The sequence below is a fragment of the Pyrgilauda ruficollis genome, unplaced genomic scaffold (genome assembly GCF_017590135.1).
Source record: "Pyrgilauda ruficollis isolate IOZ18807 unplaced genomic scaffold, ASM1759013v1 scaffold93, whole genome shotgun sequence".
Taxonomy (NCBI): Eukaryota; Metazoa; Chordata; class Aves; order Passeriformes; family Passeridae; genus Pyrgilauda; species Pyrgilauda ruficollis.
The window spans coordinates 324,737-385,684 of NW_024531377.1; the positions used below are offsets into that span (position 1 = coordinate 324,737).

General features: G+C 48.1%; 3 protein-coding genes across 6 annotated transcripts; 1 reads left to right on the forward strand and 2 right to left on the reverse strand.

Annotated features, from left to right (window-relative positions):
- Positions 1 to 26,605: 26,605 nt before the first annotated feature.
- Positions 26,606 to 41,660, reverse strand: SNX5 (sorting nexin 5). 3 transcript variants are annotated; one of them, XR_005956987.1, is made up of 14 exons: positions 41,596 to 41,660; positions 34,544 to 34,648; positions 33,937 to 34,047; positions 33,280 to 33,401; positions 32,840 to 32,963; positions 32,132 to 32,227; positions 31,137 to 31,242; positions 30,982 to 31,057; positions 30,091 to 30,130; positions 29,897 to 29,983; positions 28,664 to 28,823; positions 27,865 to 27,950; positions 26,995 to 27,165; positions 26,606 to 26,810 (listed from the first exon to the last, which is right to left on the reverse strand). XR_005956987.1 is itself a non-coding variant. In XM_041489432.1 (13 exons), exons 1-13 carry the CDS (start codon positions 41,626 to 41,628, stop codon positions 27,118 to 27,120), a joined length of 1,194 nt encoding a protein of 397 aa, XP_041345366.1. In that variant the 5' UTR covers positions 41,629 to 41,660; the 3' UTR covers positions 26,606 to 27,117. The 3 variants fall into 3 exon arrangements, 1 of the variants encoding a protein (XP_041345366.1); XM_041489432.1 differs by having other exon boundaries at positions 26,606 to 27,165; XR_005956988.1 differs by lacking the exons at positions 26,606 to 26,810; positions 26,995 to 27,165; positions 27,865 to 27,950 and adding an exon at positions 29,657 to 29,815 and having other exon boundaries at positions 28,697 to 28,823.
- A 103-nt stretch (positions 41,661 to 41,763) lies between these two features.
- MGME1 (mitochondrial genome maintenance exonuclease 1) lies at positions 41,764 to 49,449 on the forward strand. 2 transcript variants are annotated; one of them, XM_041489438.1, is made up of 5 exons: positions 41,764 to 41,885; positions 45,077 to 45,681; positions 46,217 to 46,439; positions 46,858 to 46,990; positions 48,176 to 49,449. In XM_041489438.1, the coding sequence occupies exons 2-5, from the start codon at positions 45,159 to 45,161 to the stop codon at positions 48,308 to 48,310; spliced, it is 1,014 nt and encodes a 337-aa protein (XP_041345372.1). In that variant the 5' UTR covers positions 41,764 to 41,885; positions 45,077 to 45,158; the 3' UTR covers positions 48,311 to 49,449. The 2 variants fall into 2 exon arrangements, with proteins under 2 accessions (XP_041345372.1, XP_041345371.1); XM_041489437.1 differs by lacking the exon at positions 41,764 to 41,885 and adding an exon at positions 41,966 to 42,070.
- A 2,336-nt stretch (positions 49,450 to 51,785) lies between these two features.
- On the reverse strand, positions 51,786 to 58,177 carry OVOL2 (ovo like zinc finger 2). Its single transcript, XM_041489428.1, has 4 exons — positions 58,078 to 58,177; positions 57,243 to 57,433; positions 54,877 to 55,066; positions 51,786 to 52,096 (listed from the first exon to the last, which is right to left on the reverse strand). Exons 1-4 carry the CDS (start codon positions 58,175 to 58,177, stop codon positions 51,786 to 51,788), a joined length of 792 nt encoding a protein of 263 aa, XP_041345362.1.
- Positions 58,178 to 60,948: the final 2,771 nt, after the last annotated feature.

A 60,948-nucleotide genomic window follows, 5' to 3' on the forward strand; every position in this document is an offset into this window, starting at 1 on the left:
TCCTTGGGCCAGACCACCTGCAGCTACATCTCTGCCTCTCTATAAGCTGATGTGCTTCTGCTCATCCTCCAGATCACTGAGGAGAGCCTGGTCTGCTCTGTCTTCTTACAGTTATTTCCTCTTTCCCATAGGATTTTGAAGCATCAGGAGTTTTTTTGGTTTTTTTTTCTCTACACAAAATGCTTTTCCCCCATCCTTGGGCAGCTCAACACCTAAGAGTAATCCCTTTACAGAAGTCTTGTGGGTCCAATTATGTGGTGTCTGTTCTGATTGTCATTAATAATATTGGATTATTATTGCCCTTAATATGTCCCTATGGAGATTCCCATCTCCTGGGGCTCTCTGCTGAACTCATGTGCTCACAATTTCCTTTTGGAAAAATCAGGACAGGGATGTAAAAAAGGTCTGAGAGAAACATCCTTTTCTCCTTGCCAGCTAACCAAGAGGAGTTGGCAATAAAGACCAGTTATAGCTGCTCCCCAGTGCTCCATTTGATTTGTGTTTCCAGCATGTGGAAGGAGACTTTTGGTGGGCACAGATGTATTTTGAATGGCTGAGCATACAGCCCATCAAGCAGGCACTGTTCAGAGTATAAAAAGAAATATCAGGGGCCACCCTGATTTTGTATACTCCTGAAATATCAGGAGTGTACAAAAGGGAGGGACTGACTGAGGTCAAGCTGCAGCACAGAGCTCTAGATGAGGAATAGGAGAAGAAGAAGAAGAAGCTGTGTTTTCAAATACAGAAATTAGTCATCTGTGGACTTCACATTGCTGTGTTAAATTACATTATTTAAGCTGTTGTCTGAGACCAATCACATACAAAGATCCTGTTGCAGGTTTTCCTCATTCATGTCCAGCCTGAGCCCAGCTGTTCATGCAGATACACCAGGAAACACTGCAGAGCATTGCTGCCCCTTTCTCTGACAAGTTCCTATATTAAAAATAAATCCTGGGGAAAGGATGTACCCTCTGGCCTTGGGAAGGGTGTTTGTTTGTATGAAAGCAGCACCTCAACAGAAAAGCATAAAACCAGCTGAATTCTTGTCAGCACTGTCAAAAGCCTTGACCACCAGAAATGTGTTAGCACTGTTGCTGGTAATTCCCAACTGGCACATAAAGCAAGAGCCTTCACATAACCACACAGCCAGCCCAAATCCTGGCCTCTGTCCATATCACTGACAGCTCAGTGATAGCAATTTGCCTTTCTGGAAAGAGGAAACGGGAGCTGACACAAGAACTGCATCACTGCTGGTAGCTGCAGCCATCAGCAGCTGCAGAGCTCATTCCCTTTCTCTGCCTCAAAGGAGCATGCACAGCCAGGCTGGCCAAGAAAGGCAGGACCAAGTTCAGATAAGGCTGTGAGCAAGCAGGTTACCAAATCAGCAAGGCCACCCTGCAGAAGAACTGTGGCACCCTGCCCAGGAACAAGAGCACGTCAGGCTGGGGAAGGGAGTCCTGAGCTAGGAAGAAGAGAGGTCTGGGATAAGGGGAAGCTTCCTCAGAAACACAGAAAAAGATATTATCAGGAAATAGTCCAGTCAGCAGTGCAGCATTTAGGCAGTGAAAAGCACAGAAATGGTGCTGCCCAAATAGCCATAAGCTGGGAGTGTTGCCGTAATTAATAAGAATTGCAGTTTACACTTGATGAACTCCAAAGGAAACAAACACATTCGAGAATCAGCCCCCATGAGAAGCCAGTGCTGAGAAAAGCCTGTCCTGTACCTCACCACAGCCTGTGCGGAGTGGGGCCACATCCCTGAGGTGTGGAAGCCTCAAACTGCCCTTCTATAGCACAGAAATCTATCTGAAGGGCAGCCACATTTCAGGGAAAGGGACCTTTACTGTGACAGCTCCTCCCCACTCACCCCAAATCCTCCCTGAGGGGCAAGCAAGACATCTGAAGGGAACAGAGGTGTTCACATCAAGACATTCGTGCTTTTCTTTCAATGGAATGGCAAAGATGACTTTGGCTTCAGCAAGGAGAGTCCAGTCTCTGCTTGCTTGCAGAAAGGGGATGTCCCCAGCAGGGATCAACCACTGCTCCCCACTGGTGCTCAGAGTGACAGCCACTTCTGCAGCTGGCAAGGGGGATGGCCAAGCCTGGATCATGCGGAGGTTTCCCTGGCACCTCCTTTCCTCAAAACAAATCTTCTGAAAGAGTGCTGGTTGTCCCCAGGAGAGGGGTGGGCAAGGAGCTCTTCCATCCTGCCCTGCTCTTGGCCCATACTGGAAGCCCAAGTGGCTGCCAGCAAACCTGCAGCCAAAATCATGCCCATGATGGCAAATTCTGAAGGTCACAGATGCAAACAAATATTTGATGAGTTGATAAAATGCAGCCTTGACCAGTGCATGCCCAGCATCAGGAGGACCCCCCTGTGCCACGGCTGAGTGTGAATGCCCTCCAGCAAACCACCCACGCTGTGTTTGAGCTGCCCTGCTGTGTGCACACCGATTGCTTTGTTAATGTTTAGACTTCCCCCAGAAGGCCTGTCTGGGCTCAATGAGCAGGAATCAGCAGCATGAATTACCAGGAGAGAAAGTGTCCCCATATGCTGCTATTGTCTCTCTTCTCTAGGTGGAGGAGCCACCTTCCTCCTGGCCTTGTCTAGGTGACCTTTCCCTTCTCAACTCACCTTCCCCTGGGATCATCTGACCCACGTTTCACCCACTCTGGCCACCAAAAACCCACCTGGCTTCTTTCCAACCCTTCTTCCGAGCCTGGCCAGCCACAGCCTAGCTCCTGAAAGAATCTGAAGGGCACTGAGGGGGAGAAGGCATCAGCCCCGCTGTGATGAATCTGCCATGCTGGCGCACGTGTGACTTTGCCCCCAGGATGCAAGAGACTGCTCACAGATGCATGAGGATCCAGAGCAGTCTCAGGGTTGTACTCGAACCACTGTTGCTGAAAAACATGGATTTTGTCCCTGTAAAGTCATACAGGATGCCAGGAAACCTGATTTTGACATGCTCAGTAACCTGTAACCTCAGTCTCTCCTTGTACCCAGCTCTCTGCCTCTCTCCATCTTTGCTTTGCCTCTTCCCTCCCTTTTCTCCTTCCCATTTCAGTGGCATTTCTTTCAGCCCAACTCCAAAGACAACCAGCAGCCTTGGATCCTGATGCAGGAATATCATCACTTTGGGTGTGCCTCTTGCATTTTGCTCCCTCAGGACCTGCAAAATGGGGAAAATTTCCTCCCCTATAAATTTTGTTGTGGGAGGCCCAAAAATTGTATGTCACAGTGTTCTCACATGAGGGAAACCTCCTTCATGACATGAAGAAGAAAGCATTTTCCTGAAAGAAGAGGCTTGGTGGGATGGAGTTTATATCTTGTTTCCTGACTCTGAAAACTTGGGTGAACCCAAGTGTGGATGTGCCTCAAGCAGCTGCTTGCTCTGCTGGGAGTTTTGTGGAAAGCTAGGAAAGGGAAGTTTGAGGGTTGCTTTTCTCCCAGTTCCTTGTAAATTTTCATGTATTAAAATAAACCCAGCCATCCCACAGGCCCTGCACCCAAATTTCCTGCCCGCTCACAGTGTGGAGACAATGAGACCCACCAGCTTCCACCAGCTCCCCACCCAGCACCTCAGCACAGCTCATCCAACCACAGCACAAACTCAGGGCTCTGCTGTCCTGAGGAAAGTCCAGTTTAAAAGGAATTAAGAGGATGCTACAGCATTTTTAGAGGATTAGTTTAACTGATATCTGTACCTCAGACAGCAACAAGCCCCAGAGACCTGGTGAGCTGTAATACCCCTTGCTGCAGGACCTAGAGATTTATTCTCACTATATTCCCCCAATCCCTTCTCAGCACAGAGGTGCAAGAGCAACAAAATGCCCCTTGGACCATTTTTTTTCCCCTGGCCCTGCCTCATCTTCCCAGCAAACCAGGTTTGCAAGAGATTGTGTTTGAATTCTCCAGCGACGTGGCTTTTTCTTTTTTAATGCCTGGCTGCCCAAGCACAGCTGTGGGGCTCAGTAAAGCAGGCTTGATTTTCAGCCTTTGAGGTGGTTTCAGACCTAAACCACCAAAAATTCTGGTGATAAAAATACACCTTGGCACTTTCAAGAAATGAAAAAAGTGGCTAGTAGTTGTGTTAATTCACCTGTTGCCTGGCTTTAGCATCCCCATATATCTGCAGGGAGCTAGCTCCCATTCTGAAGGGGCGTGTTCTCTTGTACCTTTTTTCACTTTTGGTATTAGTTTGCAATCTGTGATGGAGGGGCCATTTAAAAAAGCACCCTGCTCTTCTGCAGCAGTTTCAGGTGATCCAGCTTCTCCAAGCCATGCAGCTGCATGGGTTTCTGGGCAGAGACCCCTGTATAAGAACTATTTTTCTTGAAAGCTTCTCAAAAAATGCCATTGGGTAGCCCAGCACCAGGATTTCCAGGCTGGTAAATGGGTGTGGCCCCAACCTGTCAGCCTCAAGCACTCTGGGGCTGGTGCCTCCTGTCTGGGTTTGGGGCAAGCTGTCCAGTCCAAAAGCATCAGGACTGACTGAGCTGAGAGAAGCAATTCCCAGCTTTCCCTCTATGTAACTGCCTGCCTATACTGCCTGGTCCAGCCAAGGTTTGATGCCCCCAGCTGCAGGGCACAAGGAGGATGTGAAACCTGGCTCAAGGGCTGGATTTGTGAGCAGGAGTATCCCTGCAGACCACCAGCACCTCCCACACCCACCTGGGCACCAGCTCAGCACCAGCAGCCTCTGCATGGCTGCTGTAAGCATTGCTATTGTCACACAAGTCTTACAGCACTGGGCAGCCCCATCTTCAGGGTCACTGACATGTCTAGAAGACAAATTATTCAGTCTCAGCTGTTTCTACAAATTTAGGCCAAGTTCATCCTGCATCACTCCAGGATTTGTGCCATGGAAATGCCCTGCAGTTACTGAGGTGACACCACAGAAGTGATGGAGCACTAAAATTGGAGTTGTGCATCAAGGGCACTGGCCTGGCTGCAAGCAGTGTTTTAACATTCTTGTATTTTAGCTCCTTGCCTGGGGGGGATTCAAGCAAAATTAGACAACAGCTGCAGAAGGGACATTTCCCAGCCCTACTCTGCAATAAACCCCACCAACAGGTGGGGATCACCCCGACATGGTGCAGCAGAAATGTGGAGCATTTCCCCTCCTGGAGACCCCCTGGCACTGTGCAAGGTGGATCTCAGCCTTTGGTGCCTCTGGTGGTGGGCTCAGGTCTGAGGTGGCCTTAAGGGACAGCTGAGCTGTAGGAGCTGTCTCTGTGTTGGATCACCCCGGCACGGCACCGTCTGGAAAAACAGCAGCAGATGTCTGTCTGCTGAGCTGAGGCAGAGATTAACGTGCTCAGGGCCAGGGCAAGGCAGCGAGCGGGACTCTGGCCACTGGGTTTCCCAGCAACACGCCTTGCATGAACATGTGCACCCTGTCAGCCGGGCAGAGGCTGCAGCAGAGAGCCGAGAGCATCCCCTGCTCGATACCCACCGATGGAAATGGGTGAGAAATGGGTGAGAAACCATTTAGCTCAATCGAAGTGAAAACTGATATTTTGAGAGACAAATGGTAAAAGCAAGGGCTCCTACAGATGTCCCTGTGACTGAGAGAGGAGGAGGAGGCAGAGGGTTTGGTGGGGTTATTTTAACGTGAAACCAAGCGGAGGAAGTGTGAATCAAAACCTTGCAGAGCCGAGATTTTGCATATTTACACGGAATTGCAATACACAAGGTGTGCCTAAGTATTCCCCCTTCTTTCCTGGGACCTCTGACACCAGCTTGGAAGAGTCTCCAGCAGCCAACTATGCTTTTGGTGACTCTAAGTGACATCCAGGGACCACCATCAACTCAGGGCTCAGTCAGATCCCTGGCACACCCTTAGGGCACCTACCTCCCCTCTGGACTGATCAGAATCAGGCACCATGGGGTCTTGCTTCCCTGCCCTGGCTCTTACCCCCTCCCAGTCCCAGTCCTTTCGAGGGACCCTGCCAGCAGTGCTGTTCCCCACCTCCTGCTTGGCTTCGCCTCCACGCCGGGCCCACGTCACCACCCACAAAGAAGGGCCTGTGCAGGAGCTGGGGCTCATGCTGTGCTGAGAGGAGTCATAAAGCTCCTTTTAAGATGTCCAGCACAAAGCTGAGCCTGTTCAGCCGCAGGTTGGGGGCTGCTGCCTCCCCTCCCTGCCTCTGCCAGGCACTGAGTCATTGCCCTGCCGTGGCGCTGCCAGCCCAGCACTGGAGAGAGGGCCAGGGCTGGTGGCAAAGCTGCCCCGCTCGCTGCTGCCACAGCCAGAACCTGTGCCTCAAAACTCTGCTTCTTTCCACAGGTGCAAATAGGAAATATTATGGAAGAGACCTGGGGAAAGGGGCAGTGATGTGGAAGGGGGCTCACCCGTGGGGAAGGGGTCATGGGGAATATTCCTGGGGTTTGCGTTTTCCACCACAAATCGCTCTCGGTGCTCTTTGTGACACAAGGAAGGAGGCTAAGGTTTCTACCTGTGTGCTTTTACAAGGCAAGAGAGGGAAGGTTGGAGATATTTTCCAGCTTGCAAGACTCTTGTGGTGAGACTCATGGCTCTTATGGTGTGGGCTTCTTCCTCAAAGACCAGAGCCAGGATTGCAAAAAATCTCTGACGCTGTCTAAAGCAGCACAAGAGACACACAATCTTCTGCTCACAGAGAAAAAAAAAATGGTTAAAAGGCGGATCCCAGCACTCTTTCAAGTGTTTAAAGCACTTTCTTGGCTCTGTCATTTTTATGACACTCTGAGATGGCAGGAAATCTCACAGGTCAGGGATTTTACTGGTGCCCAAGGAACTGAGGTGCTGGTTCTTTAGCTCTCTTGAAAAGTAAAGTCTGGTTCCTCGAAGGAACATGGAGACCTCTGCAGAGATGTCATGCCTATCATGAGCAGACAGGAAGCAGAGCTAGAGATAGACACTGTGATTTCAATCTGCTGTTAAGTCACAGAAATACAAAAAATAAATAAAAGGTAGGATAAAGCTGGGAAAAGGGTCCTGCTCAGGGCCACTTGAGGAGTGTTGGAGAAATGCACTCCTGACTCCTTTACCCTCCCATGCCTGCAATCCAGGTACACACTCCCTTAAAGGCCAGTTAGAAACAGCAGGAAAGTGCAGCAGCCAGTTTAAATTGAGGGAAATAAGAGACTTGGAGAGAAAAAAAAATAAACTTCTTGAGCACCTCACCTGTGCCCAGCTGTGCAAGCTCAGCAGCTGGGAGCCTTGGGCACTCGCTGCTGCAAAGGCTGAGTCACACTCCTGAGAAAGTCCCAACTGCCTGCTTTCACTGAGTAATTGCCTTTTCAGATCAAGAACTGAACCAGGAGGTGAGGGGGGAGAGGAGACAAGCCAAGCAGCTTAGAATCTGCAAGTAAAGTAACTTCAGCATAGCAAAAAGGGAGACTTGATGCCAGGCAGGAGATTCATCCTCTCCATTCACGTTTGTCTTCCTGATTCTGCTTTTCCTCTCTCTTTCTCTTCCAAGTTATTGAAGATGGGAGAGCCTCTGCCAGCATCACCCCAAAGTCCTTCTGAAAATCTAAAGGCAAGGCAAGCCCCAAGGACCAATCTGTAAATTGGCATGAGTGCTGCACGAGCTGATGAAGGGTTCCCACACTCCCACTGTGCTGCATCCAAACCCACACCACTTCTGGGTTCACAGATACCATGGGTGCTCTCTGACAAAGAAGTGGGGGTTTGTCTGATGCCATGATCATGTCTGGACCCAAGCACAGGTCCTGTTCTTACAAGGATCTTCTCACAGATTTTAGTGTTGAGCTCCCTGGTCACAAGAGGTAGAAAAGCCTTCACACATACCCCTTCTTGTATTAAATGAATTAACTGATTTTTACATTATTTTGCATGGACACAGGCTGGAATAGGACTCACCAACAAAGCTATTTTAAAACAGGCTTTCCTCTGCTTCCCAGTGGTCAGCAATTCCCTCCTCCCAGGAGGATGCTCTGCCCACGCAGCCCACAATGCACTGGAGCACTGAGGCACAGTGGGGAGGGAGGGCTGGGAAGCCACTGGACCATCCAGGATTCCCAGCAGCTCTTGGCTCAGCCCCCAGCTCCACTCTCTGCTCAGAGCCCTGGGGATGCTGGCCCTGGCTGGGAATCTCCAGCTGCAGCCATGCCAACAAGTCTGCCTGAAGATCCCTTAGCCCTTCCATCACAGCCAGCCAGGAATGGTCTCCCCTGAAACACATCTGGCAAATCCAAGCTGGATCCTTTCAGGTGAACCAAAGCTGGATTTACCATTCACTGAGCTCCTCCAACATCAGTGCACAGTGTTGCAGACAGTCAAGGGCAGAACAACCAGCTGAGTCACTCCCTGCCACCCTCAATTTGCCAGAGGTCCAAATTAACCTCACTGCAGTCCTTCCCCCCTCTGCAGCTTCTGGAAGTCATGCATCCTGCTCCCTGAGCCCTGGCATCCACCTCTCCCAGGCCTCCTCTCAAAGGGCATTTCCTTTCAAGGAAAAGCCCAGACAAGCCATATCCTCTCCTTTACTTTAAACACACTCCTCTTTAACTTCATCACCTTCTTGGGGCTGGCTGTGCCCCACAGAAAATCCACGTGGGTATTCCCACCTCTGGGCAATGCTTCACCCAACAGGAGATGTGTGAGATTTTTGTGAAGTGGTCTGTGCTACTTAGAGGCAGACACTTGGTAGGGAAGAGAGAAAGAGAGAGAGAGAGGGACAGAGGGTGGTTTCTCGGTTGGTTCCAGCTTGCTGCAGGCCAGCACTTGGCCATCAAGTGTACATTAAAAGCTACTTGATTTTGGTGGCAATCCTTTCCTTTCCCCAGTCATAAAAAGGGAAGCCAACCCTGCTGCTCATGGCAGTAACTTTGAAATTCTTTCCTTAGAAAAGAGCTTGAATACGTATTCCATTCCAGGCACACAATAAACACACAAATCAAATCAGATGGGAACCTGCTCAGGGAACCTCCAGGCACTGATGTGCACAAAGTCCTCGCCTGGCTGAGCCCCCGTGTCAGGGCCTGACCTGCAGCCTCCATCCAGCAGCTGCATGGAAGCTCTGCCAAGCATCAGGAACTGCTCCTGACAGCCCTGCACAAAGTCCTCCTCAGGGGGTCAGCACCAATTAGTGCGCGTGCAGCAGCCAGGGCAGAGAGCACTGCCCACAAGGGCGGGTGCAGCCTGCTCCCAAGGCACCTGCAAAGGGACCAAGGGACTGTGACCCTTGGGAGGGGCTGCAGCAGGACCCTTCAGTAAGAAGACCCTGTTCTGTCACATCCCCCTGAAATCTGCACTTTGCCAGCAGGCAGTGGGCAAGGACCTGCAGCTTGGCTTCCCACGTGTGACTGAGTTTTGCAGGGTGAGAGCCCCCAACAGGCACAGGTCTGATTTGGAGAAACTGCAAAATTCCTGTCGAGGCACTGCAAGAGAATGAGCTGCCCAGGCTTGGCACTTGCAGAAGGTACTGAGGTGAAGAGCTTAATCCTTACCCTACAAAGGCAGCTAAGGAGTGACACTGCTCCCCTGCCTCCCCAGTTTCTCTTCAGGAAACTTTCCTGGAGCCCTTTCCCCAATATAAAGGTCCAAGCAAAAGCAGCCCTGACTTCATGGATGAAGACACCTGGTCTTCTGCATCTCACTCACTCAGAGAGTCACAGAAAGTCCCAGAAATTCTGCCCAAGGGAGATAAGAAACTGCCACCTAAAGTGACTGAAACGTTCTTCCAGATCCCCTCCTCCACCCCCCCATCAATTGTTTTCCTTCTTCCCACACTTTATCCCCTAACCTTCACTTTTCACATAGTCTCAGCCATGCTCACTAGGGATGCTCTGGCTAACCACTGTCATTGGAGTGGAAAACTCCACCCCAAACAGGACCAGGATCTGAAAAGAAGCCACAAGCCCCCCGCAGGGGTGTGGAGTCTGACAGGGCAAGAGTTCAATGTGTTTCAGAGTAGCTGGCATGTGCTGCCTGATGAGGTTCCTTGGCCTACAGACACCTTCCTGCTCATCCCCTAGGACAAGGAAATCCTCCTGGAAACCCTGCTGTTGGGCAGTGAGCAGAGCAGGGTGCACCTCTGTCCAGCTCTGATCCAGTTGGGATGGGGAGGCAGTGATCCATCCACATGAAGGTGTGCCCCATGCTGCTCTCATCTCTTCCTGGCTGGAGATGGGAAGGAAGGACCACAGTGTCTGTCTGCCAGGTATCCCTCCCTTCCCCATCACGCTCATATTGGCAATCATCTTCATCCCCCCTTCCTCCTACCTTAATTACCTTAATTTTCCTTTCACTTTTAAAGGTTTTTCTCAGCCCCCTCCCTGCCCTTCCTTCAAGCCCCACATTGCCTCTGTGACTCATTGCTGGGTGCCAGAGGTGGCTTTTTTCTGCGTGGAGGTAATTTCGCAGGCCAGCCTTCACATGTGTTTTGTAAGTGGACAACAGGCACCAGCAAAGAGTGCAGTAAGTGCCTGCAGTCCTGGCCCAGAGAGGACAGCACAGCCTGTCTGGCTGCAGGAGGATGACAGAATATATTGAAAGAGCTCATTAAACTCACTTTGGTCACGCTCCAAAGCATGTTGACAGTCAGGAGAGAGTCCCCCATTGACATGAACAGGGTTTGGATCAGGGTTAATTCCATTAACCAGGGTGTTTGGTAGCTGCTGAACCCAGCTGAGGCCTGGGGTTATTGCTGTGCATGTAAGCTGTCCCTAATAAAATAAAGAAGACAAACTGGCCACCTGTGTTTAATAATCTGTGCTGACTTATGAATCATCTGTGTTTGTTAAGACCCATCTCGTACACAGACTCATCTTTCTCTCACCAGCACCCAGCTCACCCTTCCCTATGGAAACCACAGCCAGCTTTCCTGCAGGAGATGAATTCCTTTCAGAGTTGCATTTAATCTGCTGCAAGCTACCCCTTTAAATCCAGGCTTTTACATCCAGTTACTCCAGAGAATATGAGGAATGCCTCTGCTGGCTTTTCACTGAGCCTATTTAGCCTTTTTTGGACAGAAGGAAGCATCTGAGAGGGAGGGTGCATTTTTCCCTCTTTAAATCACAGAAGGAACACCACAGCTCATTCCTCATGTCCAGACTGCTTAACTCTTCCCATATCCTAGCAGTGCTCAGCTGCTGCTCTGGTGGCTCTGGTGGAGCCCCTGGCTGTCCCTCTGCCTCCTGGTCTGCAAGCCTGGCACACAGCTGAGTTACCCTGGCAAACAAAGCTGCGGGGTTCTCCATCCTTTCAGGTCTGCAGCCAAGACAGTTGTCCCCATCTTGATCCTGCCATTCAAGCCACAGCCTGACACGCAGCCCCGCAGCTCCTTGCACAGCAGGGCCCCAGGCAAGAGAGATTCCTCTCTCTCTGAAACAAGGAAAGAGTGTTTTTCCCTTCCCACTCGTTTATGCGCTGCCACAACAGCTGCTCTCCACGGGCTTACTGTAGAGCCCTCAGGCTTAGCTGGGTTTTCAAGAGCACTAAATTTGCATCCACGCCACATGACCCAGGCTTTAAGCCTGCCCACATGGCTGGCAGAGCTCCTGAGTTTGTTTGGCTGCAGGGACCGACTTTCTGATGACCATAGCATTACTAAGAGATTCCCTCACCCTCTTCTCCTCCTCATGATCCCATGGGATGGAGTGCCATGCCAAAATTCTGGGCTGGAGAGCACAGGGAAGGGCAGGGCACCGGTTATGGGGCTCCCATTTTATGTATACACAGAAGGTATATACATAATGGTAATATATATATAGATATAATCTTTTTCCTAGCATTCGAGTAGATGTTAAATTATCCATGCAAGCAAAATTAAGGATGAAAATGAAGCAGATCACATCTCTCTGCTGGGGCCCGAAGAGTGACAAAAGCTGGCCACATGCTATAATCATAGATTCTGGAGGGGTTGAACACCATCCTTAAGTTAAAGCATTCCCCAAGATGACTTCAGGTAAGCTTACTTTTTTAACTGAGATGGTGACTGAGATGCTTGTTTGGTAAAAGCCCTGCTCTTAATAAATAGAAAATCCCACATGACAAAGCACTGACAACATGAAAATCTGACAGATGTGCCTGTTTGAAAGGCTGCAAAGCGAAATTGTGTAGCAACAGTTTTACACTGAAAGAAACAATTGATGTCAGATGCTGCAAGCTGTGGGGACTTAAAGAATTCTCACATCTCAGCTGTGCCACATCAGCATCTGCACCTGCACTCCCAGCAGTGGGGAAGACCCAGGGATGGAGCAGCAGTGCCTGCTGTGAGACAGGCTGTCACAACCAGCCTCCCATCCCAGCAGGCTGTGCCAGGACTCAGGGACAGCATCCAAGTGCCAGGGATGACTGTCCCCCATCAGGAACACAGCATCTGTGCACCAGTCCACTCAACAGCATACATTTCATCTCGGTCTTGCACAAGCAGAACACCCAATTTCTACCCAGTTAGCCGTGGTTCATGGAGTTTATGTTGGCTCTGTGCAGAAAAACAGGCAAGCCATGGTGCAGCCTGTGGGACACAGAGACAGGCAGCTCCTGATGTGGCACAGGGCCTTCCAGTCAGACAAAAATGTTCAACAAATCTGAACCAGAAAAGCGGGTTTGCATTGAGTTTGCCCCTTTCATCACGGGGCTGGGGTATTTTATGATGTGGTTCTCAGGAGCCTTGAATGCACAGCCTGCAGCTCAGGGAAGGAGCATGGCAAAGGACAGGAGGTGGCACAGGATTCACCATGGGACAAAACAGGACAGCTGTCCTGGCTTCGTTCTGGGGGGCAGAGCCTTGGAATACAGTTATGGGAGGATCCCACAGATGAACAACCAAACTTCAGCTCCTCCAACGTGCTTCCAGAAGAGCCTAAGAAACTTAAAACAATAAAAAAAAAAAAAATCAGGAAAAAACACCTTCAAGGTTAGAGATCCCCAGGATGGCAGGACAGCAGCTGCAAAACGCTTCTAAGCTGACCAAACCTCTGCAGTCGTGATGGCTTCTGCAGGTGGCCAAAAGGACAAGAATTGTCTGTTTCCCTTAACAGCTTCATCAGCCCAAGGCCAGGACTCCTCCTCTGAAGGGACACTGAAGTGTGGTGTGCTGAGGGAAGGGGCTTTCCCAGCACTTGCCCTTTCATGAATAAACCAGGTGTGCTATAAATACTGAACCAGTGATGTGAGATGCAAGTACCCAACAGGTTTGTACCTCTCCAGTCACCACCATTTGTCAAGGATGGGCACCCAGCAACCAAGGAGAACAAGAGGAGGAAATGTGACCTCCAGCATAGTCTGGAATCTCCTCTAGAAAAGGAAAACCTGCTAGAGAACAGCAACAGCACTTCCAGCTCTTCTGAGAAGTTTCCACACTTCCATAGGTTCTAAATAAAGAGAGGCTGGAGACCAATCTCTGGCAGAGGCAAAGATTTGGCTGGATCTGCATGTTCCAGCAGGCAGGAATTGTCCTGAGCACCTGAGCACCACACTGTGCTGCTGTGGCCCTAATTACCCACTCCTCAAATCATGTGAAGGCTGCAGCCCTTCCTGCAGGCAGGTTTGATTGCCCTGGTGTGGGGTGTTCATCACCCTGAGGCTGTCACACATGTGCCACTCCCCTGCTGGGTGCCACCACCTCCAGCCACACCCCAGCTGTGACTGGCAGAGCACGGCTGGGCTACAAACCAAGCCACATGGGCAAGCAGGCTGGAGAAGGGCTGGCCTTGCCTTGTTTAGCAGGACATGCAGACCTGACCTTTCTCCCACAGGCCGGGCTGTCCCTGCTCACACTCAGGCAAAGAAAGCCAGTTCCTCACTTGGGTCATCCCAAGGTGAACCCACAAGGAAGGTGACAAAAGGGGAGAACTAAAGGAAAAAACACCCTAAAAAGTCTTTCTCCCAGTGCCCTGAGACAGGCAAAACATATGGGCAGAGTGTGACTTGACTTGCCAAGGCAGGGCCAGCAGCTGTTCTGCACTGAGCAAAAAAAAAAAAAGTGACCAGCCATTTCTGAAAGAGCAGCATCCCTCCTTTCAACCCAGAAAAGCCATTAATAAACCTTCTACACTCAAAAGAATAGCACTTCCTGAGGAAGTGGGAATACACTGTGTGAAAACATGCAAGTGGAGGAGGCAGAGACTCACCAGTAAAAACACCAGCTGCCTCCTTGCCTCCTCACATAGGCCAGCCCCTTCTGCTGCTGCCTTCCCCTTCCCTAGGTCAAAATAGAGTTTTTGACTCTGTGACAGTGTTATACCCCTCTAACCAGGGCAAACATCTTGCCAACAAGATAATCAGAAAATGGAACAGTGTCAGACTCCACCTGGTGCATCATTCACACTCATTTTGGCCAATTGTGGGTGTAATTTAGGGATTGGGGGTTTCTACCCTGAGATATGCTGCCACTACCTTTAAAAGCTGACATACAAATAGAGACAGCTGCATATTTGTCCAAACCCTTCTCTGAGACCACATTTGTGGCTTTTCAGGCAAAATATGCCTGTACCCAAAAGCCTAGAGCAGTTCTTAGGAAGTCCACCTAATGTCTCTGGCCATGGCCACAATCTCTCAAGCGGAGTGACACTCCAAACAAACCATCCATTTCACCAGGTTCTTTTTAGCCTGGATCATTTCCCTGCTTCACTCCTGGCCTCACAAACTGGTGTTGTGGATAAAAAGTGAGACAAGAAGAAGGAGTTAAGATTGTGTTGCTGCAAAGAGAAACATTTGGCAAATCTTCCCCAAAAAGCTTCTTTTGTTTGAGCAGGGACAGGGTGTGTATTCCTGAACAGCACCAGGAAAATGGCTGGAAATTAAATTTTGACTCTAGCAGGAGTGAGTAGTGCATGAACACCCAGGAATGCTTCCCTCTGCTTAGTAGCCATCCTGCTTGGGATGCCTGACATGCTCCAGGCTGCTGCAAGGAGCAGTCCACACACCAAAGGCTGCAATGGAGATGTGCCCTAAAGGTGCATTTTACACCTTCTACAGTGATTGCAGCAGTTTAGAGACAAGAAATTAGAGTAATGATTTTCATTGTGCCTGGCTTGTCTCCTGATCCCTGTCCCTTCTTTCATCTCTGAGTGGGATGAAGACACCATGTTTGAAAACTATCAGACACTTTTTTGGTAGGATGGAACAAGGCACATCTTGGTTTTGTGAGGATGGTGAAGGATCCATCAGGAGGGAAGAGGGTTTTAAACTGCAGCAGATCCCTGATCCAATCAACTAAATAGCCACTTATGGGGCAAGGGTGGGCAGAAAATCACATGGGTGACAACCCTGATGCTGTGGATCCAAAGTAATGCTGATTTATCCACACACATGGAAGGGAGGGTGGCATCCAGGCAGGAATTGCCAAGCTACGTCCCCACAAAATTAAGGCTGCTGAGCCTCAAATCACAGCCCCACCATCTTTATTTGCTCCACATGGCAGCAGAAAGCTGCCTGTAGCACTGGGAATGTTGATGATCCCAGAGGGGCCATGGCTCTGCAGGAATGCTGGCATGGGCTGCCTGCCCACCTTATCCTTTTTCTGGGCAGCTGGGCTACCACAGACCCACGGTGAGGCTCGGAAAAAGAAACTGTAAATCTGTAACCACTGGGGCTGGCTGGCTCGGGAAAGCAGCAGGAGATGAGAGATTAGACACGTCATTAGCAAGAGCCCTGTTCTTTGCAGCTGCCTACAAACCCTGGTACTTCAAGCCTAAAGCAGCTCCGGGTTTGCAGGCAGGTGATAAGCTCAGTTCTCCATAAATCCCCAAAGGAACATTGGTGAAACCGTGCCCCTTGGCATCATTACACAGCAGAAGGAATCATTGCTGCTCCCTCTGCTTTGTTATCCCACAGTCCCACCAAGAAGCCTTCCTGCATAGCTCCTGTGAACGGGCTGCACAGAAAATTAATTCTTCAAATGTCTGTTGCCTTCTCCTTGTGCAAATACCAGGCTGTGGATTGACCAGGGAAGGATACAAATATTTACAGACAAGGTGAGGGTGGGAGCTCTGCCACGCATTGTGCTTCTGGCTGCAGCTGGGCAGCAAACAGAGCTGCCAGGGTACCTGTGGCCTGTGCCTGCTGCACACACAGACCTGGCAAACCCCAAATTCAGCAACAAATATTCCTTTCTTGGACTGATTTCAGAGCATTTGGTTTAAAGCTGATATGAATACAGCTGAAGTGGGAAAACAATCCCATTAATGTGCCAAACAATGACAGGCCCTAGTGATACATGAGGTTCTCCAGCAAACCTCACCACAACACCCCACATCAGGCATTGGGGTCTCAAGGAGCCTGCTGCCCAGCAGGAAAAGCTGGCACCATTGCAAGAAAGATGAGCAGCCACAGGAATCCCACCACCACCTCCCAACAAATGCCCCAAAAGACCCTCCTTTAGTTCAGTCTTTTTCTTGTCCAGGTAGTCTTGGAGTTTGACTATTCCCCTGTCCCCACAGAGATCAGCTGGGACAAACCAACCTCCCACTGGATCCAAGTGAGGAGGAGGCAGATTCTGGATTGGCTGGGAGTTGGGACCATGACTGTTAGGATGGTACCTGGTGTGGCTTCAGCCCATGCCAAGGAGCTTCATTCTGCAGGTATCCAAGATTTGGGAGACAACATGGGTCAGACAGCACTTCCAGCAGCAGCAGGGACATGGCTGGAGGCAATTTAATGACACACAGACTTGGCCAGACGTGACCACTAAACATCCTTACACACCTCTAACTTCTTTACAGCAGTGTAGCCCCCTGCACGTTCCTTTCCCCATTAGGAGACCTAAGTACAAGCACCCTGGGGTGGGTGGAATCTCTGTCTTTCCAGTTTTTGCAGGGACATTTATAGATTCCTCTTTGATCTGACCTTTGCAGCAATCCAAAGCTGTTTTCCTGGGGTTTCTCCTTTTCCTGAGGCTGGAAAGCAAGTTGCACTTGCCAGGGAAGCACAGCCTGCCTTTGCTGCTTAACAGGGAGAACTTCACTCAGCATTGCCTCAGTGGAAGATCATATTCCTCCCAAATTCACAGCAGGACCCTGTAGTATGGAAACACACACATTAAGAAACATGGTGTCCTTGTCACAGCTCATCACTCTCCACTGGGCACTTTCCCCAGCCTAGTGCCACACTACAAGAAGCACCTCACTGAAACATGCCAGGTTATTTTTCCAGTCCTTGTCCTTACTGGCTCCAGGAAATCAGCCGTGATATTGCTTTCATGGATCAGTTTTCTGGGCTCCATCCTTCACCACAAAAACACCCATATGGCAGGAACACATTCAGGAGGCACAGGAAGCCTAATGGAGTGGCCAGGCAGGGATACAAGGAAAGGTGGAGCCCTTAGGGAGGTTCAGGGCAGAGCAAAGGTCTTCTTTACCCTGTCCTTCCACCAGGCAAGCAGCTTGTTTTCCATCTGGGAATCGGGTGGGTGGCACATGGACACTCCTCATCAGCAAACACAACAGTCACGGATGTGGAGGGATACACCTCCCTGGGCCTGGATGAGAACACTGAAGACACATTATTCCTGTGGCCAGGGGATCCTTGATTTATCCCAGCATTGTGGGTGACACTGTCCCTCCCCTCCATTTCCACCCCTTTGATCTGCACTTGTTCACTGCAGCATTACAACTCTTCCCTTTAAGCATTCCTACAATTCCAGGCCTAGGGGATGGACCCATTTTCTCAGGTCTAGCTCTGCAGAGCAAAGAGCCCCAAAGGTTCAGAGGACTCAGGGAGCACCTGCTCCTGGGCTGATCACTTAGAGCTGGGGTTGGAACTCCTGTACACGAGGTGCTACACAAACACTACCAAAGGTCCTGCCTTGAGCAGCTTTGCAGAATGCTGAGGAACAGCTTTCTGTAGAGCCAGCGTACCCATGATGTATCCATGCTTTGCAGTGCATCCTGACATTATAGGGACAGAAAATGCCTCTTCCATAGAGCTCAGCAGGATTTGACCTGCTCCCAAACCCACTGTGCAGCCCAGGGTGTTGATTGACTCGCTGACCAATTTCCCATGGTATGCCCTGGGCAAAGCAGCTCCAACACACACAGCATCTTCCTCACCTTCTTGGGAGAGCAAGGGAAACCATCTCTGAGCACTGAAAAGTCACAGGACTGTGCTGCTGGAGAGTGCTGGAGCTGGGGGGTGCTGCCACACCTCTGGTGAAATTAGTGAGGAATCAGCACCCCACCATGCTGGACCTCCCTTTGCAACCCCCTGGGGGACAGAGACCTCCCCAGCTCTCCCCTGCCTGCTTTGTCAGGCCTCTGCAGAGCTGCAGGACAGCCACTTAAACAAGCATTGTGTAATTTCAGCCCTGAGCTCAGTCACTCACACAGAAACACAAGCCTCCTTCCAGGGCTGCCTTATCTTGTGGCTTTGGTCGGCACAGGATATGCACACACTGGCATAGAGGGGCAGGCAGAGGACAGGAGGTGCACTCAGAGCTCCCATTTCCTTCTCTCTGTTGTGCTTTTAAAAGAAATGGTCCCTTTTTATACCTCCAGCAGTGTCCCCAGACGTGCTCTACCTGTCCAGACCATAGAAGACCCCAGTTCCGTTGTTCCAGGAGCAAGGAATGGATCTGGGGCTGTCTGCTGCATCTGCTCCCCAGGCCACTCTTGCAGGCCCCTTCTTATCTGCACCACCCACTCTGGAGCGGGTTACTGAACACCAAGCAGGAATATTCAACAGCACAATGCCAACACGCGATAACACGATTCCTACATCCTTCCTGCTGGGGCTGAAGTCAGGGCAGGAAAGAGGGCAGGAAGCTGTCACCACCTCCATCTTTCCCCAAAGCAATCCATCTCTCACCAGCCATCAGTCAGCAGAGTCCTGGTGTTCTTGCTCCTTTTTTAGCTGCTCAGAAACCAAACAGAGCCAGGTGGTTTATTTACAAAGATTTCTCCACCAAAGCACAGGGATGCCTGTCTCCCACAAGAACTCCCTGTTTGCACTGCACCTCCCCCTGCTGCTTGTGTGCACCAAGGAAGCTCTGGCACTTTAAGCCTTGTGTCCTCGCACACTACATGGCTTTTATGATTAACCAATTTCTGTAGACCAAATTACCCTGCCTGAGGAAAGCTTTTCAGCCAAGCGTCATGTTTCTCCGAGAACGCCAGAGCACATCCTCCAGCTTGCCTTTCACTGAAGCACACAAATACCATGTTCACAGTCCCAAGGAGAGCAAATAAATCTTTCATTTCTCTCTCTTTTACTTGAGTGAAGGCTGAGCCATGCCCAGCACCCAGGTGCCACATTACATTTTGCATTTGGCTTTTTGCAGCCCAAAGGACTTTCTAAGTCATCCTCTCCAGAGCCCCTTGAAATGTCTGACATAAAGAGATGGGGTGTGTGTGTGTAAAAGATGGACAGACACACAAACACCCAGCACTGGTTCCATTAGCATTGCCTCCTGCCTTTCTTCTGCAGAACACCAAGCTCTTGATGTCCTTTTTGCCACAAAGGAAGAAGATGCTGTCACGAGGTCTAATGCAAGAGATTTGTTTACCCCTGAGCAAGTTCTTTAGCCCCTTCTTTTAACAAAAGGTTGTCCTGGTCTTCTAGAAAATGAAAAGAAGAGGCTCCATGCAACACACAGTTTCCAGAATGGTTGTCATTGACAACCAAATTGAAGATGAGCAAGACCATCTCTGTTTTCATTTATTGCCTTTTATTCCTCCTGTTGCACACACCTAAGAGACGGGCAGGGGGTTTATTTTTCACGTGGTCTTGTTGACATCAGTCAATGGCTTCTTTGTCACCTTGCACATTTTACAGGCCAAAGGACTAAAAACACTCTGAGAATCAGGTAGCCCTCAAGAAACCCAGACAGGCCCTACACCAATGGGCCAAAGAGTGCCAGTTCAGCGCCAGAATTAAGGGTTAAGCAGGCATTCTGCAACAGATGGAAGTGAAGCTTAAAAAGCCCAGCCTCCCATCAGGGAAGAGGAACCCCATCCCAGCAAGGTGAAGACACCTGAAACACACAGCATTCCCAGCTATTGATGGGAAAATAAAGCAGCACAGAGGGTGGGACTTGACTTGTGCAAATATACCTAGGGAGGGCTGGTGGTGGAAAGGAGGAGGTGGCACTTTGTGGTCAGTCATAAAAGGAAGACATGGATCGGGTGGCCTTGTGGTGACTCCAGACAGATGTCACAACCTGCCTTATTCAGGGCTGGGCAAACACAGCCAAGGAGCCCTGCTGGTGTAAATCAGTCTTGCATTGACACAAGTCAACACAGCCATGCCAGGTGACATCAAAAGACTCTGCCAACGTGAGAAGAAGCAGAGCAAGAGGGTCATTTGAACATTCTGCACTGCAGCAAAGCTGGGCTGTGGCAAGGCTGGGAACAGCTGCAAGGGAAATCCTGGAGCAGCTTCAGGAAGGATACAGGAGTTCTGGGATTTTGACACCATTCCCATCACATTGGGTGCCAAAGGTACCTTAAATTCACCCACAGTGTTCCTATGAGCAATTCCAAAAGGGGTCCCCAGAGACCTTGCTGCTGATTTAACACATCATGTTGAAAGCAGTGACTGGTGTACAAAGAGAAGCTGATGAGCACAGTTCCCTTTCCTTTCCAGCCAGAACACCACAGCCTACTTGCTCCTCTTGGAGCCTTGAAACAGGTCCAGTTTCATAAGCATCAGCTCAAAAACTTGACCCAGGAAACACTGCCGAGCAAAGGCTAAAGCTCACCAAGTCAGACATGGCCTTCTCTTTTTCTGTTCCAAACACAGCTTGGGGTTACAATGGTGTGGACAGCAGCGGAACAGAACCAAACCTGAACTAAACAACTGACAAACCTGTCTCTGGAAAAAGGGAAATTCCTGATCCAATGGTGATCAGTATCTACAGGTGATCAATAACCACTGGTATACATCAGTAGTGACCTGATTGTCTGGCCTCTGAAGCAGTCCATAGGCAAGAATGACAACCCCGGTGATAGGGGAGGTATTCATGTGTTGGCAGATCCAGGCAGCTGAGCCTTTATACAGCGTGATGATGTTAATTAACAGTGATGGCTCGACAAAGTTAGTCAACCCACCACAGGCTTGTCTGGTCTCAACTCCTGAGGAAACTGGATCCTCCCACAGAGCCTGCAGTGGAAAGGTGGCACCAACACATCCTGAAAGATCTGCCTCAAGTCTCACCTCTTACCCATCTCGTGAGGACAGGCCAGCTCTAAACATCTGGGTATTTGCAGGGACAGATGGCCAGCTGCTCAATCTGCACACGTGGCCCAAACTGCCGTTCCCACCTCCAGCAGCAGCAGCCAGGATAAAGTTAAAGATTCCAGGTAGAGAACACAGAGCCAGCACAGCACAGAGGCCTGCAGCTCCAAGAGGTCTGAGGCAAGAAAAGGCAGAGAGGGAAGGTAGAGGGGAAACAGGAATGAGAGGAGCTGCAGAGTTAAATGGAGAGGCATACACTGAAAGTTTGCTAAGTATCTTACTTCCAAGTGAAAATCCCTCCTGCTTCTCACATTAATCAGGGCACTTAAAACTAGTCCTAACCAGCTGCTCCCACTTCCTTTGTCCAGCTCTTCTTAAACGCACAAGCAGCCCACTAAGAAACAGAGCAAATATGTGCAAAGATTTGCAGACAAAAACAGAGACCTTTGGAAAACACTCCGTAGAAGCAAGCACCCCTCTCCCAGCACAGAGGCAGCTGTGCTTTACAGTAGGACAGTTTCCAATGTTTTCTTTCTCTGTGCAGACTAGGGATTTCCTGTCCTCCATGGCAACCACTTTGCATTTACTGAAGGAGGCTGTGCCAATAATCTCCAGAGCAGAATGAAAATTTTTAAAGTGGCACTGCCTGTTAGCTCCTGGATTTAACTTGCTGATGTTTTCTACACCCATGTTTCCAGTCCATTCTTCTACTCTCCTTAAAAGTGTTGCCAGTGGGGGCAAATCTCCAGTGCTGCATTGCCCATGCCAAGGGAGTTTCTCAAGCACTGGTGACACAAGTCTTTCTGAAGAAGTCACCAACCACCAGCACCTCCCAGCAAGAGCTGTCTGTGCACTTTCCAAAGGACAAGGTTTTTGCTTTTCCCAACAAAGCACAGCTCCCAGTTTGAAGACAGTCCCTGTCATGAATTCAGCCCTGGAGTTTGATGGCCCAGGTCTTCCTGATACAGGTTTAGAAGTAATCTTGCCACTCTTTCTTGGAAGGGAAGCACCCACTGGACCAGTGCTGGTCCAACAGTCCCAAAACACAGCTGAGCCAAACTAAGCCTTCCCACCAAGTTGTCCTTCTCCACCCCCTCTGAGCTACTCTTGCTTAGGTCTGTGTGCTTCTCAGCTCCAGGGACACAGATTCAGTGCAGAGACTTGGCAAAAAGCTTTTGTTTTGTTTTGGCCCATCTCACACCATTTTAGCGAGTTACATCAGCTTGGCCTGAGGCCACACGAACATCAGGACCAGCCCAAGGCATGCAATAAGAACAAAATGGGAGGGGAAGTGAGGCCATCCCCTTTCAGTGACAGTGAGCTCATGATGAAACTACATCCATTGCTGTCTCAAATTTTACGGTACTAGAACATCTCTCATTAACCTCTTATGCTTAAAGAGGTTTTGCTTAGCAAGGCCTTCAGAGAGGAGCAGTTCAAGAAAGAGCTGGAAGCTCCTGACTAAATCGTACTAAACCTGAGGTACTTTTTTGGGCTGAGTCACAGGTGCAATCTAAACTCCCTCTTCTGTTTCATAGTCAGCTCTCTTCTTTCTACTTTTTTTCTTTTAAAATCCCTTGGCAAAGGAGCAGAACAAACTTGATCCTAACTAAACCAGACATAATAAAGCAGGACATTGTTTTCAAAGCAGGCAGTAGACTAGCATTCAACAGGAACCTTAAAGTTCTTTTTCACTCCTGTTTTATTTCAGTGAGTCAGACTCTCAGGGGCCTTTTCCTCAAATGAAACAGGAAGGTTTTTGAATAGCAGCAAAGCAACATTAAATACAAGGAACAAAAAGGGAATGAGAATCCCTAAACTGATAGCGAAGACTTCTACAGTCTTACCTAAGAGAGGTTAAGGTGCTGCAAGCAGTGAGTGCACACAGTCCAGTGCTCTCTAGCTTTGAGTGCTGACAAGCCAAAGCACCAGCACAGGAGCCCTCACAATGCATTCCTACCTGCCCTGGACCCCAGCAGCCTCTCTTGCAGAAAGTGACCTTGCAATTCTACTGCCAAGTAAAGCAGACCTACAGAAGAGAGCACTAAAAGTCACTCAAGCTGACTGAAATGCTTCACTGCATTGGAGTGGAGGCAGAACAGTGACATTGGCAGTTGCCACATCTGCACAGAAGAGCAGCAAACCGCAGCCAAGGGACAGCCAAACTCAAAACCACCAGCACTCATTTGATTGCTTCCAAGAGCAGCTGATCAAGACAGCAGGAGCCCTAGAGTGGAATTTCAGAATCACATTAATTTCCTGAATCTGACAAAAACTCCCCATGGAACCACAGGCAAGTCCCCTTTTCCGGACATCACCTGAATTCCCTGTCCTGTAAAACAGGCACTGTTCCTGCTGTTCTGTTTAAGTCATGAAGCACTCCTAGCAGGGATTATTTTTAGCATGCAAGCATGACAACCCAGCTGAGCTGGACTCTGATCTCAGCTGGGCCTTCCCATTGGCTTTGTAATATTAAAAGTAAACAAAAAGCTAAGCTGAGCCCACACCAGAGCTCAGCACTGGGCAACATTTTGATAGCAGATGAAACACGGCTCTTGGTAAACAGTGAGCTGCAGATCCAAAGCTGCAGCCAGCCAGCAATCTGAGGGATTACGTGGATCACCAGTGGCTGCACTCATTCACTGGTGAGCAGTGATCCGCCAATAGACCAAACCCATTTCAGATATTCCACTCTCACCAAGCAGTGACGCAGGTGTTTAGGAGGACAAATTGAAATCACTCTTAACTGTGCTCTCAACCATAGCAGCAAGTGGTGGGAGAGCAGGGAAGAACTGAAAACTCCATCTAAGAACAGGAACTCTGCAGAGCTCTCTGCTTCACAGCACAAACAAGCAGCTTCTCCCCATCTGTTGAAAGAGACGGCAAGTCAGAAACTTAATACCTGCTGAGAAAACCTTCCCAAGTCCATGTTTGCAGAAATTCACATTTTCTATCAGAAGTGTAGCACAAGGGCCTCAGATCAGAGCTCCTCTACAGAGTGGGCAATCCAGAAGAAAGAGGATGGAATGGAGAAAAGCAGAATAAATTGGGATAAAGAGCACAAAGAGTACATGCCCAGGGCTCTTCCAGGCTTTATGTATCCCAAAAGCACACAAAATGTTCTCTGTTTTTTTTACCAGCCTCAGCATCAATGATGTGTCTTCCTAGAATCATGACTACTTGCATACGTCAGGGCAAACCAGTTCCTTCCTGAAGTACATTTGATCCCTAATCATTCCCTTTCTCTGGCTACAAACCCATTTTATTGCAGCTCCTGGAATCACAGCCTTGTACAAGAGGGCACGTTTTTGAGCCTCTCTTATGGGACCAGCTTGGCTCCCACCTGCAGTTTTTCTACAGCTGAATGTTTAACACACCTTAGTAAATTTAACCAAACAGCAGATTCTCCTCTGCCCTCATTCAAACAGGGGGAGAAGAGCTGACATCTGCAGCATGTGGCTTTTCACAGCAGCTACCATCACAGTGATAAGGCCTCTCTGCCCATTCTCAAAAGCCAATTTTTAACTCCTAAACTAGACGAACAAGCTTGCAAAGTTAAAGTTAACCTGCTTTACAGATGGGATCAGTAAATATACATTAGTAAATCTTTGTTTGGGACATATGAGATTCTGCTCTCATCCACCCCAAGCAGCCTTTTAAATTAAGTCTCAGCAATATTTCTAAAAAACTTATTTTCACATTGATGATAACCTGCCTTATCACACTGATTTGCCCAAGCTGATCTTCATTCTGCTAAGGCTTTATTCAAGGCCTTGCTATAAGAAAAGGCAGGTCCAGTGCTATTACATGCCTTAAAGGAATATTTCTGTCCTTCCTTATGAGCAGGCTGCCTACATACACAGCTAATTTCTCTTATGTATCAACAACTGTCCAGCTACCAGGTAAGAAACTGGGGGATGCAGCAGCCTTTTCAGGACTTCATCTCAACTCAGCCTGAAGGGAAACGTGGGAGCAGGTAAGCAGTGGCTGTTGCAGCCTGCCACCCACTGGCCTCCAGAGGTGTGAGCTACGCTGGCGCTTATTTTCCAAGTCACAACGCTGAAGCTGCCTGCAATGCACTCTGCTGGCAGCAGCTGACACGCAGCAGCTTCCTCCAGAGCAACAGTGGCATTGGCAGAGACTGCTTTACAGATTTCTTGAGTTATTGTAAATTAACTGCAATTACAATAACTGCAACATCAGTATAAAGCCATAATTACAGCCATTTGAAGTGTTTGACATACTTTTAATCTGTTCACATTAATATCTTGACTTGGATTAAGGTATGTCAAGAATTTAGAGTGCCAACCACACAAGAACAAAAGTCTCGTGGAAAAGCTCCAAAAGGGTGTTTGAAACGGGAAAAGGGTCTCTCAGCTTCCAACACTGCATGAAACCCACCACAGCCTGGGCCACTTCTGGGGTTGGGACAAAGTGGTGCTTACCATGGCAGAAACAGCTGCATCCTTTCTCTGGAGAAAATAAGAAGAGCCTTTGAGCCAGGTTGAACTAGTTTAGGATAAACAGTATGCTTTTTTAGGAAAAACAAAGCTTTGCCAGCATGAACCATCCAGTTTGGGACTACTGATGGCCCCAGGACAAGTGTTAGGAGCTTATTTGGCATCTGTCATGTCATCAATGTCACCCATCAGCTATATAGAGGCCACATATACACAAACAATGTGCCTATGGCAAATAACCCCAGGCTGAAACTATTCCTGCCAAACAAAGGAAAAAGGAGTTCACACATTCTTCAGCTACTCTGCTGCAGGATGGTGTGGCTGGCACAATCTGCTCAGTTTTCATGGAGTATCAAGAAGAAAAAGCAGTAGGTCACAGGAAGGTAAACCCTTAGAAACTGCCACAGAGCTGCCCATTCTCAGAGCTTCTCTGGTTGAAGCTGCTTCAGGCAGTCTGCCCAGAGCACAGCCACAGAGCCCACTTTGAGCATGATTAGAAGTTTAGTCACATGAAATTAAGCAAGGCTGAGACACTCATCTTACCCAAAAGCTGCCTGTAGGAGGGTCTGACTCACTGACCTATATCCATGTATGCCAACTGATAGTAAACTGTCCAGCGATGGCCCTGGGGCTTGTGGGCTGAGCCACCTCAGCTGTGGCACTGTGAGCCCAGCTGTTTCAAGAGGTTTATACCTTACAGAAGGCTGTCCAGGCCTATGCTTCCAGAAGCCCTAAAGATTTAAACAGCCTCTTGCTGCTAGTAGGAGGTATAAAATTACAATGCTATATGTGCAGCACAGGAGAAGTAAAAGTTGCAGCCAACCACTCAAACAGCAATGTCACTTGAAGTCCACACATTTCATTTCAACACCCATTCCAAGAACAATCCTCTTGAGTCAAATATTTCTCTCTAGTGCTCTGAAGAGCTCCAGGTGATGAGTAATTCGTGATAGTTCTGTGTCTGAAGCCTCTTTGTCACTTTACATCCCACACAAATTCTTGCCATACAACAGCTTGTTGTGTCAGACATCTTTATTTGCTGTGTTGCCCAAGTGTACAAATAGTGAATGTAGTTATAGAAATTCAAAATATATTGTAGTAGAAACCTGTCTGGGAAGTGGAATGCTAAGATAATCACTTTATAAAATTATTACCCTTTAGTCACTCTCACTTGGCAAGTTTTAAATACATCAGGGCCATGAAGAGACAGATTATGATCCTGCAAAAAAGGAGTTCTCAGTAAACTTTTTCTGCTAGATGAAGTCAGTCAACAGCAAATTAATTTCTTACATTTGACTCATTTTGAGTTATCAGCCAACAGGATGTTAGCTACATCCAGACAATTCATACACAATTCAGCTCCCATTTATACCAATAAAGTCAATGTATCACTATCAACATACCTAAGTATTAGTGAAACAATCTCAGTGACAATATTATTTTAAGCTAATGAAGTCAAGCCAATAAGTTGCCCCTGGCTATTGAGTGCAATTGATGCTTTTGTCACATTTTCAGAGTAAGACTCCTCAGTTCTTGAACAAGTCAATACAGCTCTGCAGGAGAGACACATTGTTCTGCAAAGGAAGAGAATTAGTTTCAGATGAGGATGACTGATAATTCAAATCCTGCCTTTTACAATGAAGTAGCTTCCCGAATCCATCACAGATTTTGTAGCCTGTGCCAATGCTAAAGATCTCCTACTGCAAAGACAAGCATTCAAGCAGTAAAGAACCAAAACCAGATCACACATTCTTCAATCTGCCTCTTCCTGCAGGCCTGCAACCATTAATCAGTTTGTGGTAAGGAGAGGGGCAGGAGCCAACAGGAAGCTTTCAAAGTAGGCCAAACTGAGCAGTGTTGTCAAGGCTTTGTGTCACATTCCAGTTCAGCACTGAAGTAGCTGCCTGTGGCAAAGTCCAGTACTCTCAGGGAGTGGGACATTAGACTTCCCTTCTTCAAAGGAAGCTGAGGATGCACTAAGTTAACAGACCCTTCAAGCCTGCCTAGCAAAGCTTGGCAGAGGCTGCTATAAAGCCAACATCCCCTCCACTGACAAGCCAAGTGACAAGGACTGACAGCCTGATCACAAGCTGCAGGATGTGCTCCTGTGCCAGCATTCAGGAGCACTGGAAGCAGCAGCTGCCTCTAGACACAGCAGGAGTCAAACCCCACAGATGAGGCTGATGGGAAGTCAGATGACCCAGCAAATCCTCCCAGTTACACACTACTCATTTCTCTCAACCCATGCCTGTTAAATTCCAAAGAGAACACACCTTTGCATGTTTTATTTCCAGTTCTGCCATTTCAATTAAGTTTTTACGGAATGCTGCTATTCTCTTCTGTTTGAAGCTCATCAGTTCTGTAGAGAAGGAAAAAACAAAAGTAAGAGATAGACAAAGTGTGACAAGCAATGCCCCTCATGTTTCAGGAGTTGTGTTGTGCAGTTCAGATTATAGTATTTGATCAAAAAAAGGTTCAAGAGTTTGTCATGCTGTTTTTAGAAAGAGATGCAGTCATCACATAATACACAGACAGCTTAAGACAGAAAAGCTTTGTAGGAAGACAGCTGGAACAAACCAGAAATAAGCCACACAAGCTCTGAGAACGTGGATTATTTAAAAGCCAAATACACAAAAGGAGCAGCATGTATACCATGAAAGCATATTATAAATATATATATATATAAATATACATACATATACTCTTCTACTGAGAACCAGTGTGTGAAACTCTGTATAAGGCACTCAGCTGTATTAGGACAGAGCAAAAACCTGTTTGCACAGTTCTGACTGAGATATTTAGTTACCCTCTAGTAGTTACAGTCACATGGAGGCTGAGTTCAGTCCAAAAAGCAAATACTAGGGGTTTATAAATAAGGTTGGTGTAGTACTGACACTGCTCTGCTACAGAAAATTGCTTTAAAAATGTTTAGGTGTTTTACAGCATCTATCTGTACTGTCCTTGGGAGGTCCAGACTGTTTGTTCAGGAGCCTTCAGTAGCTGAAGGTCAGATGGAGACCTCGACTGCATTAAGCTCTCCTTTAAGCATAAGTTCAGCAAAGCCTGTTTTACCTTGTTTAGCAGATTCTGAAATCTTTTCAAACTTCTGACAGCAATCCTGTTGATGTGCCTCAGCCAGCCTGACGTCCTTGCTCTTTAGTCTGGCTTTGTCTAGAGCTTTGTTCGAGTTCTCATAGTCAACAAGAGCCCTGGTTCGTCTGTACAGAAGATCCTGAAGAGACAGAAATAGCACACCAGAGCCTTAGCAGGACTACTTCCCAAACTGAGGTTACAACCACCTTAGCAGCAGGAGGTTTCACTTTTTTCAACACCAGATTCTGCTTTTTCAAACAAACTATTACAGCCTGCTCTTGGCAGCCTCTCACAGTGCAGCACTACATTTTCAGGACAGCCAATTATGCCTTAGTGAAGGAAGTCTAAGGGCTACTGTAGGCATCGTTTCTTCCCCTAAAGTCGTTTCTCCTGCTGTAAGGTGGATGTCTCTACCAAGAGCAAAAAAGCACTTTCTGAATTCCCTCAGTCTACTTCCAGCAGACATTTAATTTGTTGGAGATCTGACAGTTTGACTGAAGCACTGCACTAACCTAGACAGGAGAAGTAGTACAGGTCTCTGAGCCAATCCTTTCCTAATGCAGCAGGAGTACAGCTGTGATGTCTAAATAACAGTACACCCACTGAGGGAGGCTGGGGATGTTCTGGGGTACCGGACATTACAGGTCAGACACTGGATGAAGAGGCCCAGTAGGTTGCACCTAGATACATTTTTGCAGCATAGTCACCCCCTGTCAAATCAAGTTTTGATTAGAAAAAGAGTTGCCAGCAAGGCTTTTGCAGTGACATCAATCTACCAAAGCCCTCTTGGAAGTTCAGATTCCAATAGCCTTCACAAGTTACCACGGATTTGTGCTAAGGTACTCTAAAAATCCTGAAATCAATCCCAACTACTAATTAGTCATCAATGATTTTATTGGCAAGTCCATGACTGCTCAGGCAGGGAACAAGAAAGGAACTGCTGCAGATTAAATTCAGTTTGCTCTAACTTACAGAAATTTAAAGACTTCTTCCACTTTACATGCCAAAGAAAAATTGGTCCAAGTCTTCTGTAAGTGGCTGGGTTCCAGCTAGCTAATATATAGCTTCTATATTCTGCTGTGGTTTAAGAGTCTCAGGTTTCTTAGGCAAAACAAGGGTCCACTTTCCTGTCTTCTTAAAGCACAAAGAATACCATGAGTGAGTCATGTTGCCCATAACAAAACTAAGCTTCAAAAAGAAAACTCTTCTCACCTTAGCAGCTTCTATATTGAGCATGTAGTATCTCAACAGTTCAGAGAGCTTCAAGTCTTCATCAGATGAAACTCTACTCTCTACCTTCTGCAGAAGGGAAAAAAAAAATCAGTTAGTTGGTGTGTAACAGAACAGCAACATTCAGAGTCAGAGATTCTCCCCCCCACACACCTACCCCCAGCAAAGCTTCTTACCCTGAGTTTCTCAAAGAGCTCTGCAACTTTCAACAAGTACCTAGTGAGGGGAAAAAAAAAAAAAAAAAAGCATAAATAAGTTTGAGATACTTCTTAGTCTGGTAAATGCCAGGATCAATTGGCAGGAAACCAGAAAGCTGAAGGCTGGAGTTTACTCCTGTATACAGATCCAAACAAGGGCTTGAAAAAAAAAACAACTCATTTAGGCAAAGACCTGGAGAAAAGGTTGAATGTGCTGGATTCCAGCCTACCAGAATAGTACAGCTGAGCAGCTCAACACCATTGAATGTAACAATGCTCATCTCCAGAGCATAAAGGTCTTGTGGAGAATTTCTCTGCTGCTATCCAAGAGGGATGAGCTGACTTGTTTATTCAGCTATACACTCTGTTTCAACAAGGTCTTGGTAAATTGATAGCAAAGTCAAAAGGTGGAAGAAGTCACCTCAAAAAAGGCAACTGAGTTCCCCTAGCTTAAAAATCCCCTACTATTCTGGAAGTGCAAAGGTCCAGAACATAGTACAGACCTAGTGTAAGCTGACCTAGTGCAGTTATATTTAACAACACATTAGAACACACACAAACCCTTTCTTCAGGGGTCACCAGCAGTTTGTGACCTGAAGAGAATCAAGGAGATTTCTGTTTAGAAGGATTTTGATGACCAGCACAAGTAACCTCTAGGCCACAACTGGCAAGTGATCAACTAGTTCTGAGATAGGTGCAATTGATAACATTAGGTCTGCCACAGCAGGAGTGCCAGAAGGAAAGTTTTAATGCCACTTGCATGCAATTCAAGAACCTCAAACCATCTATGACTCAATCCTCTGGATTTTACAGAAGATATTTGGTATTCCCAGACTCAGGATATGTTTATGAACAGTTGGAATTGCTTACTTTTTGATAACTGTAGGCTCTTCTAATGCCAGGCTGTTCAAACAAGCTGAAGTATAAATATAGTCATCTGCAACATCTGCAAGAACAAGACAAGGTTTTCAGGCTGAAATCATCAAAACTGCATGATCTCTGGAAAGGGCTTTGAAAAGATTCACTTTTATGAGATCTTGTCATCTTATCTGCTTTTGCACATGCATCCTTGATTCTGTTGTAGTAGTTCACAAGAAAAGTCTTCTCTTGCTCAAAAAAATCTTCTACTTCCTGAAAAAGAACATGGCCTGTTAAGTCAGTAACTGCAGAACACAAGCTCTTCCCTATTTTAGCAAGGGCCAAAGAAACAACCATAACCTGGGCCTGAGCTTGAGGCCCATCAATCCCTGTGGAAAAACTGTTCAAGACAAGATGTGAGCCAAGGGTTTGACATCCCAAACCACATGGCAAACTTCTCCCTCACTATGCAGTGAAGATGAAGCTGGCACACTCAAATACTGATGCAGGTTGTCTGAAGCAGCCAGTAAGTTATGGGATAGCCCTCAGGACTCCCAGCTGCTGGAATTTTATTTCCTAGGCCTGCTGCAACACTGTAGCTAAGGACAAAGCAGTTTACAAGCTTGTTTCTCATCCACACCAAATGTGATACATATTGTAAAGTTTCACTTTACAGTGAAACTGCGCAGTGACACTGCGCATGGGACAACAAGCTTTTTGGGAAGTGCTGCCATGACAACACAACACAAAAGCTGGAGCAAGACCAGTTACAGGAGTCTTTGGTATTTGATCTTGTCTAGTATAAGCAGAAACCCATAAATCATGTCTGTTCAGAGCTCCGAAGTAGACAAAAGCCACAAGGATATTTCCTGAAGGTATAATTCCTTCCTCTCCAATATCAGGTATTAAGGCAGGTCTTCTGCATCCAGAAACTTGAATTATACACTAAAATTGAACAGCCGAAAGCTACAGTGTCTTATTTCTATAGAAATCAGAATTAATACAGGCTACTCCCCTCAACTGGGAGAGCAGTAACAAGGAAGGTTAATGTCAGTAGCTGAGCCTCATGCACAGCAAGCCTGAAGCAGACAGGAGTAACTTCCCTGGAGCAGGAAGAAAGAAACAATCAAAATTAGGGTAAGAGACAAAGCAACAACCTTACCTTGACTCCAGAGAAGAGGACCTCATCAGCACTCTTTACTACACTTTTTAAAAAGCCACCAAACATCTCCTTAGTGTTTTTCCTCCGAACACTCAGCTGTAATAGAGAGGCCAAAGCAGCTTTAAGGTTATACCCGGGGAGGGAAAAAAAGTGACTGTTTTGATACTTGCAATGTTAGTAATATCCTTTACACTTAGCATATGTCAGAGCAGGTTGATTTCCAAGCCCTCCATAATACCCATATAAAAATGTAACATGTAACACGTGGCTTGGTTACAAGCAGTTCAACTGTTCGGTGCCATGGATTTTTCCAATCCCCATAAACAGCTCTGTTTCTCCTTGCATATCTTGGCTCAGCATCTATCACTCATAATTAGGAGTGACTTTAATACACATACATTCCTCCACTTTAGGACCATGCAACACAGCACAGGTACACCAGAGCCATACATGTTCCCAAGATAAAAACATGCAAAGGCGTCTTCCTAAGCAACTCGACAAGGATTTAAAAGCACGGTGAGATTTATAACAGAGAAAGGTGTAAAGGTCAGGCTTTCACCCTTCAGTCATCTCACAGAAATACTTGCAATATCTACTTGCTGATGCTGCACATAGATCCACAGAACATTCTGACTGTGCCCAGCAAAAACAACAGCACTTCCAACAGTTTGTCTCGCTTGGAAAGGGAAACAAGGAAAAAAGTCTCACGTCCTGGTCATACTCCAGGAAAACATGGAAATTGCGATCTTTGCTGAGCACAGGATGAGAAGCAATCCGCTGCAGGAAGATCTCATGTGATGAGACAGTCTTCTTGAAGACAGCGAGGTATTCACTGCAAGGAAACAACAGACAGATCTTCTTTGTACTACCCTCTTCAGTATACAAAGAATTGCTTTAATTTTAGCCCATGAAAATATTCAACTGCAGACTTCTGAAATGGCCAGCTTGTGATAGCGAAGCGACTTTCAATCTCTTTAGCTAGGAAGTTTTCCAGCTTGAAAGCTGGAGAAGCTGGGCCACTCCCCAGCTCCAGGATTTTCAAGACACCCTTCAAAACAGAGACACTCAAGATCAGTTATCACCAAATGAGTTGCTGTCCCAGGAGGCTTCTCTATATGTAGTTTTTGGCAGTAGACTCCTTTACTTACGCTTCCAGCTCTTGCTTCATTTTGGCAAACTCTTCTTTTGTCATGGACACTTCTCCTTCTCCCAGCTTCTGCATCTTCTCTCTGGGACCATCAAAGTCAGGCTTTGAAGGTGCTGGAGGTATCTAGGCAGGGAATTGGTTAGTCATGGATATTAGCAAATAAAGTTGTCCAAGATTACTTCTAGACTTCTCTAGAAGGAGGCTCTTTTGCCTGGCCATAGGAAAGTGTGGTAAAGAGAGCATGATCCAGGAATTCCAGGTTCCTGGTTTGTGTCATCCCTCCCCAGGAGGGAAACCAACGCAGAGCAACAGCTTCTGTAATCCACCCCAATGCCAGCCATCTCTTAAAGAATCACGATAGGAAGGAAAACCCACATTTAATAGGCTACTTCAGTGTGCCACCTTCAGGCAGATATTAATACCACCACAGAGTCAAGGACTCTCACAGCATCTTTTGCTGCTCCAAGCTATATGCAAAGTTAACACAAATGCCATACCACTCAAGCTGTTTAGGAATTAAGGCAACAGGAAGTGTAGGGAACACCCAAGTCACAGAACACCAGTAACACTGGTAAAACATACTTCATGCCCTTATTAGTAGGCACTTTAGATTGCTACAGTTTTTCACTTAGAATCACATTCTTTAGGAAGTACTTACAATGAGTCCTGCATACTCTTCAGTTTCAGTGAGTGTATCATGTAACCACACAAAGTCTTCATGCTGCCTTGTAACTGAAAACTCAGGGCTTTGAAAAGCTGGCAGTGTAGTCTGGAAGAGAATATATAGAAGCCCTACTGTTTTGTAAATCAGTGCTTTTAGAAGCAGTTCTGTCCATTTCCAAAGGAAGCTATTCTGCTTACTAAGAGCCTTGCCCACTCCCTTTTAGCTGAGCTGGCACTTATTCAGCAGCACCACTAAGGAGACTGTTAGAAAAAAAAGTACTGTTGTAGGATAGCATTAATGCAGTTTGTTTTGTGACATTTCACAGTAGCTGCCTTCCTACCCCCCCACCCTTCTGGTGTCTAGCTAGGATTCCTTAGCAAAGCCATCAGCTACTTGCCTCTGTTAAGAGAGTTCAGATCCTAGGAAATCTGAAACTTCTGCATATATATATATATATATATATACACACATCCTCAGGCCACCTTTAAGTGGGAAATCTCCATCTAATTAGATTTTCTTCATTGCCAAGCCCATCTTTGCAGGTATGTGTACAGCAAATACATCTGTTACTTGCACAGCCCCTTTTTGCCTATGACTTTACCTTAGTGTGCACAGTGAACTTCACTCTGTCCTTTTCACTTAGGGCATCAGGGATATCAATTTGGAGAGAAGGATCAACATTCAGGTCTACAGATACAGACCTCAGCTGCAAGAGAATTCACAAAATAATCCTTGATCAAGCAGGTTTAGTGAAGCTGACTGATCATCAGTCCTGAACAAGAATCACACTGCATGCACTACACACCTGCCTTCAGGTACACACGATCAGAATTCCTTTCCCAGTGCTTCAAAGAGCCATAAACTGAGCCAGCATTCCTTTGGAGGCTTATTTCTTCATTCATTCCAACAGCTTAGACCCAGAACATCATTTCAAGACTACTCAAACTTTTAAAGAGCAGTAGAATAGCTTTCTCAGCAGAAGATCCTCCAGCTTACACATGAAGACTGTGTTCTAAGAGGCCCTCCCTTGCTGCAGCCTGACAAATCATTGCTGTTTTCTGCATAAGGGAGAAACCAGCAGAGATCAAGGTCACAACACAGGAAGTTTGCTGAAAAGCGACCATCAGAGCCAGGAGGAATGCTGAAGTTACCCTTTGGAGATAATTCTGAAGGCCTTCTCAGAAAAGCAGGCTAGAAAACTGCACCAGGACTGCTATCTCACCACCCTGCAGCACAGACCACACCAGCCAGGAGCCTGCTCCTACCTCTGCAGTGTACACTAAGCTTCAGCACCCAAGCTCACAGGCAAATGCTGCCAGGATCTGAGCAGTCCTAGCATATCACAGATGGCTAAATACTGCCTCAAGCCTCTGCAAAGCTGCCTAGGAACTGTTGATAGGCTGCCTGTTATAAGGTGAAGCTTTGCTTCCAAAAGGCTCTGGAAAATGCCTCCCCTAGGCTGGCCATCTGCAGCACAGATCTGGTATGTGACAAGTCTCTCTGGCTGCCTGCAGAGGACACAGCTGCCAGGACAGGGAGCATTCGCCCCTGCCACTGCTCTCCCCTATGATCAGACTGCCGTGTATAAGTGAGGGATACCCCAGCCACTGCACCCTCCAGCCATGCTAAAAACACTTCTGTCTGCTGCATCCTCACTGTTAGCTAGAATTAAAAGGAGATAAGTAATAGATAAAACTTTTTAAGCCTTACAACTGTGGAAAGACCTTGCATGCAAACACATTAAGCTTCCCAGAAGATGGAAAGGACAGAAGACTTTTAGCCCATCCTGGGCATTGCCTTGGTAGCGAGCACACTGACAGAGCATGACCTGGAGCACAGTTCCTAACAGTCCCAGGCACTGTTCATGTCCCACAGGACATGGTGGGACCCTAAACTCTACAGGGACTCCAACAATAATCACTTCCCTCCAGTCACCACTTAGGACAGACTATTATGTTCCCATACAGGCAGGCAATTCTGGTCCTTGCTAGGAAGGCACAAGCCAAACAGAGGTGCATGGTTCAGAGGTCACTGACACAGGCTTGGGCAGAAGCTGTCCCCTCCAGGCAGGAAGGACAGGTAGAAGGCCACCAGTCAGGCATTAGTTTCACTGGGAGCACAGCTCACTGTTGCCAAATGAAAGGCAAGCTGGTTGGTGTTTCCCATTTCCCAGGCAGATAACACCACCAGCCAAAGCAGCAAGATGCAGACCCCAGTGTTTTACATCCTGCTTACTTCTATTTGCTGTCCAAACAGGATCAGCAGTGCTAACAATATGAACTGCTGAGTCTGGAAATTATGATAAGCCAAAGGAAACCATTTCCTCTCAGCTAAACTAAGGAAAGAATTACACAAATCAGACAGTCCTGAATTTGTGAGCTTGCTTGCTTTCTTTCTTGTGGAGAAAGTAACCTGTGATTAGATGCTGTCTAGGCCCTTCCATGCCTAGTAGTTGCCTACACAGGAGACAGACAAGCACAAACATTAGGTGGTCCTGCTTGGTCAGATTAAAGCAGTCAACATGTCACAAGCATGTATCTCCTGGCACCCTGCACAAACTGCAAATAGGATCTGGAGCTATATGAAACCAAGGATTTTAAGACCCCCAGTCTGCTCTAGTCCTGTGAAGGTCACTGTGGGCTCCTAACTCCAGGCCAGAGACCTTTAGGATTACAAAATCATGGCTCAGACTACAAAGGGAACATTCACACTGTCTGAGCTTGGGAGGAGAGAGTGCTTTGTTTCCCGACAAAAAGTGCTGGAGTAGCATTTGTCCCCTGAATGTGGGGAAGCACGAAGCCCCAGTCCTGTCAGCACAGCTCTGTAAAGCACTAACTCAGGGAGCACCCACGGCAGATGTCTCACAGCAACCCCTGACCCACACAAGCACCTGCTCTGCATGCAGGACCTTTCGTGCCACCATCTCTCCTGCACCCATCCTACAAGCAGGAATGGGGACCAGCCTCCTCATGGGCATATGAAGGCTCTGCAGAGCAAAGGAATTAAACATCCATCTCCAGGCCCCAGGCTTGTCCTTTTACCACAGCAGGCATCCAACACAAGGCTTTCCCAGGTCACCCCTCCATCTTCACTCTCTGACAGCTCCTTCGTATTCAGAGGCATTTCTCTGCTAGGACATCACTACTTCCTCCCCAGACTCCAAGCAGTGGGGCAAGAGAACTGAAGGTTCCCCATCCAGTTACCAGAAACCAGTCTGTCACTCCATACCCTCAAGGGATATAATCCAAGCTCAGCAGCTGGGAAAGAATTATTCCTCACTGGTAGCAGATGCCCAAATAGTTACAGAGGACACACAGGATGGAAACAGCTGGGTTGGGCTGCAAACTGAAACACACTCCCTGAGCCAGCACAGTACTCTCACTTTCAACTCTCATTTCTCTTCCCCAGAAGCAGCTTCTGGTTTGCAGTGACTCCAGAAACTGTTACAGCTTCTCTGACACCTCCCACTTCTAAACTCAGGACTCGTCAGAGACTTGTTTCAGGATTCCTAGGGTTTCTTGAGGATTCAAGCAAAACTACTCCCTGTTCAGAACAGATACTGTCCACCTGTCCAACTGGTAAATCAGAACAAATCACAGCCCTTCACAATAACATAGACATCATACTAGTTAAGATTTCTAGGTTTCAGGACTGAAAGACTATAAATAGATATTATGGTACTAATTAGGACACCATGATAAACACCTGATCTAGAAGCCCAGGAAACAGCAGTGATCATTACTGTGCCCAATCCAGGTAGAATTTTAGAACATTTGGTTTTTTTCCTATTTGTTAGAGATATTAGAAAAAAAAAGAAAAAAAAAAAAAAGTTGGATCACTTAAATACAAGGCAGTGATGACCATCAGCTACCCAGACTTCTGCCTGACAGACATTACATTTCTGATCAGGCCTCACCCAAATGCAAACACATCTTGATGCTTGCAGACACCCAGTGGGAGGAAATGCCCTCAGCCACTGAAGTCTCTCAGCTCTGGTGAGAGGCCTGAGCTGCTGCTTTCACAGTTCCACCCTTTGCAGTTTTAGCATCAGCTCCGGATGACTCGGTGTCACTTCTGCATTCTAACAAAAGAATCTGCCAGTGCAAGCAACTGTGTACAACTTCTGACTGCTTGTGAAATATGTATTTGTTGTCAAAGACAGATTAATCCAGGGGTTTTCCACATAGCCAGGCTCTTGGAAGAGCAAGGAGCCCTTCCACAAGGGCTCACATGTCAGAGTTTTCTGCTAATTGTCAGCTACCTTTTAAAAACCTTCTCCCCTTACTGATCACCTCCCTGCTGTCATTCAAGCGACAGCCCACAAACAAGACTTCAGAAGTAATTACATCTGCCACTACCTAAAACCCATTACTCTTTACAGAGCAGGCTTTCTAATTAAAGCTGTTTAGGTGCTCTCCAGAGAGCACTAAAAGATCATGGTGTTTTCTGGCAGTTTATACAGAGCCCTCAGTTCCAGAGGGCCTTGTTTTGACACCCGGAATTAGCCACCAGGGGATCTGGCCAGCAGATATCAGCAGCATTAGCTGCTGGAACTACATTTTAGTCATATTCAGCACAAGCAGCTTAAGTTTCCTTTTAATCAGGATACTAAAAGGACATCTGAAAGTGCACTGCAAGCATGCAGCACTACAGAGCACATGTGAAGCTTGGATTTTGCAGCCTTTGTGGTAGTTTGCTGTCACCACTCTGACACTGAGCTGAACAGACCTGAAGTGGTCTGGTAACACACAACCACGAAAATTAAAGCACTGCTTACTTATGCTATGGAAAACGCTTCCCCAAATTTGTTACTTCAAACTGAAGAACTCCAGTGATGCAAAGGCTGAATTATTTTGCTTAAAATACCGACAAAGAGGGAATAACAGCTCAGTGTAGTCACACTGAAATGGCATTCCTCAGCAAGTGCAGTGCTTGCCAAGGAAGCAGAAGACCCAGAGCATCTGTTGCCTCAGGCTGTGCAATAAAGTGGCCCTCTCCTACCAGAGGGATCTCTGCATCACTCTCTGCAGGAACTTGCAGGTCACACACCTCCTGATAGAGGAAAGGAGTCTACAAACATTCAAGGATGCCACATTCCGAGCAAAAGCCTTGCTGGCTCACCCTGTTCCTCCAGCAGCATGCAGGACACCTCCAGCCAAGCCATGGCTTCCTCAGTTGAGGGGTCAAGCACAGCTTTGGCCGTGCAGGGCAAGCCCCCTGTGTGCCTGCACAGCACAGCCTGGGGCTGAGCACTGCTGGCCCAGCACAAATGGAAATGGTGGTGCAACAGCAGCAAACCCCAAGCCACAGTCAGCATTCCCCAAGAACGCTTTGCTGACCTCCTACAGTGAGGCCAGAGCTGGTGGCAGGGAGTGTCAGGAACAGGGCAGCCTCACCGTGCTGGCTTCACCTTCCGCTAGCCCAAACTGCCGGGCCAGCTCCGTGGAGGCTGCGTGTCCTTGAGAGGGCATTATCCCTGTCCAGGAGCTGGCACCTTGCTAGCAGCTCACCTCCCTGATTCATTTCAGGCTCAGCAGCAAGCAGAAGCAGGTTTTTTGCTAAGCACAAGATCCAGTATGGTCTCATTCCTTCCAGAATGTGCAGCAGGATTTGTCCAGCAGAGGCACCACTTGTGAGTGATAAGAGCAAGTCCCAGGCCATGACACAACATTTTGTCTTCCACTGATTGCTGTGTGAAAGAGGTGCTACAATACATGCTCTTAGCATTTTCATCTAGAACATTTCAACTGCAGACTGAAGCCTTCAAATACCATGAAGCCAGTGACATTAGGAAATACCAAGGTATTTACTCAAGCTTAGCTTGGAAGTCCCACCACTCACTTCAAATTCTGAAGTGCCTTTTCCTCTCCCATGACAGATTACACCTTATTTTCCACTGCACTTTCAATCACCTTTATCCTACCCTCCCTTCCTCTTCCTACATATCCTGATCCTCTCCTGCTTTGCCACCTCAGGGTCAGTTTTTAGTTTGTACTTAACAGTGGCTCCTATTTAAGTTAATTCCTAATGAAGTTTCCTTTACAGGCATGAGTTTTATCTACTGCTCACACCCCAGTTCCATATTGCTGTTTCTTTGCCTAAACAGGAACAGACAAGATAGGAGCACTTCTATCCTCCCCCGTGCTGCTGGAATCCCAAGACAGCCCTACAACCTAAAACAAGCTAATCTTTGTCCATTGAGCATCAGAGTTTAAAGCTACTCCAGCCCCCACCAAGAGAACATTTTCCCCTCCCCCCAGTATTCCTGTGTGAGTTAGAAAGGCACATAAACACTCAATAGTTACCAAATGTTGCAAGAGAGTTGATATTTGACCTTCCCCTCCAGTATTCTCCAAGGGCAGACACTTTAATACAAAGAGTTTCACATGCAGCAGAAAAGAAAGCACTGGCCAGCTCACAGCAAGCTACTAGAAAATGCTTCTTCTACAAACTCTTGCCTGTCTTACTGACTCAGGACTGTTTCAAAACAAGATTCATATGGGAAAGAAGCAGAGAAAAGGAAATTATCCAGAAGTCAATAAAGGCTGGTGTATTTCTAGCCCCCAAGTCAGTTAATATACATGCTCCAAAAAGCTGGAGAAAACACAGACTGAAGAGATTTCCAGCTCACCTAACAGCTTAAAGCAAAGTCATCTTCCTGCCAGTGAAGCTTAGTCACAATGCAAAACCACATGCAGATGTGACAATATGAAAGGCAAATAGGCAACTTGCTGACTCTTACAGGGCTGCCTTGCCTTCTTCTCAAGGTGTGTTGAGGGTAGTTATTAAACCAGGGAGTTTAGGTAGGTTAACCCAAGCAGCTCGTCCAGCTGAAGAGACAATTCCAATCATTGTCTACGCTACATAAACATTAATTCACAAAGTTCCTGCTTCAGCATTTCACTTGCATTTCCTCTGAGAAGTTGAGAGTCTTAACATTAGGAAATCCCCTGTGCTGCTTTAAAGGGAAGACATGAAGCTCCTTGGCACCTACAGCTTCAACACTTCTCCGGAGAAAGGAAGACCAAGCGAGCTGCTGATGTGACAACCAAGGCAAAGGGGCACCGCAGGTGAAGTGACAGCAGGCAGCCTAATTACCGCAGAGCACACAGCCAGGAAGGCCGCTCACAGACACAGCAGGGCAGCTGGCCCACCGGCGAAGAGCAAGTTTAACCCCCTGCAGCACTCGGCCCGCAGCGCCCGGGGCCAGGTCCTGCTCCTGCATCCATCACCTGCCAGGCCCAGCTCCCCGGTTATCACCTGCTCCCGCCTCGGCACGGAGCGCAGCCCGCACCGCCTCACGGCGGCTGCACAGCCCTGCCCTTCCCTCCTCTTCCTCCTTCCCTCTCCGGCTTTAATGCTCCCACCCGCTCCTCTTTCCCCGGGCACCTCTCCCCTCAGGGCTGCTCCCCACGCTCGCCCCGGCCACTCCGACCCCCTGCCCTCAGGGGACCTCGGCGCGCCAAAGGCAGGAGGACTAAGGCGACTTATCTTCTTTTAAGAAAAGTCCTAAACGGAGCAAAAGCCGAAAACCTGTCACCGTCCCAGCGCTGCCGGGGGCAGAGGGAGCGGGGAGCTCCCTCTCACGCCGCGGGGCCAGCTCGGCTGCGCCCTCACGGCCCGCCCCAGCCAGACTCGGGCCGCCAGCCTCACCTTGTCCTGCGCGTCCCCACGGAGCAGAGCCATATCTCCAGGCGCAGACAACCACCCTACACCTTTCTCTTTCTGCTCCTCCCCGCCACCTCCTCCTCATATAACCCGGGCGGAGCCTCCGCCGCCACACCCCTTGAGGGGCACTCGCCATCTTTGGTGAGGGCAGGGCGCTTCTTGCCTTCATCCAAGACGGCACCACAACGCTTTAGTTTTTCGGCTTGCATTTAAAGATTTGGGCTGTTTTCCTTACAGCCTTTCAAAAAATACCAAAAGAGCGCGACATAGAGCAGGTATACCCCCCTCTCTACCTTTCGGGGCGCTTCAACGAAGGGGAAAGGGCTGGGGGCTGGCGGTGCGGAGAACTACAAGTCCCATGAGGCAGCGGGGGGCGCATGGGCGATGAGCTCGGCAGAGGCGGCGGGCGGGGCGCGCCTGCGCGGTGACGCCCGCGGTGGTGGCGGGAAGCGCGGCTGAGGTAACGCGGAGCCGCGGGTCGTGAGGGCCGCGGGCCGGGCGGGCCTGGGGGCGAGGGAGGGACAAGGGAGGGACAAGGGAGGGGAGAGAAGAAAGGTGCCGCTCTTCCCGGGGCCCACAGTGCCCCCGGGTCCGTCAGCGAGCGTGGCCGGGCTGCCGTGGCCGGGCATGCCCGCGTCCGGCGGGGCTCCTTGTCCAGAGTGGGTTTTCCCCCTCTGCACAAGGGCGGGCTGTGCGGCACTGGGGTTTTCGGGCACACGCAGAAAGTTTCTTTGCCCGAGGGCACTTGGTGGTCACTGGTGTTGGCCCAGCTCTTTCACAAATCGCCAAAAGCGCTGACTTCGTGTTACAGCCCTATTTCCCACTAATTCCCTTCCCAGTGCTGATCTGGGAATGGAGCTTGAACTGGGAACTGAGGCCTGTTGAAGCTACCCTGAAGTAAAGCTCACAAGTGTGGGCTTGTGCTTTAAACGGGGTTGCTGAGTTGTCTCTCTTTGTGCTCTAAACATCCCAAAAGAGGGAGGCGTATTTTAACCCGGATAGGTTCAATAATGTATTTTGAAAACTGCAGGGAACTCACAGTTATACCTTCCTCAGTGGATTTGTTCTGCTCAAATTAGGGACAAGGGGCAACAGGTCTGTAGGTGTGTTTAGGAGTGCTCTTTTTTGTTATCTCTGAAATAAGCCAGTGTTTTGGGTTTTTTTAGCTGGATAGGTTTCTGTGGAGAAAAAGCCATACTGGTTATTATGCAAAAACACAGCTGGAGGTAGGTTTTTATAGATGTGAACTTTTCCTTAAGTAAGCCTTTCTATTTCCTTCAGTTAAGACACTCATTCCTATACTGGAAAAAAAATTCCTCAGTTGTGTTAGCTGAGTTATTGTTGGAGCTGCAAAGTCAACTTGCTTGGGTAAAGTCCTCTTGAGTTTTTTTTTAGCTCCAAGTTATTTTAATTTTTTTTCCGTTCTCCATTGTGGCTCATCATGCAACACTTGAAGGAATTCTGCCAGTCTTCAACCACAAATGCTTTCAGAGAGAAGGCAGGCACTTCCCCAGAGGGAAATCTCAATTAAATTCTGTTCTTTGTGTACAAGAGTAGATCCTGACCACTCCATTTCTTCCTTGTAAGTTATCTGCACAGAAATGCCACTTTAGTGATTTATTGAAGAACACAGGATTCTTTATTCAGCAGGGCACAAGGGTTCCTTATTTCTTAGCAATCCTAGAGCCTCTTTCCTTTTGTAAAACAGGACAGCAGCTGGAAAACTCTTCCTTTCCTCATGGTTCTGTTCATACACTGCACAAACATTTCCACAAGTACTGGAAATTCCACAGGTATATTCCCCAGCACAACAAAGGCTGTTAAATCAAAATTCCTGCTAGTCACTGAAGCACTGTGTTGCACTAAATTTAACTGTGGAGCTCGTACTATTCCATATCTCAATAGCTCAGTGATTCAAAACACTGATCTGGTATAAGTTTATTCCTTGGAAGGTGTTGAGGGAGCAGCTTACTACAAGTGAGTTTATGCTGAATCAGGCATCCTCTTGCTACCTCCAGTGGCACAACGCCAGAATAAACTTTTTCTTTTGTGCCCAGCATTCAGTGGCCCAGCATTTGCTCTGTTCTGATTAGTGCATGTCCACAGTGACCGTTAATGAGCCTGTCAATAATCACCAAACAGCAGCCTGGGAATCCACGAGCTTGGATACTGTCACACAGGAATAAGAATATATTTCTCCTCCTTTATTTGAAATCCCAGCTCTGGCACCTCTAGTTAGAGGTGAGCCCCAAGAGGGAAGGGATCCATTTTTCTGCACCGATGAAGGACGGTATTTATGGATCCCGAGTCCAAGGTCTCAGCCTGCTGCTGCCAGGTGCCTTGTTCTAATCAGCTGCCCCACTTTTGGAAACTCTTGTGTGACAGATGCTCACCCACCCCCACACTGGGCCACTGCAGCCGTGGGATCTGTGCACACAAAGTAACTCGCCATGGTTTTGTTTCCCGGGGAGCCCAGGGCAGTGTGGGAAGCGCTGTGTGAGGAGCGTGGGGAAGGAGGAGAGCAGCTGGAGGGATTGTCAGGAACAGAACGCTGCTGTTGGCTGGCAGTGAGCAGGGGTTCTGTCTTTGCAGTGGTGGAGGGAACTCTGGAATGGCAAACAGGTTACTCCAGTAGGAGACCAGGGCCTCAGTTCTTCCTGGGAAATGCCGCTGTGGAAGTGTTACATTTTATCCGTGTGCAAAAAACTTCCTAGGGCTTCCAGGGCAGCTCTGGAAGGTGTGCTGGGCACGGCATTGCTTGTATGCTGTTCTTGCTTTTAAATTTCCTAAGTGGCTTTAAGCACAACTATGATTGAAACTTGGTTTGGAAAAATAAGTTTATATTTTATTCTGGACTTCAAAAAAAATTCTTTTAATCTGAAAATATTTGCAGTGCATCTTTGCCTTTTCTAGCTTCAAGTCTCACAATTGTATATACTGCTGCTGTCTGTTTTCTCCTAGTGATACAAAAGAAAATTGTGGGTTTATACCCTGTAAGGTGCCCCACAATCCCCTTAAGTTGGTCATTCTCTATAAACTTAAGAGTTTTAATACCTCACAGCAGTGGATTGGCTTCAATGTCCTCTGTGTAGCTTTAATTTCCCCCTCCCCCTTTTGGCGATTGTGGCAGGTCTGGTTTTTGTGCCTACTTCCATGGCAGTTCTGATACTGTTGCTGTAGGGATGTCCTGCGATGCAACTTGAGCTACTTGCAACAAATCTTCAAGTGTTTCAGATTTCAGGTTTGGCAGGCTTCTTTTTCAGGAGCATTTCCTCTTTTCCTTGCTCATTGTTTTTTTATCTTATTTATCTGAAGAATAAAGGTGATAGAAGGTAAATGAAGACACTTTGGTCATAGCAGTTCTTTGTTTGGCAAAGGGCAAACAAAGAATAGGATGGCAAAAAAAATAAATAGGATGGTGACAGAGTTTTATGACTCTGTAAAACACAAATTTCTTTTTCCACAGGAGGAAAAAAATATGGTAACCCACAGACTGTTGTTGACAGAAGGAAGAAAACTCTAACTGCTCACAAACACTTCTTGTCAGGATGCAGTTCCTACAGATCCTGTCCAGGAAGCCAGGGAGCCTGGAAGTGCTTTTGCAAATACCATTTTGTCAAAAGCAATTCCCATACACGTGTCTGTCTACCTCTGCATGTGTTTATAGCAAAAAGAAAAAAGGAAACAGTTATGATCAAGTTGACCAAGAAAAATACAAGAACTTGGTCCACTCTGTTACATCTTACAAAACCAGTGCCCAAACACCAGAGACAATACTTGAGGAAGACAATTTGTTATATGGGCCACCAGCTAAACACACACCTCCAGTTAAAGCTGGGACAAGAACTCCCAAGAACTGGGTTCCTTTAATAAACCCCAGCAAGAGAATTCTTCCTGTCAGCAGTGATTCAAACGTGCCCATGAAAATCGGGTTGCAAAGAACAAAGATGCCCAGTGTTACCCGCATCCTTCAACAAACCCTCTCTCCTCAGCAAATTTTCTATCTGGAAAGATGGAAGCAGAAAATGATAGAGGAGCTTGGAAAAGAGGGATTCGAAGAGTACACCAAAAGTAAGTCTAGCCACAGTGTGATTGCAGAGTAGAAGCAGTAGTTTGGATTGCTGGCAGGTATGATGGGCCAAGTGGTTTGGAAATCCAGGAAGTTGTTTCCATTTCATGGGAGCGTGTTGTGAGTGTACCTGTTACCAACGAGCCTAAGCTCTGGTCTTTGTTCTGGGACCACTAAAATGGATTTAGAAATTTGTGGGAAATGGGAGTCAGACTGCAGGCATGCTTTGCTCAATCCTGTCTGACTTTCCTTTAGTTCTTGATTTGCCAGTATCTAATTAGAAAGAGGTATTTTCCAGATGATGTTACTGAGCCTCTTTGCAGTTACAAAGCTACTTTGTAACAAGATGGAAATAGGCATTTTGAACTCATACAGTTTAAAAACCAATGTGTCCTGCTGTTTATGGTGAGGTTTTTCAGTAACTGTTTGGTTTATCCAGTGTATGTATGAGTAATCACTGAGACTAAAAAAGTAAAGGAAGCATTAAAAATCTAAAGTAATGTCTAAAATATGAGGGGGTTTTCCCATTTTTCTTAGATCTTTTTCTTCAAGGAGAGCTCTTCCATTCAGCTTTGGAATCGATATTCCTGTCTGAAGAGACAGCAGCTAGGGACCAGGGTGAAGCTGATGTCGTGGCTGGCTACTTATCCAGTGTGGAACATGTTTTGGAAGACATCAGCGAGGTGAAGGCTCTGGAAAGTGGAGTTCACCACGAGACCCTGCAGTACCTGGGCCTGGTCGACTGCGTGGCCAAGTATCGGTGAGGTGCCCTTCCCTAAAACTCCTGTCATGTGATGCCGTGGGGGCCAGGGTGTGATTGAGTGGCTGGGGGAAGCTGGACAGATCTCTAGAACAGGCTGGAGGAACTGCCCTGGATGATCCTCATGGCAGAAGTGCTGTTTTTCCTGGTGGGGAGCTCCCTTCTGGAGAAGGGACGGGTTTAAGGAATCGTCAGCATTTCCAGGAACTGTGGCAGGTTTGTGTAAGCTAGTTCTAGTTTGGTTTTTGGGATCTAAACTGCCAGTGTGAAAGAGACTTGTTTAGTCATAATAATGAGCAATGTGACATCAGGGGGAAACAGGCTGAGAGTGAAAAATCTGTATGTGCTATCTTCCTTATTTCTTACTTGAGACTAAACTTAAGTTTAAACCATTGTCCTGTCTTGTTCTCCTGTGCAGGGGCCGACTGTGTGTGATCGACTGGAAAACTTCAGAGAAGCCAAAGCCATTTCTGCAGAATACTTATGACAACCCGTTACAGGTTGCAGCATATATTGGAGCCATAAATCATGATGCCAATTATGACTTCCAGGTCAGTACGCTTGCTGCATGCCAAGACAAGCAGCAATGCCTGTGTGATCTTCATTTCTTCCTGCCTTTAGAACCTGCTGCTCATCATGGAAGTGTTGGTAGGATTTGTAATGAAGGAGCCCAGTCTGAGATCTGGTTAAGATGTCATACTGTGAAATAATTCCACTACTCCTGCTAATCCTGCTGCCCTTGGCTGCCAGTAGTGAATTTTCAGTGGTTTTAAGGAAGTGCTTAGTGGGACCAAGTGATGCTCAGATGAACTCCCAGGTACTTGGCATGTGGGCAATCCCCTGTGCTCTGTCCTGTGTGGTTTTTGCTTGTGTCAAGAGTAGGAAGGGACAGGAGAGGAAATAAAGCAAAAGAACCTGCAAACAAGAAAATGGTATGGGAGGGTCTTGCCTGCATCCTGTCTTGCTGTGTCCCACTAGCAAATGAGGGACTGAGTGATGCACTTGGTGTCTGGAAGCTGTACTGTGTTTTCTCAGGGAAGAGCTGTGTTGGGAATCACTTCATCAGAAGACTGTGGCATAATGTTTTTAAAGACTCCAAAAGTAATTCTAGCCTGCCTGCTTAGCCTGAAGGATTTTTACCTCAGTACAGATATTGAAGGGGGAAAATAAGAAGCAGAAGAGAGCAGAGTAATTTGTATGCTGTGCATAGGACTTTCTAGGATACTGCAGAGGTCAGTGAGCACCAGCACTCCACAGACATGATCCTGACAGAGTGAAATATGGGCTGGAATTCTGCTAGTAGCTTCCTGCCGCCCCCACTGCCAGTGGCTGTTTGGGATTTGGGATTTGTCAGGTATGAAAGATGTCAGAACATACCTAAGTAACCATTTCTATCCAGACTGAAGCTGGAGAGTGGCATCAGTCTGTTTGTATGGCCCCAGGCAGAAACTCCTCAGTCTCTGGCAATTTTCCTGGCATCTGCAGGGTTTAACTATCACTCATCCTCAGAGTTCATGTCCCCTGGTTTTCACTGGAGTTACCCAGAGCTTCGGGCTCGGGATTTTTGGAGCATTTGAATATTAGGTCTCCCAGTGTTTTACAGTAAGCTATTGCCCCTTTTTATTCCCCATTTCTTATGTGAGATGTGTATGTTAGGAAGATGTTTTGCAGTGAGGTTTAGCTCTTGGGCTTGCACACAGCTGTTGGGTTTGTGACAGCCCCTGTTTGTGCTGCAGGTTCGCTGTGGGCTCATTGTGGTTGCCTACAAGGACGGCTCTCCGGCACATCCGCATTTCATGGATCCTGACCTGTGCTCTCAGTACTGGAATAAGTGGCTCTTGCGCCTGGAGGAGTACAAGGACAAAAACTGACCCAGACTAAGCACAAGCAAGTGGCCAGAGACAAAGGAAGAACCTTTTGTTTAAATGTACCACTTTCATGTTCTTATTTGAGTGACTTGGGCTAATTTTTTACTAGCAGGGCTCCCCTCTCTCCCCTTCCAAAAAGGCAAGTAACTTTCAAATGGGGAATATCTATTTCCTTATATTGTAGGTGACCTCAGTGGTCCAGGCAGAAAAAACCCCAACTTATTTGGCTTCTCTTTTTTATCCCACACAGTTTATACAGCCTGGGGTTGATAGAAGTTTATACTATCAAGTAAAACTGCTTGATCATCTTTCTTTTGTGATTTTTGAGAAAAAAAAAAAAGTTGCAGAACTACATCTTTAAAAATTAAGTTGGTGAACTAAAGCAAAACAGTATCTGTGATGTATGAGCTGAGAGAAATGCAAATGATTAAGAAGTGGATATAGCAGACTGGGTTTCAGTCAGTTCTTGCTCATGCCATCATCAGGCTTGTTCTTATTTGTGGTTTTTCTTACAGCTACAAAACCTGGGCTGAGAGTTACAATGAAAGTCCTCATTAGTTCTTATTTAGAATAGTACAGCAAAGTGGCCACTTAGCAGAAGTGGCTCAGCAAGAGAGGAGCAGAACTGGAGCCAATTGGAGCCAACTCCCAGGAATTTCCAGTGAGCGTTGAGAAGTGGGAATGTTGGCTGCTGCAAGTGGCTCCTCCTGCAGGTTTTTTAACACCCAGCCCCCATGGGATGTGGGATGGGCTGTGTGCTGCCACTGCCTTGGGCTCTCCTGACTCTGCTGTGGGCCTGAGCCAACAAGGAGCCCACCACAGTGCCATGTGAGTGAGTTTCTGTATCAAAGCAGGCCTGTGGCTGTGAAGCAGAGCCTTCTGAGGGGTGAAGAGCTGCTGGTTGGGTTTTGGGGGCTGTTTTTTATGGGTTTCTCTTTGTTTTTTGTTGTTTTGGGGTTTTTTTCCAAATAAGTTTGTGAATAAATGTTTTGAAACGTAATTTTTACTTTTGAAGCATATAAAATCAAGTCTGTAAAGCAGAGAATAAGCCTTGATCATGTTAGGCAGTATTGTTCTGGAAAGTTTTTTTCCTCATTCTCTTTGTCTTCTGTGAATTGTATGTGTGAGTTTTCACAATAACACTGCAGCTTACAAATAAAATTATGAAAAAAATTCAAGAAAATTAGCCAGAACCCCATGCCTGAGGAAGGCTGCCAGCAAAGCCAGTTTATAAACCTAAGTCCCAGCTGAGTCTGTACCTCAGAGAGCCAGGAGGAGGCAGACAGCCTCCACAAGACAGCAGTGGTGGGAGTCACTGGTGTCTGGCACTTCAGAAAGCCTGGCTGCTGCCTTGGGCATCCCTGGCTGAGCTGTGGAGCGCTGCTGGAGCAGCACAAGCTGGTTTGTCCCGTAACAGCACTGGCAGGTGCCTGTCCCCAGTGTCACACTAACCCAAACACACTTTGTCACCAGTTTCAATTAAGTTGCCAGACTGTTAAGTGATGCACCCAGGGCACTGCTACAGGCACTGTCTGTCCTCTGCAGAAAAACTTGCTGGGCAGCCAGGGCAGTTACTTCAGCTCTGGCATCCAGCTTCCCAGAGCTTTGCTCTCCGTCCAGGATGGCTTTTTCCCTGTGGCCTGCTACCTGCTCCCTTTCTCTTTTGTTGTGAATCCTTTCTGTGCCCAGCTCACTGTGCCTGTGGTTCTGTCAGCAGGGATGTGCTGTGGCAGTGACACTGGAGGGAGAGCAAAAGCAACACGTGGAGCAGGAGGGATTAAAAACCAACCCATGCACGCAGGTACACCCACAAAACCTGTCTCTGGCTGGAGAGGAAGGGCTTCAGCCCCAGCTCTGCTGTGCCAGGGGAAGGGCTGAGGTTTCAGCAGAGCTGAGGTTTCAGCAGAGCTGAGCACACAAATCCCATGCAGTCAGGTGAACATTAATCCCATTGCAGAGTGAGCAACCTTCCCTTAACACTGCCCTGTTATAAGACCTGGGGGTCAGTGTACAAGCTTTAGCTTTCTGCAAAGTCAGGATCTTCTCATTTACCTCAGATGCTTTTTTTTTTCCCCAGCAACTTCCCATTTATTAAAGTATTCTACAAACTTTCCTGCTAGGTAGGATAAGTTTGTTCTTAACACAGTAGCATCGCTTTATTATCCTCATTTTCAAGGTCTCAAGCACCAACAGTTGTGCTGAATAAAGCATTAACATACTTAGGAATGCTTTAAGACCCTTAGAATCTTTTCCCCACAAAAAAAACCCAAGCAGGTGCCTGTACAAAACTGAAGCAAGTTGAAAAGATTTTTTTACAATTCTTGCAAAGTTGCTCAAAATGTCTCATTTTAGCAGCAATGACTGTGAAAATCCTGGCTAAGCCTGACTTGGTGTTTTGGGTGGGAGGAGCCTTCTACACTTAGCGTGGTCACAGAGGAGCAGCCAGATTGGTGCCTGCAGTTTTGCACTGATCTCCTGAAGCAGACACAGGCTCAGTCCCTCTTTCCACTGCATTGTTGTATTAATGAACAGGCACTTGAATATCAAAGACAAAAAAAAAAATCCCAAACACACACACCATAAAATATGCACAAAATTGCATTTCATCATGACAGAAAATAATTTCAAGTCATTACAGTGCTTTCTTTGGGTTTCTGGGTTGCTATGGGCTATGATAAAATGATGTGGTAATAATCCTCCAAGTGAGCACGGCAAGTCCAGGAACATCAGAGCTAAGATTTCACTTTTATATCAACATGATAAAAGTAAATTCATGGCTTCAAGTACTTAAGACACAACCAAAGTCTACCCTAGAATAATGCCATTTGCTAGTACAGAAACTTTGAGAAGAAAACCTTCTGCATCCTTTGGTAAGAGTTTCAACTCACCTCGGATCACACTTCCATGAATTGTTAGCAGACTGCAGAGGGGGCAGAGCTGAGGGTATTGGCACTTTGTAACTCACTGGATGATAAAATGCACTCCTGTTCTTAAGGCACTTCAATTAATGTTGCATAGAGCCGTGTACCAGTAGCGCTCTTACCCAACACCTTTCACCCAAACCTCTCATAGGTAAGTTGCATGGGAGGTAGCAGTTATTAACTTTACAAAACACAAATACACCTGGGGAAAGGTGAACTCCTTTGTCAGGGGTGTTCAGACCTGTGGCAGAGCTGAAACAGAAAACAGGCTGCCCAAATGTCAGTTCAGTAAATACTCCATCCGAGAGGTGACAGCCTTTGCAAGCATTCCGTTTTTATTGGCCAGATTAAAAAAAAAAAAAAAAAAAAAAGTCTGATGTTTCCATCACAAATGGGAAGATTTCTGTCAAGCTGAGGTTTTACCAACCTCAAGAGAGTCCAGTTAACAAAAGCATCCCTTTAATTTCAAAGGCGTTTCTTTCAAAATTGTTCTTAAAAAAATAAGATACGTAGTCCTACATGTAAACTTCATTCCCGCCACTCGAGCGCCGCCCGTGTCACTCGTCCTTGCCGTCCTCTTTGGAGTTCCTCTGCAGGACGGGGCTGAGTTTGGTTTGCAGAACAGCTGCGAGTTTTTTGGAGGTTTTCTTCAGGAAGGCGCTGCCGGGGTGCACGCCGCTGACGTGCAGGTACAGGTCCTCCTGCGTGGGGCCCGTGTAGCCGCAGTCCTCGCACACGTACAGCTTGTCCCTCCTCTGCTTGTAGGCGTACTGCTGCTGCACGCCGTGGATCTTCTTCAGGTGCGACTCCAGCGAGCAGCGCTGCGTGAAGGCCTTGTTGCACACCTCGCACTTGTAGGGGCGAATGCCTGCAGCGGGGAAAGGCAGCGGTTACTGGGGCACTGGCATTCTCTCAAATATCCCTTCGCTCGGGATTTTTCTCCTAGGGAGCTAAGAAGCCTCAGAGAAAAAGGAAAACAAATATTATTTCGTTTGCTTTTCTTGTGTTGCGCTCGCATCTGGAATGTGGTTGGAGATTGTTTACCCACAGGTGATTTTTCGTTGGGTTCTGGTGTGAGTTGTTTTCACTCACTGGCCAATCAGGGCCAAGCTGTGCCGAGACTCTGGAAAGAGTCACGAGTTTTCATTATTATCTTTTAAACATTCAGTAAGTATCCTTTCTGTATTCTTTAGTATAGTTTAGTATAGTATTCTTTAATATAATATAGTATCATAAAGTAATAAATTAGCCTTTTGAGAGCATGGAGTCAGATGCATCATTCCTCCCTGCCGTGAGGGTCCCTGCAAATACAATAGGTTACCTGTTGTGTCACCTGGTGTGTCACCTGTGTCTTGTTTCCTACAGCCAGCCAAGAGCAAGGCTCTGCCACATCAGCTGCTGAGATGGTATCCAGCAGCCCAAGGAGCTGCCTCTCTAAACAAAACATCCTCCTTTCAGGCTATGGGTTTATATATTTAGGCACTAGGAATGTCATCCTCAGCAGATGCTGAGGATAACAGATGCCCATCAGTGGTTTGGTCCTAAGGCAGCCATTAACAACTCCTGCAAAACTTATTTTAGACCCCTGACAATTTGAAATCCTCTGATTAGGTAAAACTATCAATTTCAGCTTTTATAATGAATGAAAACTTCTGTCTTGGTAAGATTTCAATTTTCCTCTTTTGGTTTAACGAGGCTTCAGTGAACAGCAGTGAATGTCCAGCACTCCCAAGTGCTTTCATACCATACAGTTTTGAGGACTGAGACTACAAATTCTAGAGAAGGGCAGGAAGATGAAAGAAATAACTCTGTGTGTTTCCAGAGGAGGGAGAAGAAACTGGCTTGTGACTTGAAAGCCCAGACAACCAACAGCACAAAAATCAATTTTACCACCAATGAACACTGATTTAACAACCACTCCCCCAGTGCTTAAAGAGCTGAGGATTTAGCAACACTTGGAAGAACCTAAACCAGCAGGAATTCTGCTTACTAGACTAGATCAGTCAGTTTCCAAGCAAAGACCACCCTTAAAACTGATAGAAGGTATCACCTAAACCCCTCTTTTCCCCAGGGAAGGTGGAATGCCAGGGTCTGGAAGATCCTGGGATGAGCCAGGCAGAAATGGGTAAACCAGATTGGTCTGCTCAGACAGTTGTAATTTTGTGATTGCATTAAGTTACCAGTCAGGACCTGATCTACCTACCAGAAATCCAAGCTAATCAGAAGTTCCAATAAGCAGCATCTCAACTGCATTTTTGTTTAGTTAAAAGAGGTTATCCCAGTGCACCAGATTAAACTATCAAGACAAAAGTTTCCTAATGCCTGCTGCTGTGAAATTGCTTCATTTCCATTAAACTGCAGTTGGAGAGAAAGCCTAAACCTTCATTAGAATTCACACACAAAAAGCAGTTGCATGCTCATTTGAAGGCAATTTAAACCCCCACCATCCTTGGTGCCTGCTCCAGCACTCCACAGACAGGAGCATAAGCACAGAAAGGGCAGTGCCAGGATGGCACAGCCCATTAGGGCTGCGGGAACCTCTTCATCACCTAGGAATCATTTAAAATAATTTAGGAATCATTTTAAATCATTCTGACCAGAGACCCTCTTGGATTTATTTTCTGGCTCTCTGATGAGGAGACAGCTTGAAAAATCACTTCTTTTGGAAGCACTGACTCCACACTCCAGCCATACCCCAGTGGCAGCTCTCCTTCCCACATGAAAGCTTTGCAAACAAACCCAAACAGCCCAAAACATTGGCTCCAGGCAGTGCCTTCCCATCCAAACAGGTGTCATTGCTTCTGGGGCTCCACCACTAAGAAACAGCTGCTGCCTACCAACGTCCTTGTGTCACTTCTAGCAGTTCACCTGGTTAATGGGGCTCTGCAGAGCAAGCCCAAATAATCTCCAGCTCCCATTGAGTGACCACACATCTGGAAAGATGGGATGTGCCTGTGGGATGTGGTGGATGCACCTTCTGGATGCCCAACAGTGCAAAGTCAAAGCCTGCTGAGCACAGCCAGCCTGGCCCACCAGGAAGCATTGCCCTTGGAGATGATGGGGTTGATGTTTATTTAAGCCACTGCTTCCACCAAGGAAAAAAAAAAGCCAATCAAACTGGCAGCCTGCTCCCTGCTCCAGGCTGGGGTAAGAACTTCTGGGAAAAGTGAGCTGGATTTGAGGCAACAGGAACACAACCACTGTGATTTGGGATGGACTCAGGAACTGACCCCACATCAGAGTGGCCACGGACAGCACATCCCGCAGCCTGGGGGAGGCACAGCATGAACCACGCTCTGCTTCCTCCAGACATTTCCAAAATCAAACCAGAATCCCATCCTACACAGCAGTCAGCTGGGAAGGCTCTCAACAGCAAAATCCCCAGGAAACTGCTGCTCGTTGCCTCTAGAGGGCAAAGCGTTTTCATGGAGCTCCTGCCTCCACTCCCCGCTGCACAGGATAACTGCAGGGATTCACTGTCCTGGCGTGGTTATCCCAGGCAGGTTATCCGGGGGTCCCCACTATTTCTGGCAAATGTTGTTAACCAGGGCTTCGTGTTATGATCTTACCAGCTTACCCTCACCCTCTCCTTGTCCTTGTTCCATCCCACCCCTTCTCCCTGGAGGTCCCCAGGGAACACATTCTCACCTGTATGGGTCCGGACATGCCTCTTCAGATCAAAGGTGTCGTTGAAGCCTTTTCCACAGAAGGTGCACAAGTGTCTCTTCACCTGGCTGTGGCACTTGATGTGGCGGTTGAGCATCCTCTGCAGGCGGAAGCCTTTGCCACACAGCTCGCAGCTATGCAGGGCAGCGTCGTTGCAGGTGCCAGTGGTGAACTGGGGAGTGGGAGAGGACTGCGTGAGCACTGGGATGAACCAACAGAAGGAATAAAGCAAACCAAGCAGGGCTTATTGTGGCATTAAAAATTTAAAAAAAAAAAAAAATTAAAAAAAAAAGGGGGGGGGGAGATATTAGAAATGAAAAATGAAAGCATCCAAGACTTTTCTGCTGGGTGAAACCTCCACGCTTTCCTTGTAATCATGTGCACAGTTTGGGACTGAGGTATCTCTGGCCAGCTTAGATTCAGGGGTTAAAACAAATTCTGTGTAGTGGTTTCCTTCCAGGGGTAGCAACCCGTATCCAGCTACATCCCCGAACACAAGGGCTTAGGCTGTGAGCACCTTGCTTGCTCCTGCAATCAGCTGATACCCTGGATGGAGAAGGGAAATCCTCTCTAGTGCCAGAGAATTGTTTTATGCGCTGCCTTCACTAGTCACGCCTCCAACTGCTCCGGGTCCCTGAAAAACCAGCCAGCAGTGATAAAAAAGGTGGTTTTGGAGAGATAAACCCAAGGCACGTTGTGCTGACTCAGCAGAGACTGAAACAATGGCCCTAATCTTGCCCCGTTGGTGTCCCAGTCTCGTTAATTAACACCCTAATTAACCCCCTAAAGTGACATTAGGGGGTAATCTCATTCCCACTCCTAGCACCAAAAGTATTGTGCCAACACCATGACATAACACTACTAAAGAAGACACTGATGATTCAGCTCCTGGGAAGATCGTTCCTCAGAGGCAAGGCTTAATGTCTGGAAAATGTAAATACTGCACTGCTGGTTTAATTATTCCTGGTGGAACACACGGACATGCCCCCTGTTAGACGCCAGGGATGAGGGAAAGCCAGCAGGGCAGACAGGACCACGTGCACGCATCCATCGGCTGAAAAACCCAGCTCTGCTGAAAGGTTTTGCTGTGCCAGTCACAAACAGCCCAGGTTAAATTATACAAAGTCGGTTAAAGTCAAACAGCAGCAGGGCGAGCTTTTCACAAAGACAGGAATACGTCTGGGGTCTCTTTTTCCTGAAGAGCCAGTTATTTTTCCCTGTCCTCCTCCTCTGCTTACTACTGAAGCAACGCTACTCGAAATTGTGAAGAAAGATTAAAAAAACCCGGCAGCTGTGAAACCACGAGGTGTGAAACTGGAGGGGGAGCCATCTGGGAAGAATCTGTTGGGCAACAGGGCTGTGACTCCACCTCAAGCAGCTGCATATAATCGGGGTGAAACCTAATCATGAGACTTCAGAACACGGTGACTGAAAAGCTGTCAGCCCGGCACAGACAATGGTAATTTTTAGAGCTCCATCCAGCAAAGCAGCAGCCAAGGTTTAACGAGGTGTTAACTACGAGTGGTAAACACATCTCCTACTGCCTAGCCTGGGGTGGCCTGGCTCTACCTCTGCTGAGGGGACCCTGGATGTTCTGAGAGAGACGTGGCACTGTCCGGGAACTCGCTCGGTGTTGAAGTCTCAGGTACCACGAGGACCTGGGTCACCGTGAGCAATTTGCCTTCTCAGCCTTGGGAGGGAAATCACTGCTCTGCTGGCTCTGCCCAGGGAGCAGCCAGAGCTCCTGCCCTTGCAGCAGAGAGGCTCCTCAGCAAAGTCAGTGGACAGGTGATTGCTTCTTTTCACCCAAGCCCGCAGGTCCACCTCAAGGTGACAATGGTCTTTCACATCTATGGAGGAGAACCTTTAGCTGCTGTCTTGATAGGTCATGGTGGGAGGGGGCCAGCTTGAAGGGTCACCCAGCCCTTCTTGGTGAAGGCTTGAGTACAACCTAGAAGGCAGCTTTTAAGGAGGCCCCACGCTAAGGAACAAGATCCACCCACGCACCATGGGGCATGACTCCTAGCTGCCAGGGCTGGTCCTTCCTGGCTGGGTTCAGAGCTCCTGCGGGACCCGAGCCAAGCAGGTCAGGGGCAGCACATCCCAGGCAAGGATAAGAGAAGGCAAAGGGCACTGGAAGATTATAGCACATCGCTTATGAGGCTTTCCCTGCCACTGCCATCCTGCAGCCGGCTGCTCTCGCAGGCCTCCACCTCTGCTGTCACCACTAGCACAGAGAGCCCAAGGGACTGTTGTCACCCGCTGTCCACGGGCAGCAGCCAGGCCTTGACCTTGAACAGGGGTCACCCCATTGACAGAGAAGAGATGGTTGGGGTGCGGGTGGTTACCTTGATTTTGGACCTGACCACGGGCCGCTTGACGGCCAGGTCCAGCAGCATCCCCCCGCCCGTGCCCAGCTCGCCGGGGGCAGGCTGGGGCGTCGGGGGGTCGCTGGGTTCGGCGTCCCGGGTCCCGCTGCTGCCGCTGCTCTCCAGGCTGCAGCTGTCTTCGTAGCCCAGCAGCACGCAGCCGATCCCGCCTGCAACGGGGTGGGGATGCGATAAATCGCGGGGACCCCGGAGCCGCGGGCAGGGCAGGGCAGGGGGCGGCGGGCGGGAGCCGGCGGGCCCCGGTGTTTAACCTGCGGGCGGGCCGCTGGGGCGGGGGAGGATCCCCGGCTCACGCTGCAATCGGAAACTCAAACACGAACGGTCCCAAAGTTCAAACAAGCCAGCTCCGCCGCCTTCCCGTTATACCCCGGGCAAGGGCAGGAGGAGCGGGAGGAGGAGGAGAGGGGGAGGCCAGGAGTACATCACCCCCCCGCCACCCTGGGTCCTTCCTTCTCCTCCCCCAGCCACCTTTCTCATGCAAACGAGGTTTCCCACCTTCCCGGACACACACACACACACACATTCCCCCCCCGATCCGCTCCCCGCCCCGTCATTCCCGGGGGCTCCCCGGGTAGGAGACGCTGCCAGGCATGGGGGCGCACGGCCCGGCGGGGCTGGCACCCCTGCCGCTGCCCGGGCAGGGTTGTCCGTGTCCCCTCCACCGCGTCTGGCACAGCTCTCTCTGAGCCGCCGCCCGCCCCCTCGGGGCTCCCCCGGCCCCTCCCCAGGTCGCCCCTCCGCGGACCGCGGGGACCCCGCTCCCTCCGTCCCTGCCGGCGGCGCGGGGCCGTACCTGGGATGTAGGTGTCGGCTCTCTCCTCGTCGGGCAGCCCATCCCAGCTGCGCACCGCCGGCTGCGGGCTCCGGCGCTTCACCAGGAAGGCTCTGGGCATGGCGAGGGCAGGGGGCACGGCTGGGCACGGAGCGCAGCGGCCGCTTCAGCCCCGCCGCCCGCCCGCAGCCCGACGGGGCGCGGGCGCTGCGCTGCCGTCCGCGGGAGCGGGACCGCACGCACCGGGCAGAGCCGCTGAGGAGCGGGGAGGGGAAGGGGAGGGGAGGAGAGGGGAGAGGGTGGGGGGGGGGAGGAAAGTTTCATAAGGTGGAATAGAAAAATGCACCAGGAAACTTGGGAAGGAGCATGCGTGCTGCAAACATAACGGTGTCAACAAGTCTGCTTACCTGTCCGACCGGTTGGAGCAGCTGAGCTTTGTTCCAGCCCTTCCTAAGGCATGAATGTTTGCAAAAGAATTTAACGTCTGAAAATTAAAAAAAAAAAAAAAAAAAAAAATCACCAAACCACACAACCAAAAACCAAACCAATCCAAAAACCCAGCCGAGGAGGGAGCCCCGCCGCTGCCGCCTGCCCGCAGCCCTCCGGCAGAGCCCCCGCCGGGCCGGAGCCGCTGCCCCTCTCTCTGCCGCCGCACCGGGATGCCCTGCCGGGAATGGGGGCCGGGGTTACTCCCCGTTCGCGAGTGCGGGTCCCGCCGCCCACGGGGGACCGAGCAGAGACCCCCCCCGGGACTGCCTGTCGAGGGCAAGACTTGCCGAGGCGCTGGGAAAGAGGCCGAGCTGTCCTCAGGGCAGCAGCAGGAAGAAAAAGTTCTTATTACTTTTCTTAATGACTAGCTTTTCTTCTGTTCAGAAAGAAAAAAAAAAAGAAAAGAAAAAAGAAATTTATTCTTTTTCAGTCATTGATTTAAAATTCAAAATGTGTCACAGCCTTTTTTCTCTCCCCTCTTTTTTTTTTTTTTTTTTTTTGCCTCTTGTCGTCTCCCCCTCTTCCCAAAGTGGAAATGAAACAAAGACAAGAGGTTAGGGTATTGGGGAAGGAAGCAAAAGAAACAGAAGAAAACCCACAAGAAGTCTGCGAGCAGAGCAGAGCCGGCGCCTGGCGTGGCCTTGGGTGTTTAACAACAGTCAGGGATTCCTTCTCCCGTCTCCTGTTCAATCTGCTTTTTTATTCAAAGCAGTGGAAACGCACTTGGTGCCTCCGTCTCCAGGCTCATCCCTGCGGCAGAGCTGCCCCGGGCCGGGGCAGTTGCGGGAATGAGCACCGGGAGCTGTTTCCCCGCACGAAGGAAGAGCCTTCCAAGCGGAGTCACTCCTCCCTCGGGGAGCCGCTTTCCTCCGCAAGGCAGAGCTCATACCGGGGGAATTGATTGGAGTTTCATTGTCGGTTTCATGGAGACCAAGATTTAACGTCAGGGGCTGGACCTGGAGCCTCTGAAAGGAGCACGCCTTCAAAGATCAGGGCCAGATGAAAGAGCTCTGCTGGATGCAGATGTCCCCGTTAGTCCTGTGGAGCTCCAGGGGTAAAGCTCCAGCCCCACATCAGGTGATGCTCTGCCAGAGAGCTCCTCCAGCAGTCTGTGTTTCCACCAGGGTATCCCAGCACCTACTTGCTCCCCCTACTCCTGTGGGGAGTTTGCAGTTTCCACAGGTACCAGGTGGGAAGCCACCTCAGCATGGCTTTGAGCAATACCTCAGTGAGACCGCACATAAAACCTTCCTTTTCTCTCTTTCAGGCTATGTAATTTCTCTGTTATGTCTGAGATTTTGCTCCAGGACAAAATACAGCTATGTGGGGCTTAATTGATTTTTTTTTTTTCTTTTCAGTGCTTTCAACTTGAGGTTTCTTTTATTTTAAGGACTCCTTGTCTTTTAAGCCGAAAGAGGTAGCAAATGACATTAATCAGAGTGCTGCCAAGCCAAGAGCTTGCTGAGACGACTTCACTGTCATCTGGGCTTTCTCAAATCCTGCTTTGAGGTTCTCATTTAATGAGGTCCTGGAGCACACACTTCACTTCCACTGGGTGCTGTAAGTCAGACGTGCAGTTACAAGCATGGCTGAATCAGGAATAATAACAGTAACAACAACAAAAACAATAATAATAATAATAATAATAATAATAATAAATCAGCTCTGGAGCCTTGACACGAGTGGTCAGGGCTGAGGTGTGCCCAGCACCACAGGAGAGACAGAGTGGAGAGAAAGTCCTGCAGCCTCTGGCAAGGCAAGAGGAGCTGGGTGGAGAGGCAGCAGCTCCATGAAGGAGAGCATTCCAGTGGCAGTGGGCTGCCTACGTGCTGAGCCACCAGGTGGAAATGCAGACTGCTGATTATTGGTGTTGCTTGGCCAGAGCCCATCGGAAAACCATACTGCCTTTCCTACAAATACCATTCCCTGGTATTTTCTAACCTGGAGGAGCCTGAGGAGCGTGTTCACAGCATGACCCCACCAACAGCACGGCAGGGAGGCACATGCAGCACCATGAAATGGGATTTTTGGGGATCCTTGTCATCAGCAAGGCAGCCCACAGACAGATCACTGGGTGGCCATGTCCTTCTCCATGCTCCCACTGGAGCAATGCTGCATCTACAGCTTCAGCACTGTAATTAAACTCGATAAATAATGATGCTAACAAGGTAATGGCACAAACATTTCTGTAGGATCTTGTATAATTTTCAGCACTACTTGGGTGTGGGAGAAAATCTAGCACATTAAATTAATATTTCGGGTGTAAATCAAATTAAATGTACAAAATGCCCCGTAGGGTCAAAGCACAGTGGGATCCACCCTTGTGGATTTGACTACTAAAATGTGTTTCATTTCACTCAGATCACTTGGCAGTGAGGAGGGAGAGATGGGATCAAAGAAAGA

Bases quoted from the DNA above. Each gene is read 5' to 3' on its own strand.
- SNX5 (XM_041489432.1), bottom strand. From the start codon at position 41,628: ATGGCTCTGCTCCGTGGGGACGCGCAGGACAAG. The intron at 34,048-34,543 runs GTAAAGTCATAG...ATTCTCTTCCAG, and splicing joins AGTTCACTGTGCACACTAAG to ACTACACTGCCAGCTTTTCA. The intron at 29,984-30,090 runs GTAAGAAGCTTT...TCCCTTCTGCAG, and splicing joins AGCTCTTTGAGAAACTCAGG to AAGGTAGAGAGTAGAGTTTC.
- MGME1 (XM_041489438.1), top strand. From the start codon at position 45,159: ATGCAGTTCCTACAGATCCTGTCCAGGAAGCCAGGGAGCCTGGAAGTG. The intron at 45,682-46,216 runs GTAAGTCTAGCC...CATTTTTCTTAG, and splicing joins ATTCGAAGAGTACACCAAAA to ATCTTTTTCTTCAAGGAGAG. The intron at 46,991-48,175 runs GTCAGTACGCTT...TTTGTGCTGCAG, and splicing joins ATGCCAATTATGACTTCCAG to GTTCGCTGTGGGCTCATTGT.
- OVOL2 (XM_041489428.1), bottom strand. From the start codon at position 58,177: ATGCCCAGAGCCTTCCTGGTGAAGCGCCGGAGCCCGCAGCCGGCGGTG. The intron at 57,434-58,077 runs GTACGGCCCCGC...ACCCCGTTGCAG, and splicing joins AGCCGACACCTACATCCCAG to GCGGGATCGGCTGCGTGCTG. The intron at 55,067-57,242 runs GTAACCACCCGC...CCCACTCCCCAG, and splicing joins TGGTCAGGTCCAAAATCAAG to TTCACCACTGGCACCTGCAA.